At 53.8% G+C, this 52,325-nt stretch overlaps 3 protein-coding genes and 1 non-coding gene across 4 annotated transcripts; 1 reads left to right on the top strand and 3 right to left on the bottom strand.

Annotated features, from left to right (window-relative positions):
- Positions 1-12,613: 12,613 nt before the first annotated feature.
- Positions 12,614-16,146, top strand: OAZ1 (ornithine decarboxylase antizyme 1). Its single transcript, XM_070373983.1, is given in 6 exon segments — positions 12,614-12,847; positions 14,221-14,278; positions 14,280-14,366; positions 14,771-14,943; positions 15,350-15,435; positions 15,592-16,146. Coding segments are annotated over 6 exon segments (684 nt in total). The 5' UTR covers positions 12,614-12,701; the 3' UTR covers positions 15,726-16,146.
- Positions 16,147-17,623: 1,477 nt separating this feature from the next.
- PEAK3 (PEAK family member 3) lies at positions 17,624-24,152 on the bottom strand. Its single transcript, XM_070373982.1, has 4 exons — positions 24,041-24,152; positions 23,572-23,657; positions 22,154-22,692; positions 17,624-19,214 (listed from the first exon to the last, which is right to left on the bottom strand). The coding sequence occupies exons 2-4, from the start codon at positions 23,651-23,653 to the stop codon at positions 18,435-18,437; spliced, it is 1,401 nt and encodes a 466-aa protein (XP_070230083.1). The 5' UTR covers positions 23,654-23,657; positions 24,041-24,152; the 3' UTR covers positions 17,624-18,434.
- Positions 24,153-31,386: 7,234 nt separating this feature from the next.
- LINGO3 (leucine rich repeat and Ig domain containing 3) lies at positions 31,387-33,223 on the bottom strand. Its single transcript, XM_070374841.1, has one exon. The coding sequence runs from the start codon at positions 33,221-33,223 to the stop codon at positions 31,445-31,447; it is 1,779 nt and encodes a 592-aa protein (XP_070230942.1). The 3' UTR covers positions 31,387-31,444.
- A 13,106-nt stretch (positions 33,224-46,329) lies between these two features.
- On the bottom strand, positions 46,330-46,402 carry TRNAR-CCU (transfer RNA arginine (anticodon CCU)). Its single transcript has one exon. It is a non-coding gene; the product is annotated as a tRNA-Arg (tRNA).
- Between the last annotated feature and the right edge of the window lie 5,923 nt (positions 46,403-52,325).

Genomic DNA, 52,325 nt, shown 5'->3' with positions numbered 1-52,325 from the left:
GACTGGTGGGCTACAGTCTCTGGGGTTGCAAAAAGTTGGACACAACACTACTGAGTGACTGAGCACTTTTTTTTTTTTTTTAAAGAGAACAAATTATTGCTGATTGAAGCCCACCAGTATGCAGACATATGTTGGAGCAGCTGTGAAAAATTCAGTTCCTGAATATCCACACCCCCCCGGCCCCATTTGATGATGTAGGGAAACCAGCTGCCCTGTGCTGGGGGGCAGGGGGGCTCAGCCTTCAAAGGTACATTCTAAAACCTGCAGCCAGCTGTTTGCAGCTGGAAATTGTGAGCCACTTCAGGATCCCTGAGAAGAAATGGGAAGTGGATTTTGTCAGTGAATCACCACCAGTGAAAGTCCTGAACACGTAAGCCCTCCTCCCACCCCCAGGAGGTACTAGGAGACCTTCAGGGTGGAGGCTGGCACCCTCCTGCCCCTCCCACCTCCTTCAAAAGCACCTCCTATTTCTGTGCCTCGCCGAAGCAGGCGAAACCGGATGTTTAGAAACATAGACAAGTTCAAAGAGCACAATGTTTAAAACACCACCTGCTCTTATTCAAAAACAGACATTGTTTAATATTCCAGGGTTCTTTCCTCGGATGTTTTTGCAACCTCACATTTCAATATTATTTACAGATTTATTTTCACAAGACTGGCATCATTAGTGAAGGTCTGAACATCTTATTTCGGAACCTACATTTTTTTTTTTTAAGAGTATATTATGGCTTGGCAGTTCCTCAAAAAGCTAAACATAGCGTGACCATATGACAGTGATTCCACTCCTACGTGTACACCCGAAGGAATAGAAAGCAAGGACTAGAATAGATATTTGTAAACGTATGTCCAGAGCAGCTCGACTCACAAAAGCCAAAAGATACAAATGACACAAGCATCCTTCGATAGATTAATGAGGAGATAGACCCAGGTGTCCCTCCACACACTGGAGCATCACTCAGCCACGAAAATGGGAGAAACCCTGACACTCGCTACCACATGGACCAACCCTGAGAACACGATGCTCAGTGAGAGAAGCAGACACAGAAGGACACACAGGGTGTGATTCCACCCATGGGAAATGTGCAGAACAGGCCGATCCACAGACACAGAGAGTGGGTTCATTTTTAACATCTTACTTTGAAATAATTTTAGGCTTGTAGAAGGACGCAAAGACAGTCCCCAGAGTGGCTGTGCACCTTTCACCACCAGTTCCTAAATATTCCTTTGAAACTTTTCATTGTGGGAAAATACATATCCTGTGAAATTTACCATCCTGTCCATTCTGGGATCATGTCCAGGCTGGGGCTGTTAGCTGCTGCCTGATTTCTTCCAGGGTCACAGTGAAATCCAAGAGGGTGGGGTGCTTGGATCACTCCAGGGAGCAGCACCCCTGTGGGCCCCAGAAGGCCATCAGGCCAGAGGAAGAAATACACCTGGATTGTGGGTGTGGGATGTCATTAAATATTTCTATTGTAAAATACACATACAATAAATCTGCTGTCTTGACCATTTCTAAGTCCACAGCTCAGTGGCATTAAGTACATTCACATTGTCCTGCAACCATCCCCACCATCATCTCCAGAACTTTCTCACCTTCCCAAACTGAAACTCTGTCCCCATGAAACTCTGACTCCTCATCCCTGGGGCTTCTCTGATGGCTCAGACAGGGAAAGAATCCACCTTCAATGCAGGATACCTGGGTTCAATCCCTAGGTCAAGAAGATCCCCTGGAGAAGGGAATGGCTACCCACCCTAGTATCCTTGCCTGGAGAATCCCATGCACAGAGGAACCTGGCAGGCTACAGTCCATAGGGTTGCAAAGAGTCGGACACAACTGAGCAACTAAGACTTTCACTACTACTACTTTCCCCATCTCCTCCCCCCAGCCCCTGGCCCCATCGTATACTTCCTGTCTCTGTGGATCTGACTCCTCTAGGACCTCTTGTTTTGTTGTTATATTTTGGGCCACGCCATGAGGCATGTGGGATCCCTAGACTAGGGATCGAACCTGCGCCTCCTGCATTGGGAGCGCAGAGTCTTAACCACTGAACCACCAGGGAAGGCCCTCTAGGACCTCTTGTGAGTGGGATCAGACAGTGTGTGTTCTTCTGTATCTGGCCTCTCTTCAGTTCAGTTCAGTCGCTCAGTCGTGTCCGACTCTTCACAACCCCATGAATCGCAGCACGCCAGGCCTCCCTGTCCATCACCAACTCCCGGAGTTCACTCAGACTCACGTCCATCGAGTCAGTGATGCCACCCAGCCATCTCATCCTCTGTCGTCCCCTTCTCCTCCTGCCCCCAATCCCTCCCAGCATCAGAGTCTTTTCCAATGAGTCAACTCTTCGCATGAGGTGGCCAAAGTACTGGAGTTTCAGCTTTAGCATCATTCCTTCCAAAGAAATCCCAAGGCTGATCTCCTTCAGAATGGACTGGTTGGATCTCCTTGCAGTCCAAGGGACTCTCAAGAGTCTTCTCCAACATCACAGTTCAAAAGCATCAATTCTTCAGTACTCAGCCTTCTTCACAGTCCAACTCTCACATCCATACATGACCACAGGAAAAACCACAGCCTTGACTAGACGGACCTTTGTTGGCAAAGTAATGTCTCTGCTTTTGAATATGCTATTTAGGTTGGTCATAACTTTCCTTCCAAGGAGTAAATGTCTTTTAATTTCATGGCTGCAGTCACCATCTGCAGTGATTTTGGAGCCCAAAAAAATAAAGTCTGACACTGTTTGCACTGTTTCCCCATCTATTTCCCATGAAGTAATGGGACCGGATGCCATGATCTTCGTTTTCTGAATGTTGAGCTTTAAGCCAACTTTTTCACTCTCCACTTTCACTTTCATCAAGAGGCTTTTTCGTTCCTCTTCACTTTCTGCCATAAGGGTGGTGTCATCTGCATATCTGAGGTTATTGAGATTTCTCCCGGCAATCTTGATTCCAGCTTGTGCTTCTTCCAGCCCAGCGTTTCTCATGATGTACTCTGCATGTAAGTTAAATAAGCAGGGTGACAATAAACAGCCTTGACGTACTCCTTTTCCTATTTGGAACCAGTCTGTTGTTCCATGTCCAGTTCTAACTGTTGCTTCCTGACCTGCATACAGATTTCTCAAGAGGCAGGTCAGGTGGTCTGGTATTCCCATCTCTTTCAGAATTTTCCACAGTTTATTGTGATCCACACAGTCAAAGGCTTTGGCATAGTCGATAAAGCAGAAATAGATGCTTTTCTGGAACTCTCTTGCTTTTTCCATGATCCAGCGGATGTTAGCAATTTCATCTCTGGTTCCTCTGCCTTTTCTAAAACCAGCTTGAATATCAGTAAGTTCACGGTTCACATATTGCTGAAGCCTGGCTTGGAGAATTTCGAGCATTACTTTACTAGCATGTGAGATGAGTGCAACTGTGCGGTAGTTTGAGCATTTTTTGGCATTGCCTTTCTTTGGGATTGGAATGAAAACTGACCTTTTCCAGTCCTGTGGCCATTGCTGAGTCTTCCAAATTTGCTGGCATATTGAGTGCAGCACTTTCACAGCATTATCTTTCAGGGGTTGAAATAGCTCAACTGGAATTCTATCACATCCACTAGCTTTGTTCCTAGTGATGCTTTCTAAGGCCCACTTGACTTCACATTCCAGGATGTCTGGCTCTAGGTCAGTGATCACACCATCGTGATTATCTGGGTCGTGAAGATCTTTTTTGTACAGTTCTTCTGTGTATTCTTGCCACCTCTTCTTAATATCTTCTGCTTCTGTTAGGTCCATACCATTTCTATCCTTTATTGAGCTGATCTTTGAATGAAATGTGTCCCCTTGGTATCTCTCATTTTCTTGAAGAGATCTCTAGTCTTTCCCATTCTGTTGTTTTCCTCTATTTCTTTGCATTGATCGCTGAGGAAGGCTTTCTTATCTCTTCTTGCTATTCTTTGGAACTCTGCATTCAGATGCTTGTATCTTTCCTTTTCTGCTTTGCTTTTTGCTTCTCTTCTTTTCACAGCTATACTGAGCATCATGTCCTCAAAGTTCATCCATGTAGTCAGAATCTCCTTCCTTTTCAAGGCTGAGTAATATTCCACTGAGTGGATGGACCTCATTGTGTTCATCCATCATCCATCCATGGACACTTGGGGTGTCTCCATCTTTTGGTTGGCATGCATCAAGCTGCTGTGAACACGGGGGTGCAAACATCTCTTCCAGTCCCCGTGCTCAGCTCTTTCCCAGATGCACCCAGGTCATATGGTGATTCTGTGTTCAGCCATCCAGACTTTCCCACAGCAGCCACACCATTTTACATCCTTCGCAGCAGCCATGCGCAAGGTTCCAGTTTCTCTGCATCCTCGCTGCCACTTGCCATTTTCCATCTTTTTGATAACAGTCAGCTTAGTGGGTGTGATGTGGCGTCTTGCTATGGTGAGCCCTTCCTGCTTTTTTAAAGAAAAAAATTTTTTTTAATTATTTACTTATTTATATTGAATTTTTTTGTTTTTCTTGGCTGCACCTCTCAGCATGAGGGATCTTAGCTCCCCGGGCTAGGGATGGAACCCATGCCACCTACAGTGGAAGCCAACAGTCTTAACTGATGGACCACCAGGAAGTCCTGAGCCCCTCCTGCCTTACGCCATTTTGTTTCTGCACCAGACCCCAGTCTTCCTGACTAACATAAACACAGCAGAAAGAAAATCTCCCCCAGGAGGAGACTTTCCAACCCCACATGCCAGCATTCTCATGCAGATCAAGGCAACAAATGTTGCAAGACCTTTTTTTATGATAATACTTCCTATCAGTGAGGCTGTGGCAAAGCAGGCCTTGGCCTCTGCTGTTAGTGGGAGAATAAATTCTTACAGCATTTCTAGAAGGTCTTAGGTAAGAGCTGTTTGTTGCCCTAGAAATGCCACTTCTAGGAAATGATCCTAAGAAAATTATCTAGAATGCCACAAATACGTGTACACTGAGGACCAAGGCATCCTTTGCGTAATCGCCACAAACCTGGAAACTCTGAGCTTCCCTGGCGGGACAGGGGACAGGAATCTGCCTGACAATGCAGGGGACATGGGTTCGATCCCTGGTCTGGGATGATTCCATATGCCTTAGAGCAACTAAGCCCCTGCGCCACAACCACTGAGCCTGCCCTCCAGAGCCTGGGAGCCACAACTACTGAAACCCGTGTGCTCTAGAGCCCATGCTCTGCAGCATGAGAAGCGCTGAAATGAGAAGACTGAGCACTGTAGCCCCCGCTCACCACAACCAGAGGAGGCCCAACACAGCAACGAAGACTCAGTGCAGCCAAAAGTAAATAAATAAATAACTGGAAATTCCAAAACAGATAAATAACAAGGAACTATTGTATAGCACAGGACTTCTCTGATGGCTCACATGGTAAAGAATCTGCCTGCAATACAGGAGACCCAGGTTCAATCCCTGGGTCCGGAAGATCCCCTGGAGAAGGGTATGGCTACCCACTTCAGTATTCTTGCCTGGAGAATCCCATGGACAGAGGAGCCTAGCGGGCTATAGTGCATGGAGTCACAAAGAGTCAGTCATGACTGAGTGACTTCCACTTCACCCTTCACTGTATAGCATAGGGAGCTATATTCAATACCCTGTAATAACCTGTATGGGAAAAGAATCTGAAAAAGAATATATATATAAGTATGTGCGCGTGTGTGTGTAAAACTGATTCACTTTGCTATACACTTGAAATCAACACAACATGGTAAATTAACTATACTTCAACTATATGTAACTGTATTATATAAATGAGATAAAAAGTAGCCCAGAGTCTGAGATAAGCCTGCTCATCTCTGCCATCCCCCCTCCAGTCCCTGGTGAGGGTGTTTTTATGGAGCTGGCATAATGCCAGGGGCACATCAGGGTGCGTTGTGTTTTATCACCAGTGACAGACATGCGTGCGTGCGGATTTGTGGCCAAATCCGGCCTCTTCAGGCTAAGGCCTGGTTCTTGCCCAGGCCTGTGCGAGGTGTAGGGAAAAGTGGTTGTTTTTTGTTTACTTCCCTTTTTTGGCTGTTTGTTCAAGAGTCCAGAGGACTCTGAATGGTTCTGTGTGGAGCGTAAGCTCAGGAGAGAGGGCGGGGCTTGAAAAGGCCACTGAACGAGGAGAAAGGAGTTTAGCTTCTTTTCTGTTGACTTTTCAGCATGTGATGAAGAAAGTTTTCAAACGGAGGGAACTTTAGAGGGAAGGCCCTTACTGCCACTGTCCAGAGGCTATCTATACAAGTCGTATTTGCCGTGTTTGCTTTGTCCACTTACCCATCTTCTTGTTTAGTTGCTCAGTTGTGTCTGACTCTCTTCGATCGTATAGTCTGGGGCCTGCCAGGTTCCTCTATCTATGGGATTTCCCAGACAAGAATACCAGAGTGGGCTGTCTTTTCCTTCTCTGGAGTGGGGGTAGGGGGGTGTGGGAGAGGCGATCTTCCTGACCCAGGGATCCAATGCCAGTCTCCTGCATTGCAGGCGGATTCTTTACCATAGAGCCACCAGGGAAGCCCCTTACCCATCTTACTTTTTAAATTTTTTGGCCACACCATGCAGCTTTTGGGATCTTAGTTCCCCGAGTGGTGGTTGACCAGTGCCAGTGAGTGTGGAATCCTAACCACTGGACTCACCATACTGATTCTAGTGGGAGCCTGGGCATGGACCCTCCGTCATCCATGCCTTCTCCTTTCCGTTCCTAGCAGCTCTGCTCTCACCACCTTCAGGAAGCCCTCCCTGATGCCCCTCTTTTCCCTCCTGCAGTCCAAGGGCCTTCACCTCTCACATATTCCCTACCCCCAGTGAGGCACCACCCCTCTGATTTCTTGCTTTTTCTTTTTTTGTCCTTTTTAAAAATTGTTTTAATTTTATTGTATTGAATTAGAGGACCCTGGAGGTCTACAGTCCATAGCATCACAAAGTCAGACATGACTGAAGTGACTTAGCAGGCACACACACATAGTTGGTTTACAATGTTGTGTTAATTTCCTCTCTACAGCAAATTGACTCAGTTATACTTATATGTACATTCTTTTTCATATTCTTCTTTTCCCACTGTATATATGTATTTCTTTTTGGTTGTGCTGGGTCTTTGTTGCTGTGCAGGGCCTTTCTCTAGTTGTGGGGAGCGGAGGCTGCTCTCTAGTTACTCGGTGTGTGACCTTCTTATTGTGGTGGCTTCTCTTGTCGCTGAGCATGGGCTCTAGAGCACAGACTCAGTAGTCGTGGGGCCCGGGCTTAGCTTTCCTCCACATGTGGGATCTTCCTGGACCAGGGATTGAACCCATGTGCCCTGCATTGGAAGGCGGATTCTTTACCACTGAGCCACCAGGGAAGCCCTCTTTTTTCATATTCTTTTCCATTATGGCTTATCATAGGACATTGAATATAGTTTCCTGTGCTATATAGTAGGACCCTGTTGTTTATATCCAATCTATATATAATATATAGGGACTTCCCTGGTAGTTCAGTGGTTAAGAATTCACTGGGCAATGTAGGAGATGTGGGTTTGATTGCTGCTCAGGGAACTAAAATCCCACATGCCTTGGGGCAACTAAGCCTGCTCACCACAAGCAGAGAGTCTGTGAGCCTTGAAGAAAGATCCTGCATGCCACAACTAAGACTGGATAAAGCCAAATAAACAAATAAATAATACATTAAGCTAATATGTAGCTTGCGTCTGCTAATCCTACCTTGTCACTCCTTCCCTTCCCCTTCTGGGTGTCCCCAGATTACATGAAGAAAGGAGAAAGTGACAGTGGGGGAAGACTGGATGAGTCGGGGGACTCCTGTGATTGTCATGCTGGGGACTGTCACTCCTGGCATCCAGTGGGTGGGGCCTGGGAGGCTGCTCCATCCCCCAGCCCCCAGGATGCCCCGAAAGTGGAGAGTGGGAATTCATTTCTCCCTCAAGAACTCCACCCTGGGACTTCCTTGGTGGTGCAGTGGCTAAGAATCCGCCTGCTGATGCAGGGGACACAGATTCGGTCCCTGGTCCAGGAAGGTTCCACATGTTGAGGAGCAACTAAAGCCATGCGCCACAACTCCTAAAGCCTGCGCTCTAGGACCCGTGCTCTGCAACGAGAACTCACCACAGTGAGAAGCCTGGGCACCACAACTAGGGAGTAGCCCCCGCTCGCTGCAACTAGAGAAAAGCCTGCACGCAGCAGGAAAGACCCGGCTCAGATGAAACTAAAGTGGTAATAATCATAGAAAACCAAACCCTGACTGAGTTTCACGAGGGAGATGTGACAGCAAGCAGAGGTTCTGGTGCTGGAAGACTCTGGAGGAGAGTTTGGTCCTGTTCCGTGTTTACCATCTTAGTGGCAGGCGCCTTGGTGCCCCTGACGGGCACCCACGGTGATAGAACAGAGGTATCATCTTGTACATCACTGCCACCTCCCCCACAGCAGGCTGAGGGAGCTGCCTCCAGAACCGGGGTGCGCTCTCCCCAGCAGGATGACAGGACACTGCTCACATCTCTGCCCAGAGTTGGGAGCCCTCTGACAGCCGCATCCCCCACAGCCACTTTCCCAGACACATCCCACCCTAACCCTAGAAGCACCCATGTTTTCCTCCACCCCTGCTTTTCTCCAAGCTGCTACAGTTTTTCTCTTGTTTTTTTTTACCAGTGTGTGCTCAGTCGCTCTGTCATGTCTGACTCTGTGACTCCATGGACTGTAGTTCATGAGGTTCCTCTATCCATGGGATTCTCCAGGCCAGAGTACTAGAGGGGGCTGCCATTTTCTCCTCCAGGGAATCTTCCTGACCCAGGGATTGAAACTTCGTCTCGAATCTCCTGCATTGCAGGCGGATTCTTTTACCACTAGCACCACCTGGGAAACCCAAACAGGCTGTATTTTTGCCCCTTTCCATCCACGGTGATTCCAAATTAAAGCGTGCTTTGGCCTGCAAGGGCTTGGGGCCAGCCACTGAGGAAGGAACCTCCCGCCCCAACTTTTGAGTCCGGAGGCTCCTGCTGGCTCCTTGTGGACTGCAGAGACCTGGACGACACCCTAGACCCTGGCCCGGCAGGTGAGAACTTCTTGGAGACACCTCCCTGACCAGGTTCTGTATGCTGGGGGCTCAGCTCGGAGCCTGGTCGCTGTCTGCTCTCAGTCATGGGGGGTAAACACAGCTCAACCCACTGACCAGTAGCTGGCCATGGGCAGTTCTGGATCCTGGCATTCTCAGCCCAGAATTGCTCGTCTGTGTCACACACGAGAGAGTTGCCATGTGGCAAAGACCCAGATTTGGAAACCCCAAGGCTCTTCTAGCCTCAAGAAATCAGAGCCTAGGGCTTCCCTGGTGGTCTAGTGGTTAAGAATCTGCCTGCCAATGCAGGGGACACCAGTTCGATCCCTGGTCTGGGAAGATCCCACATGGTGTGGGGCAACTAAGCCCATGAGCTGCAACAACTGAACCTGCATACCCTAGAGCTTGTCTTGGCAACAAGAGAAGCCACCATAAATGAGAAGCCTGAGCATGGCAACTAGAGAAAGCCCTTGGTAGCAACGAAGACCCAGTGCAGCCATAAATAAATAAATAACATTTTTTTAAAAAAAGAAAACAGTTTAAATAATGACATACTGGCCCCACAAATAGTGAGGACCCTTAAGTGTTTTTCTGGAACTCTCTTGCTTTTTCCATGTTGGCTTAAAACTCAACATTCGAGAAATAAAGATCATGACATCCGGTCCCATCACTTTATGGCATATAGATGGGGAAACAATGGAAAAGTGAGAGACTTTATTTTTGGGGGGCTCCCAAATCACTGCAGATGGTGACTGTAGCCATGAGATCAAAAGATGCTCGCTCCTTGGAAGAAAAGCTATGACCAACCTAGATAGCATGTTAAAAAGAAGAGACATTACTTTGCTAACAAAGGTCCATCTAGTCAAGGCTATGGCTTTTCTAGTAGTTATGGATGGATGTGAGAGTTGGACTGTGAAGAAGGCTGAGTGCCGAAGAATTGATGCTTTTGAACTGTGGTGTTGGAGAAGACTCTTGAGAGTCCCTTGGACTGCAAGGAGATCCAACCAGTCCATTCTGAAGGAGATCAGTCCTGGGTGTTCTTTGGAAGGAATGATGCTAAAGCTAAAACTCCAGTACTTTGGCCACCTCAAGCGAAGAGTTGACTCATTGGAAAAGACTGTGATGCTGGGAGGGATTGGGGACAGGAGGAGAAGGGGACGACAGAGGATGAGATGGCTGGATGGCATCACCAACTCGATGGACATGAGTTTGAGTGAACTTCGGGAGTTGGTGATGGACAGGGAGGCCTGCTGCTGCTGCTACTGCTGCTGCTAAATCGCTTCAGTAGTGTCTGACTCTGTGCGACCCCATAGATGGCAGCCCACCAGGCTCTGCCATCCCTGGGATTCTCCAGGCAAGAACACTGGAGTGGGTTGCCATTTCCTTCTCCTGCTGCAATTCATGGAGTTGCAAAGAGTTGGACACAGCTGAGCGACTGAACTGAAGTGGACTGCACGGAGATCAAACTAATCAATCCTAAAGGAAATCAACCTTGAATATTCATTGGAAGGACTGATGCTGAAGCTGAAGCTCCAATACTTTGGCCACCTGATACTAAGAACTGACTCACCGGAAAAAACCCTGGTGCTGGGAAAGAGTGAAGGCAGAAGGAGAAGACAACAACAGACAAGGAGATAGTTACATCGATGACTCGATCACTGACTCGATGGACATGAGTTGAGCAAGCTCCAGGAGTTGGTTATGGACAGGGAAGTCTGGTGTGCTGCAGTCCGTGGGGTTGCAAAGAGTAGGGCATGACTGAGTGACTGAACTGAACTAAGATGGGTGAGAGCAAACCCTGGAAATAAAAGAAACATTGAAAGCAATTAGAAAGTTAAGTACAAATTCATCTGCTTTTTGTCTTCACCATGTGACAATTCTAAACAGTATCATCGATTAAATATTCTTCCCCTGAGAAATTTCTTCAGTTGACCTAACACTTGTTATTATTACAGTCTTTGTTGAGTTTTTCTTAAAAAAAAAAAAAGATTTTAAAAGAATTTATTTATTTATTTTTGGCTGCACTAGGTCTTCATTGCTGCAAGCAGGCTTTTAAAAGATTCGGCAAGCCAGAGACTACTCTCTAGTTGAGGTGCACAGACTTCTCATTGTGGTGGCTTCTTTTGTTTCCGAGCACAGGCTCTAGGGTGCACAGGCTTCAGTAGTTTTGGAGTGTGGGCTCAGTAGTTGTAACACATGGGCTTAGCTGCCCTGTGGCACGTGGAATCTTTCCTGACCAGGGGTCAAACCCATGTCCTCTGCGTTGGCAGGTGAATTCTTAACCACTGGACCACCAGGGAAGTCCTAAGTAATTTTCGATGTGGACCACTTTTTAAAGTCTTTATTGAGTTTATCTTAACATTGCTTCTGTTCTTTGTGTTGGTTTTTTGGCTCTGAGGCACGTGGGCTCTTAGCTATAAGACCGGGGAATGGAACCTGTACCCTGTGCATTGGAACGTGAAGCCTTAAGCACTGAACTGCCAGGGCAACTCCTCTGTTGAGTCTTAATAATTGTACATAGGGATGCTGAAAATTAGATGTTTGTATTACAAATGCTGTATAAGTAAATAATAAATTCTTCATTCAACAGAAAAGGGAATTTGAAAACACACAGGGACTCAGCCACAGGCTTTGGAGAGTAAATTTCTATCAGTTTTGTAATATTTCAAGGTCCCTTTGTGGAAAGTTTGTGTCTCTAACCCCAGTGGACACAGTACTGTAGATTGGAAGTAAAAATGAGATAAAACTGAGAGGCAGGGATTGTAAAGACAAAGAAGCAAGTAGCTACTTCATTCCGTGTAACTCTTTGGAGACTTTATTTGTGCCTAAAACATAAAAACATGAAACAAAGTGGGGCTTGAAAGAATAATATTTATGCTTGGGGCAAAATTTAAATCATACGTGAATTATCTCTGTGATTTTATCCTCAAGGAAAAGTATTTTTGCTGAAGTCCAGATGGTATATGAAATATTTTACTAAATTTGAATATTATCTTTACCATTTAAAGTTCTTTTTTAACTGTAAATTGTTTCAACATGTGAAAGATCGGATCCAGAAAATCATTATTAAGATCGATAAATATCAGGTTACTAAAAATTATTCTTTCCTATAAGGGGACGGGGCGCTAGGACGTCTCCTCCAAATATCCGTGGCCTTTGTCGCCCAGAGCCGGCTCCAGGAGAAGGGACCCTGACTAGGGCGACGTGGACCACTGTGGAGACGTGGCCCCCGTAAGATTCCGACCCCACCCCCACCTCCACCCCAAAAGCCAGCGCAGAGGTGGGCCGTGGTCTCTAGGCCCGGCTGTGGGGGGGGCGGGGCGAGGTGCGCGCCCCGCGCGTTCCAGGCGCCACGGCGGCCCCGCCTCCTCCGCGCGTCCGCAGAGCTTGGCAACGGAACGGGGCGGGACCCGAAGCATTCTTCCAATCCAAGGCGCCGCCCCAACTCGTGTACCTCGCCGCTTGCCAATCAGACGCCGAGAGGGGCGGGCACACCTGGGTTTCCCGGTGGCTCCGCACCCTCGTGCGGCCGCGTTCCCGCGGCGTGGGGGCGTGGCCTGAGCGCGTTGTCTATAAAGGTGGGCGGCGACGGCGGCGCCATTTTGCGAACGGCGAGCAGCGGCGGCGGCGCGGAGAAGCGCAGCGGAGGTTTTGCTGGTTTCGGACCCCAGCGGCCGGATGGTGAAATCCTCCCTGCAGCGGATCCTCAACAGCCACTGCTTCGCCAGAGAGAAGGAAGGGGATAAACCCAGCGCCACCGTCCACGCCACCCGCACCATGCCGCTCCTTAGCCTGCACAGCCGCGGAGGCCGCAGCAGCGAGAGGTAAGCGCCCCGCCCCCGCCCGAAGCTTCCAGAAGCGGCGCCGCGCAGGCCCGCAGGGGGCAGGCCTCGGGGCGCCGCGGAAGTCCGGGGAGCGCGAGGTCCGCCCCTTTGTCGAGGCCACAATCGTACTGGGGGCGGGGTGGGGGCGGGGCGGACCCGAAGCGGGCGGAGGGGCCTCTGATTGGATTGAGGGGCTTCCAGGGTACCTGGTCGAATTGAGGTGTGGGGCGGGGGCAAACACGGCGGTTTCCGTTTGGATTGGGGGAAGCTTCCAGGGTCCCTGGTTGGGTTTGGGGGACACCAGAGTTAACGGCCCGTTTTAGAGGCGCGAGGGTCGGGTTTGCGGGGCGGCTAGACTTGAGGGGCGAGGTCAGGCCCACGGATCCGGGGAATGTGGAGTTTGCGGGCGGACAAGCCCAGCGGAGTAGCCTTTCTCACGGGACGGCGGCCGCCCTGGCGATCTCTTTATAGCCCCGAGGACGCGCGGAGTCGGATAGCGCCACGTAGACGGCGCCCGGGGCCCTTATCAGGGTGAATGCCGGATCGCCCTTCCCCCGGAGGACTGCTGTGCCAGGAGTGGTTGTGGCTAGGGACGGGGGTTCAGGGGGGCCGCGCTCGGCGCGGAGCGCGAGCTCTTTGATGAAGGGGACCCCGGATGGGAACCGAGGAAAATGGAGGCGACTTTGGGGCTTGTTTACGCTGCTCAGCAAATGGCTGCTGGCATTGCCGGCTGCGCGATTGTGAAAATCTCCCCCGGGGCCGAGGGCCCTTTGCCGAGATGACGCAACCGGAGGCCGCGGGGAGCGCGCGGGAGGGCGTCTCCGCGGGCCGGGCCTCGCAGCACCGGCGGGGGCACTGATCGGGCTCCACGTCTCCAGGCAAGTGAAGAGATCGCCGCAGGGACAGCTTCTGCGGACGGACAGGTCAGATCCCTAAGAAAAGCTTGCTGGAGCTTCAGGTCGGCTACAGACCGCACAGTGGGAAAGGGGAAGCTGGAGCGCTGGGCTTAGAAATGGGAAGTAGAACTTGACGCAGGATTGGGTGGGGCGGCACTTCGTGCCAGTCGTGAGATGGTTAAAGGGCAAAAGCCCCCCCCCGACCCCGGGAACAGGTGGGTCTTTAAGCAGCGTATCACCTGAGGCGTCTGGTTTGAGTGGCCACTTGTTTCTGTGATTGTTTTAGCTGCCCCGCCGCCGGATGTTGATTTTTGCGCTCAGTGTGAACATTGCCCTTGGAAAAGGGAGACAAGGTCCCTGGTGGACTTGGGCTCTGGAAGGCCTTGACCTTCAGTTTGGCCGTATTGGGACCCCAGGCCCTGTTGGCAAAGGCCGCGGGGTCTCCTTCCAGTGCTGCTCACCTGCTGTCTCCTCCAGTTCCAGGGTCTCCATCAACTGCTGTAGTAACCTGGGTCCAGGGCCTCGGTGGTGCTCCTGATGTCCCTCACCCACCCCTGAAGATCCCAGGTGGGCGAGGGAATAGTCAGAGGGATCACAATCTTTCAGCTAATTTATTTTACTCTGTAAGTATGCTCCTTCCTCTGGACTCCTGGGGACCTGAGCTGGGGGGAATGTGGTCAGACCCAGAGCGCCTGCCTCTGAGCAGACGGCAATCATTTGTGCACTTGTTATGTGCTGGGAGCTCTCTTTCTGGTTTTACCCAGTGCTCTGAGCTCAAGATAGAAGGAACAAAGGTGCGAGGCACTGCCCAGGCAGCTCATGATAGCACCTTAGCCTGGAGCTCTCTGTGGTCTTGGGCAGAGCTGCTGCTGCTCAGAGGCCTCCGTAGCCAACATCAGCACTGGGTTGTGGGGGTGTGTGAAAGGTCATTTCGGTGCTTTTCTGGGTTGTCAGGGTAGCCAAGGGAAAGATCCCCAACCTGTGAAGGTTGGTGTTTATGGTTGAATGTGGTTTTTTTCCCCTGCAGGATAATCGGCTGAATGTAACAGAGGAACTAACGTCTAATAACAAGACGAGGATTTTTAATGTCCAGTCCAGGCTCACAGAGGCCAAACATATTAACTGGAGAGCGGTGCTGAGCAACAGCTGCCTCTACGTCGAGATCCCGGGCGGCGCTCTGCCCGAGGGGAGCAAAGACAGGTGAGGGCCAGCCTGTGTGCGAGGAGGAGGGAGGCCTGAGCCAGGGGACAGGTGGGTGGTTCATGTTCAGCCTGCATGAGGAGGAGGGAGGCCTGAGCCAGGGGACGGACGGGTGGTTCATGTTCAGCCTGCATGCGAGGTTCATGTTCTGGGAACCAGTGGACCAGCTGTTAGCACCCGAGGGGTGAGGGGAGGGGGTGTTACTGCTGGCCTCAGGTAGATGGGGCCAGGGCCACCCCATGGTGTCTAGGAATGTCCCCTTGAGTGATGTGGCTCCAGTGTAAGCAGTGCTGGAGGTGACCCTGGATTAGACCTGGGAGAGATTGGTGTTCAGACAGGAGTGGAAGAATCAGGCTGGGGCCCCGGTAGGGGTGCGGGCGGGCAGCTCCTGATGCTGGAACTTTAGCTTCGCAGTTCTTCTTGAGTTTGCTGAAGAGCAGCTCCATGTTGACCACGTCTTCATTTGCTTCCACAAGAACCGCGATGATCGAGGTAGGTTGACTACCAGGGGGTGAGAGGAGCGGGGAGGCCAGGCAAGGAGGTGGAGCCCATGGAGTCCAGGACTCAGGCCTTGGTCTCCAGACCCTGGGCCCTGAGTGTGGACAGGAGTTCTGACTTAATTGTATCTCTTCTGTGTCTCTTCTGCAGCCGCCTTGCTCCGTACCTTCAGCTTTTTGGGCTTTGAGATTGTGAGACCGGGGCATCCCCTTGTCCCCAAGAGACCCGACGCTTGCTTCATGGCCTACACGTTTGAGAGAGAGTCCTCGGGTGAGGAGGAGTAGTGTGACGACCCTGGGGCCACTCAGGGGCCTCAGTTGCAGTCCCTTGCGTGTGTGCTTTGCGCCGTGCCTGGTGCGGGTGGTGTGATCAACTGCGCTGACCAGCGTCAGCCTGCTCACCTGCTGGTTTGTCCGCATGTTGTAATTGTGCAAATAAACGCTCACTCCAAATTAGCCGTGTATTTCTTGAAGTTTAATATTGTGTTTGTGATACTGAAGTATTTGCTTTAATTCTAAATAAAAGTTTATATTTTACTTTTTTATTGCTGGTTTAAGATGATTCAGATTATCCTTGTACTTTGAGGAGTTTCTTATTTGAAAGTCTTTTTGGAACAGTCTTAGTTCTCTTAACTTGGAAAGATAGGTATTAATCTACCGTTCTATTGCTCTCAGAAATCCAAATAAAAGTGATTATCCCTCTTAAGACCTGTGTTGGCTCGATGGTGTTGATGGGCTCTGGGGCCAAGGGAGTAGGGGCCTTGGGCTTGCCAGGGGCTGAGGGAGGTGCGCAAGCAAGAGTCTTGAGCCAAGTAAGGGCCTGGTGTCACTCTGGCCACAGCCAGCTCAACCCAGAGCTCTAGCTGGGTACCTCCATACCTCATCTTCCTGCCACCCCTGGGCAGATGGTAGCCCGCCCCACCCTGCCTGCCACTCCCCTTTCCCCAGAGCCCTTCCCTGGAGTGACTGAGGCAGGCTGGAGTGGCCTGGTTCCAGGCTGAAGCTGTTTACTGGGCCTTGAGAAGTGGACCAGGGCAGGGCCTGAGTGGGGCTTTCCCAGGGGAGAAGGGGAAGGAAGGGGTGGGTGTTTGGCTGTGGGCATCCTCAGCCCTCATGGTGTCTTGCTGGGGAGGGAACTCTGCTGGTGGGCCTTCTGGCCAGAGCAGAGGTGGGGTCTGAGGAAGTCAGAAGGCAAAGACCCTGCAGTGGTGTGGGTGCTGTGCTTAGTTGCCCAGCTGTCATGGGGTACAACTGTGTGACCCCATGGGAGACCCTCTGCTAGACTCCTCTGTTCATAGGGATTCTCCAGGCAAGAATACTGGAGTGGGTTGCCATGCCCTTCTTCAAGGGATCTTCCCTACCTAGGGGTTGAACCAAGGTCTCCCACATTGTGGGCAGATTCTTTACCATCTGAGCCACCAGGGAAGGGTGGAGGTAAGTGGGTGGCTGAAGGCCGAAGACAGCAGCCCTGCAGCGCCACCTGCTGGCTGAATCTGGGGTTGTGCCCTGCAGGTTGACAAATAGGTTGCAAAGCAGGTATCTTAGAAGAGTTCAGAGGGATTCAAGTATATCTGGGGGTTGGGTGGGATATTCGGTTACCTGGTTGATGATGGAGTCGGCTTTCAAAGGTCTGAAGAGAGGGCTGGACACACTGCAGTCTGTGGGCAGGGCACAGGCAGAGAAAGGGCTTTGGGGTTGGGGTGCTGGAGGACGTACAGGAGTCTGAAGCAGAGCATAGCGGGGAGATACATCAGCAGAAGGAACAATGGGTAAGGTCTGGAGGCCAGAAAGCACCTACATAGAGGGGTGATGTGGCAGGAGAGGGCCGGACAGCATGCGGAGCCTTCAGACGAACCCCTTGTGTTTTGAAGGCACTAGGGAGCCATGGGAGAGGTCTGAGCAGGAGAGGAACCAGGTCATACCTGGGGTTAGAAAGTTCCCCCCAGCATTGCCATGGCTGGTAAAGGGGTATGACGAGATCCTGGACAAGGGCATTGAGACCCCTCAGAGCTCCTGTATCTACTTTTCAGAGGTACAAATTGAAACTTCCTCCTCATTCTCTCCCTCAGGTCCCTGATGAGTCTGTAAACAACTTTGTTTATTCTATCATTCTATGCTATTAAACACATAGTGTGTGTTAAGTATGGGCAGGGCCTCAGAACTCAACCTGATGGGTGAGATGAACAGGTGACAAAGAGATGAATGAATAAATGCAGGTGGTTACAAGTGCTTTGGTGGGAAGCAGGGCCAGGAGCTGGAGAGCGCCCAGGAGGGTCAACTTTATTTGCTTAAAAGAGGTGAGATTCAGCAAGTCCGGCAGAGGAAACAGCCAGTGCAAAGATTTGGTGGCTGGACAGAATTTAGTGTCACAGAGGGGGAGCAAGGAGGCCATAGTGGGTGGAGGGAGTAGGGGGGTGGGCATGGGAACCAGGGGAGCATATGGGCAGGTGAGCTCAGGCCCTGCTGGGGTGGGCTGGCTGTCTCAGGTTCCAGGGACCTCTCTCCCCATGGAAGCCCCCAGCAGTTCTTGACAAGCTGTTGACAGTTCACACCACCATCCTCAGCACAAGGGCAGGCTCCAGGGCCTTTGGGAGGAGTGTCCACATTGCCACGGACACAGTGACCATCAGACCGTAGTACCACAAGGGCACCTGGTTTCTACTGGAAGGTGGTGGGGAAGAATTCCAATCACTGGGAGAGGCATGAACTGGCAGTGATCGCACACCAGGATGGGCTGCTCTGAAAGCCTCTACGAGCACTGGTCATTAGGTCCCAGCCCTGGAAGGGGGGCAACTGCATACTTGGGGGTAGTAAGAGGGATTGGGCCTAATTTCCCAACTGCATTCTCTGCTGGCCTGTTGGTCCCTTCTGAAAGGGGGCATCCACCCTATGATGGATTCACCAGCCACCAGTTCCAGCCCTGGGAGGTTGAGGGGGGGGCGGGGCCTGCCACTTGGAGGGGTCCTGGAACAGGTGCATCACTCACGGGCAGGGTCAGTCCCACAGCAGACTGAGGGCGAGGTCCACTGAGGCCGCTGTGGCCTCCATCAGGTATTCACAGCAGAGCCAGTCCTCCAGACCGGGCACCTCCCCACCCACGGCCCGCTCAGCCAGGTGCAGGACCAGCATGGTTCGGCGCACCTGCAGCCAGGACCCCAGTGGGGTTCCGTGGCTGCGCAGCTCTGGTCCGGGCCCCCAGAGCAGCGCCTGCAGCGCACCGCGTGTCCGGGCCGCTGAGGGCCGCACACGGGTCAGCTGGGCCGCCAGGCGCTCCAGGCCTGCGGCCACGGGTGTGGCCAAGGGCGCTCCAGGGCCAAGCAGCTCTCGGAACAGGCGGCTCAGCTGCCGCGCGTGGATGCCGGGGGTGCCGGGAGGCCGCGGGCGAACGCATCCAAAGTCTGCCAGCAGCAGGCGCGGGGGCCCGGTGGCCATGCAGCCCCGAGGCGCCACCAGCAGCATGTTCTCAGGCCGCAGCTCGGCCAGGGCCGCGCCCCGTGCCTCCAGGCGCTCTAGGGCAGCGCTCAGCTGCAGCAGCAGCAGGGCCACAGTTTTCGTGAACTCCTCCGGTGGCCGAGCACCTGCCTCCACAAGCCACTGGGCCACAGTGAGCTCTGGCACCTCGGCCACCAGCACCACGCAGCCGCTCCAGGGCGCCTCAGGCAGTGAACCCTCGGGCAACAGGCCACACAGCCCCTGGAGGTTGAAATGTGGGCGTAGAGAGACCTGTAGCTCCAGGCCCCAGGTGTGGGTCTCCTCAGCTCCTGGCTTGGGCACCTGTGGGACAGAGGGGGCCTTCAGAGCCTGACCACAGAGCCCCTCCACCCTGAAAACCAGCATAGCTTGCCCAGAGGCTCTACCTGTTCTGAAACCTTCCCACCCACCGCAACTTGCCCCACTATGGCTGATCACTCCAGAAGCAAGGTTCTTGTTAATTCAGATATTATTCGCCAACATGATTTAAGGAAAACTACACCTGGGAGGATGGTGCTATGGGTCTTCCCTGGTAGCTCAGTTGGTAAAGAATCTGCCTGCAATGTGGGAGACCCAGGTTTGACACCTGGGTCGAGGAAGATTCCCTGCAGAATGGAATGGCTACCCACTCCAGTATTCTTGTCTGGAGAATCCCATGGACAGAGGAGCCTGGTGGGCCACAGTCCATGGGTTTTCAGAGTCAGACACGACTGAGTGACTAACACTAACAGTACACCAGGGAGGAGGTGTTTAACGGTTAAAGTTTCCAGCCTGCCAAAGGGTGTCCATCACTTGTACTTGCCACTTGGTAAGGAGGAAGATGACAGCAAAGGAGCTGGAGCTGGGCTGTCAGTAGAAATACAGCTCAGGTCACAGTGTAATTCAAAATTTCCAGGAGCCACATTTTAAAAAGTGAAAAGAAACAGGTGAAAGTAACTCTTTCTTCTTCCTCTTCTTTTTAATATTCACTAGTTTAATTTTTTAGATTCTATATATAATTGAAAACATACAGGATTTGTCTTTTATTTCACTAAGTATAATACCCTCCTGTGGTGTTGGAGAAGACTCTTGAGAGTCCCTTGGACAGCAAGGAGATCAAACCAGTCAATCCTAAAGGAAATCAGTCCTGACTATTCACTGAAAGGACTGATGCTGATGCTGAAGCTCCAATACCTTGGCCACCTGATTCGAAGAACTGACTAATGAAAAAGACCCTGATGCTAGGAAAGATTAAAGGCAGGAGGAGAAGGAGACAACAGAGGATGAGACGGTTGGATGGCATCACTGACTCGGTGGACATGAGTGTGAGCAAGCTCCAGGAGTTGGTGATGAACAGGGAAGTCTGGCATGATGCAGTTCATGGATGGGGTCACAAAGAGTCAGATACAACTGAGCGACTGAACTGAACTGATAATACCCTCCAGGTTCATCTATGTTGCAAATGGCAAAATTACATTCTTTTTTATGGCAGATTAGTAGTAGTCCATTGTATATATATTCCACATCTTCTGTTGATGGACACTTAGGTTGCTTCCATGTCTTGGCTATTGTAAATAATGTTGCTGTGAACATTGGGGGCACATATATATTTTCTAATGAGTGTTTTTGTTTTTTTCTAGATATATACTCAGGATTAGAGTTGTGGATTATATGCAGTTCTATTTTTAGTTTTCTGAGGAACTTCTAAACTGTTTTCCACAGTGGCCACATCATTTACATTCCCAGCAACAGTGTACAGGATTCTCTTTTCTCCACATCCTTGCCAACATTTGTTATCTGTGGTCTTTTTGATGATGGTCATTCTGACAAATGTGAGGTGATACCTCCTTATGGTTTTGCTTTACATTTCTGTTTAGTGATGTTGAGCATCTTTTCATTTGCTTGTTGACAGTCTGTATGTCTTCTCTGGAAAAATGTCTCTTCAGGTCTTCTGCCTAATTTTTCATTAGCTTTTTTTTTTTTTTAATGGAGTTGTATGAGCTTGAAAATAACTTTAATAATCTATTTTATTTAATCCAACATTCCCAGAATATTATCATTCAACAGGTCATCAATAAAAAAGATATTAATGAGATGTTTTTACACAATTGTTATTGATACTAAATCTTTGAGACCTGGTGTATATTTGGCACTCAGAGCACATCTCAGTCAGGACCAACCCCATTTCAAGTGCTCAGAAGTCACCCATGGCCAGCAGCTGCAGTACTGGTCAGCAAAGCTCCTTCTAGAAAGTAGGAGAACATCAACTCCGGAGATTACATTTGAATCACTTTGGGGCAGGGGTTAAAAAGCACAGGTGCTGAAGTAGGGCACTGGGAGTGTGTATTTTAAAAATAAAGTCCCTTGGGACTTCTCTGGTGGTCCAGTGGTTAGGACTCCAAGCCTCCAGTGCAGGAGGTTCGGGTTCAATTCCTGGTTGGGGAACTAAGATCCCCCATGCCATGTGGCACGGCCAAAAAACCCCCAAAACAACCAACACGACAACTCTTCAGGGGCCTCTAAGATGGAACGAGGATCAAGCTGTCAATGAAAGAACTCACAGCTAGCAACAACTTACTCCCTCCACACTCCCATCTGTAAAATGGGTTCATAATAGCACAATCTGTCAAATGGGTGAGGTTCCTCCAAAATGGTGACATATCTGACTCTTGGTGGTCACATTTATTTGACAGGAATTTTTTTTTCTTGATGGTGCATAAAACAGAAGCACCTTATAATAAAATATGGTAATGCTTGCATGAGGATTAGCTGAATGAAAGTGTTTAAATCTCCTTAGAACAGCACAGGACATGAAGGAACAGTGCTCAGTACATTTTGTTGAAGATGTTGATGATGGAAAGTGGTATCTATCAGCTGGCAGTGGGTTTCTAGCGTCAGAATTTACTGGGTAGTGAGTTCAAAGGCAGACTCCTGGGGACTTCCAGTGTTTAAGACTCTAACTTCTACTACAGGCGGTGCGGGTTCAATCCCTGGTTGGGGAACTAAGATCCCACATGTCCCGTGGCAGGAGAAAAAAAAAAAAGAAAGCAGACTCCTGAGCCCCTGAGAGGCGTGGGGAGATTTTAACAAGACTCCCGGGTGACTCGAATGTAGGTGGCCCCACACCTTAGAAACGTGATTCCTAGGACTAACGGTGTTAGTTGCAAAATAAGCAATTAGGCCGGAGAAGAAAGGGCCCTAGGTTATGCCTTGGAGGGGAAATTGGGGAAACCTCCGAGGGGCGGGGCGGGGGCGGGGCTCACCTTGGCAGCCAGGAGGTGCCACGCCTCCTCATGCACGCGCACCACGCGGTAGTAGAGGGCGTCCCCGCTCTCCACACAGGGCGAGCTGTCCAGGAGGCGAAAGCCGTGCTCTGGCCGGCAGGGGCCTGGGCGGCCCCCCAGGAGCCGGGTGTGAAGCCGGGCGTGCACGGAGCGGAGACCCTCCAGCTGCCGGGCCTCTAGAGCTGCGTGCACGGCCTCCGGGTGGTGCAGATCGTGGAGGGAGAGGCCCAGTTCGGTGTCCAGCGAACTGAAGGATGGCTCTGCAGGCGGCTGGGCTGGCCTCGCCCTGTCGTCGCCTGCCTGGCTCTCATCCACACTGCGGGACCCCACAAGGGGCTTCCGAGGCGGCCCTGCTCGAGTGAGGCTGGGGCTGGAGGCTTTGTGGGTGGGCAGCGATTGGGTCCTGGTGAGGGTCTTCTTGGGCAGGGGTGGGGGCAGGGGCTGCGGGTCAGTTGCGGGGGGCTCAGATGTCCGTGGGCGGCAGGCCTTGGAGGGCATCAGGTGGGTGCGGACCTCACCTGGACGGGGGGAAGCAGTGGGGGAAGGGCGTGAGGACACGGGAAGTGGGTGCCCAGGACTCTACCCTAGGCCGTAATTCCTTCATCTCTAAAATGGAAAAAATGGGGACTTCTCTGGTGGTGCAGTGGTTAAGACTCCGTGTTGCTCCTGCAGGGGGCGCTGGTTCCATCCCTGAGCGGGAAATAAGATTCCCACATGCAACGGAAGTGGGATCGGGGTAGCCAAAAAAATGTTTTTTTGACTGGAAAAAAATAGGGAGTTCCTAGGTGGTCCAGCGGTTAGGACTCAGCGCTATCACTTCTGGGGCCGGGGTTCAATCCCTGGTCAGGAAACTGAGATCTCACAAAACCGCACTGCACCGCCAAAAAAAGAAAATACCAACGCTCAACTACCTTATGCCCTACGAGTTAAGGATGCCATCTCCAATTTGCAAATAAGGAAACAAAGCTTCAGAGGAGTGACCAGTCAGTGGCAGAGAAACATCCGGCCCCCACTTTCCTGTGTGGTTCTGGGCAGGTGACTGAGCCTCTCTGAGCTCCAGTTTCCTCATTTTTAGAAGCTGGCGATCCATTTTTTTTTTTTTTTAACAAAGAGTTTTATTAAAATAGTTAAAAAGCTGCTATAGGAGACTTCCCTGGTGGTCCAGTGGCTAAGACTCTGTGCTCCCAATGCAGGGGGCCCAGAACTAGCCAGGGAACTAGCTCCCACATGTCGCAACTACAACCCAGCACAACCAAATAAATAAATATTTTTTAAAAGCTGCTATAATTGAGTTAAATGATTCCTTAGATGGTAATGAAAGACCCAACCTTCCTGTTCTGGCTGCCCTACCGGCCACCTGTCCCACCGCCCACCCAAGGCCCCTCCCAGGCTCTCACCAAGGTTGCTGTAGGTGTGCTGTGCTGAACAGGTGGGGGTGTTGGCCCCAGGCATCTTGGTGGGTGGCTCCAGGTTGCTCATGCTGCTGGGGGAAGGTCAGAGTGGATGGCATGTGTGTGAGGGTCCCCCTGCTGTGTGGCCCTTGGGAGGGTTGCTTGACCTCTCTGGGTGAATGTCGCCCATCAACCTTTCAGGGCTGCAGAAAGGACCTTGAACTCTTATGATAGAGACAAAATGTCCAGCTGGGAGGGCAAGACATCTAGGGGGCAGGGGTAGCATCTGGGACACGGTGACAATACCCAGGGACCCGTACTTAGGCCTTGTCCGCAGAGCTCAGCCTCCTCAAGTGGTCGTCAACAGCAGCCTGACCCCTAGCCCTGCCCCACCTAGATTCTAGGTCACCCCAGCCTTGAAAAGCACCTGCTTCCACCCAGCGCCCGCCTCAGCCCCCCTCCAGGAGCGCCCTACCTTCAGGACTGGCTTGACCTCGGGGCAGGAGGGCCCTTGAGGACCAACTCCCAATAGCTGCAGCTCCTGGCCTCCCGGACTGTCTGACCGGTCCCTGCAGTGAACCGGAAACGCCAGGGCAACTGTTAGACCACAGGCCCAGACGGGAGGGGGCCTTTCTGCAGTACTTCCCCATGAAGGCTGCTGGGCTCCAGGACTGAAAGCTGATGGGAGGAGAAGGGAAGACGGGCCGAGATCCTGAAGGTTACACGAGTTGGGCGGCCGAGAGGACCGAGCCCTGAGAGGTTGAAGGGAATCAAGGCTTTTAAGACCCCCCACCTTTGGGGAGGCAGGGAACCTCAGAAGTGAAGGTTCAAGGAGAAATTCAGCCAGATGACTTTTCCTCTGTGGTTTTCACTTCCTCCAAAGCCACTTCCCCTTCTGCAGGATCATCTGAGAAGCCCCCAGAATGCATGCCCCCACTCCCCACCCATCCCAGGACCTTGGCACGTACTGCTCCATTTGAGCCCCAGTTCTGTAATTTGCTCTGTGACTTTGGGCCAGTCACCACTCCTTCTGTGTTCCAGCAAATAGAGAAAAATGGCTCCTGTTTGCTGTCTCCAGCCACACTAGTTGGATTTGTTTTTTAAATTTAGTCAAGTCACTTCCCTTTCCCCCGCCACCTTAATGCATTGATTTAGAAAAAGACATTTGATAATAGAATTACCATACATAGAAAATCAAGAAATGGTGAAAATCCAGGGAAAGCCAGACAGTGTGAAATTCTAGCTTAAGTACATGCTGTCTAAACTGTCTGAGGGCCTGAGGCTTACCTTACCTGCTCGGAGGCGTGAGTGGCCTCTCTCTGAAACCCAGCCTCTTCCCCTCTGTAGAGGAAGAACCAAGAAGTCACTGCGGTTGAGAAGATGCAAAGACATTTTTGTTTTGTAGTCAGAGCATCTTCCATGCTGAGTTTGTCCTGCCCCATCTCATTTCCCTTAGAGGGCTGGAGTCCACGCAGGGTCACACAGCAGGTCCAGGATGGGCTGAGAGGTCTACAGGCCGTTACTGGGTGCCCCCTGGGTGTGGGGAAGGAGACAAATCCATCTCATGGAATCCCCCACATTTGGGGCCACACTGACCTGCTGACCTTCAGCATTTCCAGTGTGAGGGTCTGTGACTTGATTCAATATTTTTTCTTTACTGGCACTCAGCTTCTGTAATTCACAGAATGGATGTTCTCTATCTTTAATCCATGGGGCAGCCTGTGATTTGGGTGGATTTCAGAATCATGCAGTGGGAGGACCGTGAGCTTGCAGAAGGGTCTGTGAATTATGCCGGACAAGGATTCCACAAATCCCAGCCTGTTTCAGGCGGACCAGAAGGGACCAAAGGTACTGAGGAAATGGCCTCCTCACTGCCCAAACCCCTGCTGATTACCAGTTCTTATTCTTCCCTTCATAAGACCCTGGGGCAGGGGGAGGGGTAGTCACTCAGCCAGGCCTTGGCTCCAATCCAGGATTAATTAGGGTGAGGCAAGCAAGACACTCACTTTAGGCACAGAATTTAAGGTGATGCCAACAAAACAAAACAGCCCAGTAATCAAGATAAATAACGTTTTTGTTGTTGCTGTTCGTCACTAAGTCGGGTCTGACTCTTTGCAACCCTATGGACTGCAGCACGCCAGGCTTCCCTGTCCTTCACTATCTCCCTGACGTTGCTCAGATTCATGTCCATTGAGTTGGTGATGCTATCTAAACATCTCGTCCTGTCGCTCCCTTCTCCTCCTGCCTTCAATCTTTCCCAGGATCAGGATCTTTTCCAATGAGTCTGCTCTTCCCATCAGGTGGCCAAAGTATTGAAGCTTCGGCTTCAGCAGCAGTCCTTCCAATGAATATTCAGGGTTGATTTCCTTTAGGATTATCTGGTTTGATCTCTTTGTTGTCCAAGGGACTCTCAACAGTCTTTTCCAGCACCACAATTCAAAGGCATCAGTTCTTTGGTGCTCAGCCTTCTTTATGGTCCAACTCTCACATCCATACATGACTACTGGAAAAACCATAGCTTTGACTATAGGCACTTTTGTTGGCAGAGTGATGTCTTAAATAACATTGTAATATAATATTAAAAAAAAAACTTATTTGCAGACTGTGGCCCTTGGGCTGGTGGCTATTTTTGTAAATAAAGTTTTGTTGGAATGAGGGCCAGCACAAGGGTGTGAGGAGTGAGGCAGGGTCATGCCAAGGCAGAGTGGATCTTTATTCAAAAGGATGGTATTCTGTCCATTGTGGACTTGGGGCATGAATTGATTCCATTTGTTGATTATTGATCTTTTTAAAAAATTATTTTTATTTTGAAATTTTACTTGGCTGCGTCAGGTCTTGGTTGCAGCACACGGGTCTTCATTGCTTAATGTCGGGTCTTTTCTTGTGGCTCGTGGACTCTCTGGTTGTGGTGTTCATGTTCAGTAGTTTCGGCGTTCAGGCTTAGCTGCCCTGTGGCATGTGGGATCTTAGTTTCCTGACCAGGGATGGAACGTGCATCCCCTGCATTGCAAGGTAGATTCTTAACCACTGAACCACCAGGGAGATCCCTAGACTATTGATCTTGATGACTGAGATCTGGGCACCCCCTTAAATTTTATGCTCAGGGTTACTCATCTCACCCTGGGGTGGGGTAGGGGAAAGCTGGCAGAGGGGCCAGGGTGGAACAAACAGTGACACCCCCGGGGACTTCTCCACTCAGGACAGGCAGGGTTGGGGGAACTAGTGTCTGGGACCCCCTCAAAAAGGCCCCCCCTTGGAGTGGGTGGGGGGCTTTGTGGTGAAGGAGAGCAGTTGCCTGCTAACATCTGTTCAGCACCCCAACATGCCCAACACCCCGTCGAGCCCCAATGGACAGTCCTCCCCTTCAGCCTAGAAATGGGGAATGCCTGCCTCAGCTCACCCTCAAATGTGACCTCCGTGTGTGTGACCCCCACAGTGGCCCTGTCTGGCTACCCCAGCTCGGGGTCAGGCCCTCTGCAGATCCTAAAGCTGTTCTTCTATTTGAAGAGTATTTTTGGAGCACTGCAGGAGCTGAGGCCAAATTCCCTGCATCCCTGGCATTGCCCAGAGCAGGGTTCTGGATGCCAGATGCTCCCGAATTTTCCATGACTTGGCATTTCTGAGAAAAATGCCTCAGTTTTGGTGGCAGGCAGGGTTACAGTCCCCAAAGGCGTCCATCTCCAGGACCTGTGAACATGTTATGTGGCATGACAGGGGGAAATGAAGGTTGCAGATTAGATGAGGATGGGAGTGACCCTGGATTCCTTGGGGGGTCCTTATAAGAGGGATGGGGAGGGTCAGAGGCAGAGAGAGACGGGAGATGCTGTGTTGCTGGCTGTGAGGATGGAAGACAAGGCTGTGAGCCAGGGATGCGGTGCCTCTAGAAGCTGGAAAAGGCAGGAGCCTCTGGCAGGAACCAACTCCAATCCATTTTAGACTTCTGAGCCCCAGAGCTGTTGAATGACAAATCTCGGTTGTTGTAAGCCATTAAGTTTTGTCACAGCGGCTGTAGGAAGCTCATACAGTTCCCTGCATGAAAGAGGACCACAATCCTCCAGTTTATGGATGTGCACACTGCACAGAGAGGGGGCGTGACTTCCCCCAGGGCACACAGCACTCAGGCCGCAGACACCCCTCTGAGGGGCCCCGCCTTGGGTTTCTGGCCACCAACTGGATGAGGCCCCTTCTGTTGTCCTTGGACACCTGAGGAAGGAGTACCCCTCAGCTGCATCCCAAAGATAAGACAGGATTCAGGAAACCCTGGATCTTGTACCTGGTTTGAACCAGGGACTCAGGTGGCCCCTGTGGATGAGGAAACCGAGGCACAGGAGGAGGCAGTCTTTCACCTGCCTTTACTGCAGCACGATAGGGGAGATGAGGCCCCAAGGGAGGGTCCTACGGCCCAGCCTGCCCACTCCTTCCTGACTTCTTGGAAATCAGGCTTGGAGGGGTTGCCCCAGAGTGCCCCCACATTCCCTTTTCTGGTTCTGTCTCCTGCGGGGTAGGAAGGCAGTTTCTTCCCATGTTCAAATGAAGCACCTGAGGTCCTGGGACTGTTCTGTTGGTCCAGTGGCTAAGACTCTGCGCTTCCAATGCAGGGGACCCAGGTTCAATCCCTGGTCAGGGAACTAGATCCCATATGCTGCAACTAAAGGTCTCGCTTGCTGCAATGAAGATGGAAGATCCCGCGTGCTGCCACCAAGACCTGGTGCAGCCCAATAAATAAATATTTTAAAAAAGAAAGAAACCAAGGCCCAGAGAGTGATCCTGGGGTGTGAGAGGCTGCCCTTGGCCATAGTTTCTGCTGGGTGCCCTCAGGCCACCTCCATCCAGAAATATTAATGGCAGAGGCCTCCAGGGCCCAGCAGGGTTTGAGCCCTGACATCAGCCTCTGTGCTCTGCTGTCCCCATCCATCAGGAGCGGGGGGGGAGGGTCTCTTCAGCCCCAGGGCAGGAAGCCACCAGCTCCAGAGTCACAATGGGGAGGGCCTAAGTCTGCACCTCCTTTCTTCCTTTCCTCCCAGCCGCTTGGCTCTTCCCCTGGATCCAGCTCAGGGCAGGAGTTTCCTTGGACAGCTTGGTCTCACTGGCCCCTCTCAGCACCCTACTTATTATCCCTGGCTGGAGACTCTGGGTAGGCTTGACCCTCCCTTTGCCCATCTGTAAAATGGGGTTATAATCTTCCCTCATAATTCAGTCAGTAAAGAATCTGCCTGCAAGGCAGGAGACCAGGTTTGATTCTTGGGTTGGGAAGATTCCCTGGAGAAGGAAATGGCAACCCACTCCAGTATTCTTGCCTGGAGAATCCCATGGACAGAGGAGCTTGGCAGGCTAGAGTCCATGGGGTTGCAAGAGTCAGCCACGACTTAGCTACTAAATCACCACCACCAAAATGGGGTCAGAGCAGTACCCAGCTCAGAGGGGAGTGAACACAGGCAGCGCTGGAAACTGCACGAACACTCCTGAAGTGTGACCTCCAACCTCATCACACGGTTCATTCTCCACAAACACCCTGTTACTCAGGGTCAGCTTTGGTGCTGAAGCTAGGCAGCTCCCCCAGGGACCCCAGAAACCCCTACTTCCTTTCCCTGCTCTTCCCATAAAAAGAAAGCTCCGAAGTTTGCTATTAAATTGGTTTCATCTTTATTGGATTCCAACCAAATACAGCAGGGTAAGGGTGGGAGGGGACAAGGGGTGTTGGTTCATGTTGGGGTGGGGGCAGGCAGAGGGGGGCTGGGAGATCCCGATAACACTGACGTTCTATGAGTCCTAACACTGTCCTAACACTGTCGAGAACATACTCCCTCTCGTCATGATGATGCTAAAGGCACTTGGATGTCGTTTTTTGAGGGACCCTCAGGGTTGTCATGGCAACCAAGGTCAGGCGGATGCTAAGGGAAAAAAAAAACTAGTCCATTCTGTTCGACTCTGTATGGGGCTGCTGGACACCCCATTCGGCTCTCCCCACGTCCTGCCATGAACGGGGTTGGAGTGGGGGTCCCCACCTGGACTGGCTGTGGTCAGTAGCCTGCCACTCTGTCCTGTTGGCCCACGAACACAATGTGGGGCAGGACCAGGGCCTCCTAATGTTTCTAGCCCAGGAAGAGTGGCCAGTGTCCATTCCCAAGTTCTGTCTGAATCCTTTGCTCAAAATTGCCAGGGTAGACACTTTTTTCCTCTGGCTTGTCTCAGAAAGACCTTGAGGAATCCAGAAAACAGGTCAATCATCAAGCTTGTCCATGGGCCTGGCCTCTATGTATGGAGGAATAGGTTTGGCCATCAGACTGATTTTATAGACGTGGACATCAATGGCCTTCAGTTGCCAAGCAAGATTACACAGCTGGGTGAAAACAGAGCCTTCTTACAAGGTCCGTGAGAATACTGTCTAACCTGGTCAGTAGCCAAGCTCCTCTCTGGCTGAGGTCTGGCCCCACAACACTTCCTGTGCCCCTTCCCCCGAACTGTTTGTCTGGCCGAGGTAGAAAGAGTGGGGGCAAGGACCAGGCTAGGGAGGCAGGGTCATGTATGGCTCCTGTTTGGCATCTGAATGCTTATGCAAAACCTCAGCTCCTGCTGCACATCTCCAGTGACAGGGAACTCACTACCTGTAGAGCAACAGGGCAATGACCTTGGGGCAATGACCTTCTTTCACCTGAGCGACAGTCTTCCTGTGACTCTCCACTCACTGGCCCTAGATCTGCCCCAGTGTTTTGTCCCAGGTTTGGACTTCCTTGTGGCTTGAACCTCTGTTCCATCCTTGCTCGCTGTCACTGCCCCCACAGTGCACATGACAAGGACCCTCAGAACCATCCAGACACTTGTCTCCTTCCCAAGGTGAGCAGTGGTCAACAGGGCAGGGGTGGTGCAGACTCAGGACTGAAGGTCACGCCATCTGGCCTGCTGGAAAGGGACATACTGGAAGCAATGCTCCTGGACCAGGGGCCAGGACAGCTGTCCCTCCGGGGTGGCGAGGGCACAGGAAGCAAGCAGCAGCTGAGGGATGGTGGGAGGAACTGGAGGAATGGCTTCTCCTAGCTGGCAGCCCGTCTTGCGGGGCTGGCAGGTCCTGGTGGGAGGGAGTCTGGGTACAGGGACTTGGGCCAGCAGGTCAGGGGCCATCCTGTGTGCTGGACCCCTTCAGGGTGAGCCTGACCAGCAAGACCTTAGCTCAGCACCTGAGGTCTGCATCAAGTGGCCAGCTGAGAGGGAGCCAGGGAACGTCTGGGTGTGAGCAGAAACAGGTCTCAGGTGTGAGCTGCCTGGCCGAGGTGGGAACTGGTCTCTACCAAGAGCCCAAAGCGCCCGTGGTGATCTCGGGGCACCTGCTTAGTGTCAGCTGGGTATGAGGGGTGTGTGTGTGTTCCCCTCTGGATCTGTGCATCGTGGTTGTATGTCCTGGGTGTAAGTATGTGCTCTGGTGTAGTTGGAGGCGGGTATCCAGGTGTGAACGGAGTGGGCTCTCTCATGCTCTGACCCGGAGGCGGGACTGCCTTCCCTGGGATCCCAGGTGTAGACCATCTCCACCAGGTGTGAGTTGTTTTGTGTTGAGGACCCTGGATCTCTGAGCTCCCATCCCACCCTCTCCCAGCTGAGCAACCACACCAGGGGCAGGAAGACAGGGTGACACCCTTAGAAAAAAACGCTTGAGAAACTCTGCAAAAGACGCATCCTGATGAAAAAACAGTTCTGTGGTTGGGTCCCTACAAAAAAACGGGGAAGTTCTGCCAGGAGTCGGCTCGCGGCCGCCCCCTATGGGAGATGCATAGGTGGTCTTCAGATGGGCCAGCCGCCATCCGGTGAGGGCTCGGACGGAGACGGAGACGCTGCTTCCGGCGCAGGCGCAGCGGCGGGGGCCGCGGGCGGTGGGCCCTGAGGCCTCTCATATCATCTTCATGTTGAACTTGCGGGCGCCCCCCTGGCCCGCCGCGGCGGCGGGCCCGTCCACCTTGCGGAAAGAGTACTCCACCGAGAAGTTGTTCTTGTGCTGCCCGCGGCCGCGGCTCCACACAAAGAGCAGCAGGAAGCAGAAGAGGACGACACCCAGGAAGGTGATGCAGCCCATGGCGGTGGACACCAGGATAGTGGTGAGGTCGAGCGGGAAGCGCGCGGCCACCTGCGTGTCGTTGCGGCCCTCGCCCGGGGTCCGGTTGACGGCCGGCTCGGGCTGCACGCTCAGGGTGGCGAAGTAGGTGTCGTTGCCGCCCGCGTTGCTGGCCACGCACGTGTAGGTGCCGCTGTCCCCCGGCCGTGCGTCCAGGATGTGCAGCGTGCCGCCCGGCAGCACGCGCGCCCGGCCGGCGCTGGCGGCGGTTACCGTGCGGTGGCGCGGGGTCACCCATGCTACGGTGGGCGCCGGCTCGCCCTCGGCGCGGCACTGGAAGCGCACGTCGGCGCCCGCGGCCGCTGTGATGCGCTGCAGCCGCCGCTCGCGGATCTTGGGCTTGCGGCACACGAAGTACTCGAAGAGCGCCGAGTCTGGCAGGCTGCGCAGTGCGTCGCCGCGGACCTCGGCTGGGGTGGCGCAGGCCGGCGGGCGGCCGTCGAAGTTGAGGGTCTTGCGGCGTTGCACGACCCACAGCAGGCGGCAGTCGCAGGCCAGCGGGTTCCCGTCCACGCGCAGCGTCTCCAGCGTGTTGACTGAGTGGAAGGTGCTCTCCTCTAGCGTGGACAGCAGGTTGTTGGAGAGGTTGAGCAGGCGAATCTGCCGCAGCCCCAGGAAGGCCTGCGGCTCCACCACGGCCAACAGGGCCCCAGCCAGGTGCAGCTCACGCAGGCGCACCAGGTCACGGAAGGACCCGCGTGGCACCGTGCTGATGGGGTTGTGCGACAGGTTGAGGCAGGTGAGGTGAGCCTGGTGGCGCAGGGCGGCGGAGGGCACGGCGGTGATGTTGGTGTGTGTGACGGACAGCGAGGTCAAGTTGAGCCCCCTCAGGCTGCCGGCGGCCACCTCCTCCAGCAGCGGCCAGTTGTCGATCTCCAAGTGCAGCAGGCCGGGGAGCCGCTGGAAGTTCTGGTCCTCCAGGGCGGCGATGGCCAGGTGGCGCAGCCGCAGGGCGCCCAGGCCCCGCAAGTGGCCCAGCGACTCGCCTGACAGTGCTGTCAGGTTGCAGCGCTCCAGGGTGAGCTCCTCCAGCGCCAGCAGCCCGGCGAAGGCTCGGCGCGAGATGAACACCAGGTCGTTGTCGCCGACCTCCAGCCGGCGGAGGCTGCGCAGATCCTGGAAGGTGTAGTCCAGGAGGATGACCAGCTTGTTCTCGCTCAGGTCCAGCAGCGTGAGGTTGTCCAGGCGTGTGAAGACGCCGGGCGGGATGAGCTTGAGCAGGTTACCGCGGAGGCGCAGCACACGCAGTCGCGGCAGGTTGGCGAAGGCACCCGGCTCCACGTGCGCGATCACGTTCTCGCTCAGGTCCAGCTCCTCCAGTAGCGGCAGGGCGGCCAGGTCTCCTGGGTTCAGGCAGCGGATGCGGTTGCGGCTGAGCTCCAGCAAGCGCGTCTCGGCCGGGATGCCGTCGGGCACCGCAGTCAACCGGCGCCGGGGACAGGCTACCGTGCGCGTCTGCGCCGTACACTCGCAGCGGGCCGGGCAGCCCCCTGCGGGGGGCAGGGCCGCGGGCAGGAGCAGGAACTGCAGGCTTAGCACCCACAGCCAGCAGGTCATGGTGCGGAGCCTGGGCCTAGGGCCACGCCACCATCCTCGTGGGCACCTGTGGGCGGGGTCAGCATTAGTACCCGTACTCCAGGCTTGTCCTATCCCATCCTACCAGTGTGCTCAGGAAGCAATTGTCCACCGTGGGACCCGGAATCCCACTGCTGGGCATCTACCCAAGGGCTGTGAGGGGATCAGCCTGGGTGGATGCTCAGGGTGGACAGAGGGGTAACTTCAGATCAGGACAGGTGACATTTGTGCTGAGACCCTGTACAGGGTTCATTTGTGTTCTCCCTAAAAGAACCACGGCTTCCCAGATGGCACTAGTGGTAGACAGTCTGCCTGCCAATGCAGGAGACATAAGAGATGTGGATTCAGTCCCTGGGTCAAGATCCCCTGGAGCAGGAAATGGCTACCCACTCCAGTATTCCTGCCTGGAGAATCGCATGGAGAGAGGAGCCTGGCAGGCTACAGTCTATGAGGTTGCAAAGAGTTGGTCATGACTGAGCACACACAGACACACACATACACAATACATGTAGAAGTCCCCTGATTCATTGTAAGGGGCCTCCTTTGAAAATAGGTTCTTTGCAGATGTGATGAATTGAGATGAATTTATATTGGATTCAGTTGGCCCTGAATCAAATGACTGATGTCCTTGTAACAAAATGGCAGTCTGGATGTGCACAGAGATGCACACAGAAGGAATAAGGCTGTGTGAAGACAGAGGCAGAGGCTGGAGGGATGTGTCTATATAAGTCGAGGATGGCTGGGGTTCCCAGAAGCTGGGAGAGGCATGAAGGACCCTCCCTTGGAGCTGTTAGAGGGAGATGGCCCTACAACACCTGAATTTCAGACTCGTGGCCTCCAGAAGCTGGAGCGCATAGACTTCTGTTGTTTTAAGTCACTCAGTCTGTAGTACTTTGTTTTGGCCACAGGAAGCTCATGCAGACCCATAGGAGGACAAGGAAAGGGCCATGGGTGTTAGGGAAAGATGGTTCCAGGCTGGAGGAATGGCCAGTGCAAAGGCCCTGAGCCAGCAGGAGCAAGTGGAGTGAGTGGGGGGTGGGGAACCAGGAGATGCACTGGAGGGGCTACAGAGGCCGATGATGTGACCGGGAAGGACCAGAGGAACAGATGCCAATTGCCTGGGCCTCTGCATCTGTGCCTTCCGAGTTCCTCCATCTCTCCAGGCAGCCAGCTGGCCCTCCATCCCCCATCTCCCCCATGCTCTGCTGGGCTGCAGCCCAGATCCCAGGGCCAAGGTGGGTAGGGGTGGGGAAGGAGCAGCCAGATGGCAGCTGGAGGGAGCTGCTCTGTTGGCCGGGCAGCTATTTTCAGCATCTGAGCAGCTGAAGCCCCCGGGCTTCCCCTGACTGCCCCCTACCAGCACATCCCTACTGCCTCTTTCCTCACTGTTCCCACAGGCCTGACCCAGCAAGGACCTGGGCTCTAGATCCTCACCTGTGAGGTCAGCTCCTGCCTGCCTGGACCCTTTGGAGAATTTTAGGTGAAAACGAACAGACACAGAGCCCGGAGTAACTGCTGGCTTAATGCTAGAGGCGAATCATACGTCACCAGGAAGAGAGTTTGTATTTTGCAGGTGTCATCAAATTAAGATGAGGTCATGCCAGAGTAGGGTGGGCCCTGATCCAACGACGGGTGTCCTTATGAAAGGGGGAAATTTGGATGCAGACATGCAGGAATGATGGCCATGTGACGACGGAGGCAGAGATTGGAGTGATGCATTTATAAGCCAAGAGACACCAGGGTTGCCAGAAAGCACCAGAAGCTGCAAGAAACAAGGGAGGATCCACCCCTCGAGTCTGCACAGCCCTGCTGACACCTTGACTTTGAATGTCTGGCCTCTAGAACAGAGAGAGTAACTTTCTGTTGTTTAAGCCACCCTATTTGTGGTCTTTCATTATGGCAGCTACTGGATACTAATACAAGACCTTAACGAGTAGCCATATATCCATAAAAAAAAAACCACACGAGAGCAGAGTGGCATCAACAAGGAGGTTTGCTGCAGCATCGTTTGGAAAACCAAAAAACTGGAACTAACCTAGATATCCATCTACAGGGGATTCAGGAAATAAATTGTGGTCCATGCCTGCTGTGAAACACAGGGATACTTTTATGTACCAATGAAGAAAGACAGTGGAGGTGCATGTATACGGGGGGAATAAAACTCCTAGAACTAATCTCAGTGTCCATCAGTGGGTGCTCAGTCACATCCAGCTCTTTGCGACCCCATGGACTATAGCCATCCAGGCTCCTCTGCCCATGGAATTTTTTAGGCAAGAATATTGGAGTGGGTTGCCATTTTGTACTCCAGGGGATCTTCCTGATCCAGGGATTGAATCCTCGTCTCTCACTTCCTGTATTGGTAGGCAGATTCTTTCCCACTACTACCACCTGGGAAGCCGGTTCATCAAGAGGGCATTGGTTAAATAAGCTAGGGTCTGTGCCTGCTGTGGAATCAAGGAGATTCATGTGTACTTAGTAGAGAAAGAAAGCTGAGATTTACTTATATGGAGGAAAAATGGAACTAACCTAGGCGCCCATCAATAGGGGATCAAAGAAGCCATAAAGCATGGTTATTGTGGAATGCTGGGAGATTTGAATGCACCCTCAAGGAAAGATGGCTGAGTTGTAGTTCCAAAAGAGGCTGGAGGAATCGAGGTTGCCAAACAATCACAGACAGCACAAGCCTATTCATCAGGAAGTAAAATCAAACACCAAACTCAATTCTTGATTTGGGTGGGCACATAAACACTTGTGCAGGTGCTCCCGAAATGCCCGGGGATTCACACACTGTATGAACACCACTGTGAGTGGCAGGGATGGAGTTGCAGTCATGGAGAGGATGGTCACACCATGAGGAAACCAAGGCACCCCTGGTCTCCAGGAGGTCATGGGTCTTAGCTCTCTAACCCTGGTTGGGGAACCCAGTGGGGAGGCGGACAGAGGGAGTGAGAAGCATCTGGTTCCGCTTTCCCACTGCAACTGTCCTTAATCCCAACCCTCGAATTGCAGGGAACACAATCCTTCCCCGAGGCAAGCTGCCTTCCCAGGCTGTCTTTCTAGGTCATTCTCTTCCATGTTGTTACCCTGGACAGCAAGCAGAGGGGCCATGTCCCACGAGGGGACAAGACAGAAACAATGGTCCCCTATTCATCCATCTCTTTCTACCTTAAACTGGCTCTGCAGTCACTCCTAGGTTGGGCCACTCCCCATGGTCAAAGGGTTACTGTCTGTCACCCAGGGATAGGGGACAACTCCTCAGTGGTCTGCTTCAGAGCAGCCAGGCCCCGCCAGCTCTGACCCCAGAAGGAAATGACTGGTGTCATTCAGTGCCCCAAACAGACTCCTCGTGGGGGTGGGGGGCAGAGCGGCCTGCTGTTTTCTTTCTGCAGGAGAGAACTCACACCCCTGTCCCCTCCCCTCCTCCTCTCCCTCTCCTCACTCTGCTCCAGATGCACAGGCCTGCTCGCTGCTTCTCCAACACACCTGGTGAGATCCTGCCCAGGGCCTTTGCACATGTTAGGCAATACCCAGACCACCATCCCTACAAGGCTCGCTCCCTGACTTTATTTGGATCTGGCCTTCAATGTCACTTCCTTGGTGACTTTTAGTACTCAAGTACGCTCCCAGTCTCTCTTATATGCCACTTAAACCGCTGTTCAAAGCTGGTCATTGTCTTCATCCACATGGCAAACACCGTAGCAGCCACTGCTCTGGGCCATCTGAATGGGTCCATTTAAGTCCCACAGCATCCTCGCTGGGAGGGGGAAGCCCCACTGTCACCCTCATTTTACAGATGGGAACACCAAGGCACAAAGCAACTTAAGTCACCAGCTCAGGTACACATAGGGCTTCCCAGGTGGCAGCAGTGGTAAAGAATCTGCCAGTGCAGGAGATACAAGAGAGGTGGGTTGGACTCCTGGGTTGAAAAGATCTGGAGAAGGAAATGGCAACCCACTTCAGTATTCTTGCCTGGGAAACCCCATGGACAGAGGAACCAGGCAGGCTGTAGCCCATGGGGTTGCAGAGAGTTAGACATGTCTTAGCACAGGTTCACATAGCACGTCGGAGGTGGCAGGGGTTAGTCTCAGGGAGAGGTTGGTGGTGCTCAATCCTGTAACACTCTCTCTCTTTTTTAAACAGGCAGGAGAGAGTCTTGGCAGTTCATCCAGCTAGGATTCAAAACACAGCGCTGTTTTCACTGGACCTGCAATGCTCGTTTCCTCTCATTCATCGATTCCATCCACCTGTCAGTCAACAAACGTCTACCGTGCCAGGCATCTTCCAAGTGCTGGGGACACAGAGTGCCTGAGACAAACAGGTCAGCTTTCTGGGAGCCGACAGATAATAAAAGAGGTAAATACAGGCTCTTCTACCTCCGGTGGCCATAAATGAAGAGGAATAAATCAGGAAGATGACAGCAGGGTGTCGAGGGGATTGTAATCATTATCATCAATTTACTGAGGAAAGATGGTGTGCAAAGAGTTAGGGAGGGAGAGAGGGGGCCTAGCAGATGGGGGGCAGCAGGACCGGGCTGATCAGCCCAGGAGGCTGGGAGCAGGCACTGTAGAGAGAGGAAGGTGGACTTTCTATCTACAAACTTAAAAAATATTAAAAAAAATTTTTTTTTAAGTTTTTATTTATTTGGTTGTGCCAAGTCTTACTTGCAGTATGTGGGATTTAGTTGCCTGACCAGGGATCAAGCCCAAGTGCCCTGCATTGGGAGCACAGAGTCCTAACCACTGGACCACCAGGCAAGTCCCCCCACCAAATTTTTTAAGTTGGAAAGAATTTTAAAAAAATAGTTGTTGCAGAGGCAGCTAAGAACAATGTCAGGAAGGAAGTACTCAATTCGAGAGGTCAGGAAAGCTAGGGCACAGCCACTGTGATACCGTTTCTTGGAAAGGCCTGCGGAGACCTCGGTTCTGATGCGCTGTGTGACCTCCAATGAAAAACGCGCCCTCTGTGAACCTCGCCTGCCAAAGGCAGCGAAACCTCGGTGTCCTCAGAGCTCTCGTGCTGTAATTGCTCCCAGGATGAGAGGACAGCTGGTCCTTTGGTGCCCAGCAGGGGCCACTCCAGCTGTGACCTAGTTTGTGAACTCCAGCCTCTCCCAACCCAGGGCGGGCCTGTCATCTTCTCTGCAGGGGGTGGGCGGACTCGCAACTGGGCTGGAGCTTCTGATGCCTCCCCAACTAGGGTTCTGGCCCCTCCATGGTGGGAAGGAATCCTGGGACCTTAACTGCCTCCAGTAGCTGTGTTCACTCATGTTCCTGGATGTTGGGGGGCTGGGAAGTGGGAGAGCTCGGGGGAGGACTGAGGGTGATGGAACTGAGTTGAGATGCCCAAATGCCCTGCATCCCTGCCGCTCTCAGATAATCAAGGGCTGGGTACCCTGAGCAAGTGAGTCACCCTCTCTGGGCCTGTTTCCTCGCCTGGAGGCCTGGGCCTTGCAATGGGGTTAGAAGGCCAGGTTCCCAGACCCTGAGTAGGGTGCTCACGCTCAGTCATGTCTGACTCTTTGCGACCCCGTGACTGCAGCCCTCCAGGCTCCTCTGTCCATGGGGTTATCCCAGGCAAGAATACTGGAGTGGGTTCCCATTCCCTTCTCCAGGGGATCTTCCTGACCCAGGGATCAAACCCGAATCTCCTGCATTGGCAGGTGGATTCTTTACCGCTGAGCCACCGGGGAAGCCCCCAATTAGGCTGGGAGGCTAATTCTAGTCCCACTTCTAAGTTTTCAGGGCATCAGGTCTACTTCCTGAAAGGCGGTGAGAACACCAGCTGTGGATGGTGGTGGGAAGGGCAGGCCGGGCAGGGAGGACAGGGTGGGCAAAGGCTGTGGAGTGGGGGCCGTGCTGGATGGCAAAGTGAGGCTGTGTGGACAGGCTGCTGTTGAGTCCACACTTTCTCTGCTCCTTCCCTCCTCCGTGAGTCCGTGGCCTTGGGGGAGGTGACCCCACAGGGCTGTCAAGGTCCCCACCTGCCCTCTAGACCCTCCATTTCCCTCCAGGGACCCGCCTCCCACCTGGGGCCTCGCCTCCCGTCTGCTCAGGACTAGACACCATCTGTTCACTGATGACTCCCAGTCCTGTGTCTCTTCTGAGCTCCAGCCCCAGGGACTGGAGCCACATCCCTGACATTACCCGGAGGCCCTGCAGCATCCCAACTTCAGCCTCCCCTGGCAGCTCCTTGCTCACACCCCCGGCCAATCCATCACCAGGTGCAGTCAGCTTCACCTCCAAATATATCCCAGATCCACCTTGTTCTGCAGCTCTGCCACCGCCAGGCCCCCGCCTGCCAGCATGGGCTCCAGCTCACTCCCCAGCATTCAGCAGACACCCTGCCTTCTCAGGTTTCAGTGTTCCTGCCTGCAGAATGGACTCGAGTTGTGTGAGGGTCTCTTGACCCTGCTGACCTTTGGGACCAGGTCATTCTCTGTGTGTGTAGGGGGGCTGTCCTGGGTGCTGTAGGGTGTGGAGCAGCCTCCTGGCCCCCACTCCCTTGACACCAGGAGCCCCCCAGTCATGACAACCACAGATGTCTCCAGACATCACCCATGTCCCCTGGGGGCAGGATCACCCAGGTAAGATCCATGTTGTAGAAGGTGCTAGACACAGAGCAGGCATCCAGTTGATGCCCCAGGAAGAAACAGGCTGATTATCTGTTTGTGTTATCAGTGAGGAAGCAGAGGCCTGGGGAGGGGAAGTGACTCACCCAAGAGGAGAGAAGTACGTGTGAGATTTGAACCCAAGGCTCCATACCCTCTTCTCCCGTGGCTCTCTCGGGGTCAGGGCGAGGGAACCCCCACCTCCGTGGAGCCCTGACTTCTGCCAGCTCTGCAGACCCAGGAGCTGCCCTGTGTCAGCCGGCCAGAACTGAGACGCCCCAGGGCTGCCTAAGAGCATGGCTCCCTCCTCCTATGTTATGGAGGCTTCGGGGTCAGTGAGCACATGACCTGTGGCCAGGGGTGGAGAAGGCCCTGGGTCCAGCCTGGCCCTTCCTGGGTCCCCTGCCCCCGTGTGGCTGCCAATGCCAGAAAAACTCCTTGCCACATGATTGAACACTGCTCATGCTGAGCATGGTGTAGACCAGACCCCCTGAATACTCAGACCCCCATGCAGAGCCAGGGCCCCCCACCTTCATTTTCCAGACTTGGGATCCAGAGCCTGGGGGTCGGTGGCTGAGAACCTACCCATCTCCTTCCCAGCAAGGGGCAGGTCCCATGGGGGCAGGGCTCTACCAGCCACAGTCCAAACCTCTATCTGTCCCTCTAAACCCCAGCAGGCCAAGCATGGGCGCTGGGGGCACAGCAGCACCCCAGCTTTCCTCGGCACTTTTTTTTTTCCTATTTCAAGTGTTCAGTGGTTTTTTGGTGTGTTCACAAGTATGTGTAGTCATTACCACTACCTAATTCCAGAACATTCCATCCCCCAAAAGAAGCCCTGTCCCCATCAGCAGTCACTCCCTCCCAGCCCCTGACAATAGGAACCCACTCTCTGTGTCTGTGGATCTGCCTGCTCTGCACGTTTCCCATCAGTGGAATCACACCTTGTGTGTCCTTCCGTGTCTGCTTCTCTCACTGAGCATCATGTGGGGCAGGCAAGCAGGCAAGAGATGCAAACACATCCGTGAAGTATATCGTTTGGGAGAAGCAGGGGTCTGCTATGGTCTGATGCTTTGTCCAGCATGGCTGGAAAGGTGTGTCTGAGTTGAGTCTTGAGTGGGGGTGGGTGGGCAGCAGTGAGCCAGGAGGAAGGCTGGGAGATGGTGTTCTGGGTGGAGGGGCCCGCCAGGGTGAAGGCCCTGAGGTGGGGGGGAAGGGCTGGTGCTGGGAGGACAGAAATGGGGAGTGACTGGAGGCTGAGGGCACATCTGAGTTTGGGGCTGGGAGTTGGGGTTGGCAAGGGTGGAACCATGCAGGGTGCTGAACCCACAGTGAGGTGTAGGGACTTGATTCAGAGAGTGATGGCGAGCTGTGGGGGAGGTTTGAGAAGGAACATGATGGAGCTGAGTTGGCATCTGAAGATGCATCTGGGTTTGTGTGTTCTGGGCCTGTCACCCTACATCACATGAACCTGGACAGTCACCCTCCTGGACAGCGCTATCCTGAGGGTGGGGACCACGTCAGTTCCTTCTCTACCCCCCACCACCAGCATGCACAGAGCTGGGTGCTCCGTGGGCCAATGAGGGAAGCAGAGAGATTTCAGCAACGGGACGAGATCTCCAGGGTCCCCACGGGAGCCTACCCCTGACTACCTTGGAAGAGACTTGTAAAGCGCTGAACCTCAGCTTCCTGTTCTGCAAAAGGGACTCAGGTGACCAACAACCGCCCTCCAGGCACTGACTGAGTAGCAGGTGAGAACTCATAGAGGGTACTTTATAACCTGGGGTCTTCGGAAAAGTCTCCACTGGGTGCTGGCTGGGGTCAGGTGCCCTGAGTCCCAGGCCTTGTTCTGCTCTCAGCCATTCATTCCACATGCATTTAATGGGCACCTTCTGTGTACCATGCACTGTTCTAGTTCTTAAGGGAAACAGCTTTGAAAAATACAGATGGAATCCCTGCCAGTCATCCATAGGTGATAAAGAGAAGAAAGAGTACCGGAGGCCACGTGTGGATGGTGCAACAGAGAATAACAAGGAGGTGGGGCCTGTGGTCGGCCAAAGAACGGCCCCTCCAAAGATGCCCACAGCCTGACCCGTGGAACCTACAAATGTTACTTTATGTGGCAAAGAGGGATGAAATTAAGGATGTTGATCGGTTCACCCTGAGGTGGGGACAATTGTGGATTCCCAGGGGGCCCAGTGTCATCACAGTGTCCTTATAAGAGGGAGGCGGGAGGGTCAGAGGCACAGAGATATGGGAGAGGTTGGGCTGCTGACTGTGAGGATGGAGGCAGGGGCCATGAGCCAGGGATGAGGCGCCTCTAGAAGCTGGAAAAGACAGGAGCCGGTGCTTCCCAGGAGCCTCCGGAGGGACCAGCCCTGCCCACTCCTGGGCTTAGCTGTGTGAGGCCCGAGCTGGACTCCTGATCTGCAGGATTGTGAGAGAATCAATGTGTGTGGTTTGAGCACTAGGTTTGTGGCAGTCTGTGGCAGCACCCCTGGGAGCCCTGCGCAGGGTCTTTGCAGATTTGAAGAGGAGGTGGGCGGAGTCCTCTGCGGAGCTGTACGCCCACTCTGGGGGCTGGGAGGGGGAGGGGGCCCTGCTCCCCGCAGTATCTGCCATCAGTATCAGCAGCAGTGCAGGAAGCTATCTGGGGGAGGAACTCAAAATCTGTCCGTCCAGGGCAACAGACAGACAGAGACCCTCCTCTCCAGAGCCCCCAGCAGGCTTAACCCAAATTTATCATGAAGTTCTTAACCCAGGCGGTGGGGTGGTGGCTGGGGTTGCCGGGGCCCCACCCCAGGATCAGAGGCAGCCCAACTCCTCCCTGCCCCACCCCACAGAGAGAGCTTTGCCCCCACAGACACATGGGACAAGTCGTCCCGTTCCCTCCCAGGCTGGGGGATGCTGAACACTGCTTTGGGTGAGATTGAGCCAAGCCCCCTGAAGGAAGCAGCTAAACCCATAGGAGGACAGGGAGGGGGGTGAATAGATGCAGCCGCAGCTGGACCCTCTGTCCCCTCCCCCTCCCCCACCACAACTGGGGCCAGAGGGACCCAGGGCAGTGTTGTTTGGTGGGCCCTCAAAGTGTTCCCTGTTCAGGCTTCCAGATGGACTTGGGAGGTGGGGCCCGGCCCCAAGCAGCACGCAGCCCTCTGAGGCCCGTTTTTGGGGACATACTGCCGACCCCTTCAGGACTGGTGTATCCTTCGTCCTAGATCTGGCCCTTCCGGGACTTTCATCCACGACAATTCATTAAGTTCTAATTAGTCTCTGTCAGCCATTAGTCCCTTTTAACCCTTCAGGGGACTGGGGGGCCTCCCGACCCACTTTCCTTGACCGCCTTTGGCAGGTGAGGCCTCTAGAACCACGTTTTGAATGTCTACCATCTACCACAGCAACACAGCCACTCAGCCCAGCCCAGTCCCAAAGGTGGTAACAGTGAAGCCCACTTGGAGAAAACGAGACTGAGGGTCAGAGTGGTCCCCAGTTCACCTGGCAGCACTCAGCTTGAGAGTCAACATTTGAACCCTGGGCCAATGCCAGCTGCCTTTCACTGAATCCCAGAGCCCTATTGGAAGGTCCTTTTCAGAGGCCCAGGATTGGCACATGGTAGTGGGCAGCTCGCCATGGGCCCACCTGGAGCGAGCTTTGCTTAGAGAGTTCTCTGAGAGGCTCTCCACCTGGTGAGTAGGTGATGACTCAGGGGCACCCAGGAATGACAGCCTTGTGGGAAGAGAAATCAAGCTGACACCAGAGACCTGCTTTATATTCCCACTCAGCAAGGTACCTTCGGATCCTGGGCGTCCTGTGGGGGTGGCTGGGAGCAGCCACCCCCATTCTACAGATGAACACACTGAGGCCGAGCTGCTGTATTAACAGTGGGGATGATCATGGCTGCCCTGCCATCACACAATATCTGGCTTGTGGCAGCCCCATGCTGGGGGCTCAACGCACCTGCATTTCTTACACCCTGCGTTGATGTCCATCTCAAAACTGGAGCTCACAGAAGGGCTGTCTTTTGTCAGAAGTCACCAGTGAGGATGGGAAACAGAGAGGCAGGCTGAGGAAGTCCGGCTTTAGCCCTTTCGAGCCCTCATCTCATGGTGGATGGCCCCTTCCCACCCCATGCCATCCAGGTAGAAGGAGGAGGAGTCGCACCTGTGGGGGAAGCCTACGGGGTCTTCCAACTCAGATCCTGTCTCAGATGGCTGCCACTCTGGCTCAGAGGGGGAATGGAGCAAGGCAAGACACTCACAGCCCGACGGCTCCAGACCTCTCCCTACCTGCCTGCACCTGGCTTCCACCAACCTCACCCACAGAGACCCCATGTCCTCTGCCTCTGGGTACTCACACACCACAGCCTTCCCAGCCTCCACACCTCCTCCAGGGAGCCCTCCTGTGTTGCTCCAGGTTTTAGAGCCCTACTCTCCCTGAAGGTCCTGCCCCCACCCCGATCAAACCCCAGATGGTCCCTCTGTCTGCTGCCATGCTGCCGCAGACACCCCCTCCCCACGCCCCCGCCAGAAGCAAGAGGTTCTCAACCATTTCTGTACAAGCGTGGATTCACCGGGGACTGCTTGTTAACAATGCAGGCTCCTGGGCACAAACCCCAGAAGTCCTTATTCCTCAGAACTGGGGGGCTGGGGTGCCTGTACTGTTAGTGCCTGGGGCACGTGGTCTGGAAAATAAGGACCAGGTCTTTTCCTGCACTGGGATCAAGGCACAAGGTGCGGCCCTCCCCAACTTGTTGAATGGGGCTCAGTGGCCTCCCAGGCCAGGCCCTGGGAGGCACCTATGCCAAGCTTCAGGGGACAGAGAGAAGCCCCCACCCCACCCTTGCTGCTGACTGGACACAGGCCCGCGGGGCAGGGGGCCTGGCCCTGTGCTCCCAAATCCTCCCACCTGGCTGGACTGTCCCCAGCCCAGCGATGCAGCAGGTCCTGGTGTCAACGCCTCCTGCGCCTTCTTGGCTCAGCCCCCCAGGGTGGACCAGACTTCGCCGGAAGGGAGGGCGGAAAGGCTCCGGACCCGACCGTCCCCGGTTCCCAGACCCAGCCAGTGCCCCATCCTAACCCCCTTTGGAGGGGAGCGCATGCCTCCAGGCGTCCCCACTGCCTCCAGAGAGACGATCACCAGGCTCCTTGCTCCTCGGCGCCCCGGGAAGGGACAGGGGGACCTCAGCATGGCGACTGGCCCCCCAAAGTTTCCAGGGGGAGCGCTGGGGGCCTGGTGAGGAGCAACGCACCCGGGAGAGGCGCTCAGGAAGAGTGGCCCCCCAGGCGAGGATGGGGGGCGCGCGTGGGGGCTATGGCGCGCAGGTGGTGCGGGGTCACCGGGCCCTGCGCGGACACTCACCTGGGCGGCTGTGCCGTAGACACGGCGCGGGCTACGGCGCGGGGGCCGCCCGGAGCCGACAGGAGCCGCCGCCACCGCCGCCTCCCGGGTCCGCCGTGCGCGCCCCCACCGGCGCGTGCCCGCCGCCGCCCTCCTCGGCTCGCGGGACTGCGCTCCGCCGTGCGCGCGGACCGCCGGCTGGGGTGCGCGGCGCCCCAACCGCAGGTGTGCGGGGCTGCAGGAAGCGAGGACACGTGCGCGCAGGTGCCGGGACGCGCGCCAGGGCGGCGGGCGGGGGCAGGGCGTCCAGGCTCTGGCAGCGTGTGCTGCCCCGTGCACACCCGCCTGCGGACCCGGGCCTTTGTGGACCTGCAGAGGCTGCGGTGCGGGAAGCGCACGGCTCCCCATCTGCGCTTGTCTGGCATCTGCCCCTCCTCGCTGCCCCGACTCCGGGTCTCCAGCACCTGACACCTGGACCCCTGCCCCAGCCTCTTCCGCTCCTGCCAGCCCTCCAGGCCCATTCCCCATACAGGTCGCAGAGGCTGCTTAACCACTGGCCTCTGGAATTGACTATGGCTCCCTATTGAACCTGGATTCATGTCTTAACGTGGTGTATGTTTCTGGATTTTCGGTACCCGTGCCTTCCTCCCGCCGCCCCACTCGTGCCTCACTCCTTCCCCGGAAGGTCCCCTTGCTCCTCTTTGAACACACCAAGAGGGCCCTGCCAGGCTCAGGGCCTTTCCCCTTACTGTTCCCTCTGCCTTTCCCTGCATCCTTCTTGGCCAGTATGTAATTACTCGTGTTTATGCAGCAGCCTGCTCAGTGGATGTTAGTGGAAAGAATGACTCTCACTTTTACATACTGTGATGTATGTAGTTTCCTGCTTCCCTGGTACTGGGCCTGCCCGGGGTCGGCCCCATTTAGGGAGCTCATGCTGTGGAGTCTGGGGTGGGAGGTAGATGGTACTCCAGTGTGGGGGGCGCAGGGGCAGAGGACGGGGGCACCTCCCAACCTCCCCAACCATCATGCTAAGACATAATCAGTAGCAAGATTACTGAATGCTCACTATATGCTGGGCTCTTCTTTTTATGTTTATTTTGTGTTTATTTGGCTGCACTGGGTCTTAGTTGTAGCACGTGGGATCTAGTTCCCTGGCCAGGAATCGAACCAGGGCCTCCTGCATCAGGAGTGTGGAGTCTTAGCCACTGGACCACCAGGGAAGTCCCTAGGCTCTGTTCTTAACATGAGCCCTCTGGTGTTTGCTGCAGCCCCACCCGTTACAGGTGGAGGCTGATTATACCCATTTCACAAATCAGCAAGCTGAGGCTCAAAGATGCCATCTTTCCCAAGCGAGGGGCTCAAGGTGGGCCTGGCTGCTCCAGGAGGCTAGGTGTGTAACCTTGCAAGATCCCACCCCCAGCCCTTCCCACCCTCTGTGCTCTCTCCTAGCTGCTCCCATGGTGGCTTGGCGTCAACTCAGCCACCTGTGACTCAAGCAGGCTCCGTTCCCAGACTGTCGCATTGGCCTGAGGCCCAGAAACTGCATCGCGGGAGGCTGCAGGCCAGGTACCCAAGGGACAAGAGGACGGATCCTTTCCTGGCCTGCAGAGGTCCAAGAGGAGGACATGGGGTCCCCTCCCTGGTGGTTCTCCATCCCCAAGGGCAGCCCAGCCCCCACAGAGGAATCACTGCTGTAGAGGCTGTGTAATCTTGGGGCAGTCACTTTCCCTCTCTGAGCTTCTGTCTCCTGTGAAATGAGGTTCTGGTAATTGCCACCCAGGGCTCTTAGAGGAAAGTGTTTATTGAGCACCTACTGTGTACCAGGTCAAGTGCCAGAAGGAGGAGATGCAGCAGGGGGCTCGCCATGGTCCTGGGGGAGCAGACCAGTGAGACAGTCGTGAAAGAGTGTGGTGGGAAACTCAGCAGAGAGCCGGTATCCAATCTAGGGTGGGAGTCAGTCATGCTCTTCCAAGGAAGGGGCTCTTGAGATGAGTCCTGCAGGGGGGAGGGGTAACTGATGTGGTGGCCAAGATTGGAACCCACTTCCAAGCTGTGGAACTGTGGGAGACTCCCCTCCAGCCTCAGTTTCCACATCTGTAAAATGGAGACTCAAACTGTATACCCATCTTCTAGGATTGAAAGGACTCCACTCAACGACACAGGGGAAAACCAGGGCTCTCAGTGGCCCTGCCCAGCTCTCATTCATTGCTCCAGAAGCCTAGCTGAAGGGCAGGATGAGGCCCTGGACGCTGCCCACCTCAGGACCTTTGCGTGGCTCTTCCCTCCACGGCAGCACCTTTCTCCCAGCCACCATCCCGTCTCACCCCTTCCTGACTCATGTCTCCACCCCTTGCCTCCTCTGTCCCCTCCCTGCCTCCTCGGCACTCTCCCCACTTAAGACACCATGTAATTTACTGATTTATCCTGTTAATCATGGGCTTTTCCTTCTTTTCTGCTGTGAATGGCTCCGGTAGACACAGAGTAGGTGTCCAGTAAATGCTGGCTGAATAAACAAATGGTCCAGTGATGCTGAGGGCTGTAGGTTTTGCCCCTGGAAGTGGGGGTTCTGGGGGGGTCTGAGTGGGGAAGTGTCTGTTGCTGCCTGAAACCACTGTCTTATCATCTCTCCATTCTTGGTCAGTGTCAGCCTGCTCCGTATACTGAGAGGGAGCCCGGGAGCATGTAGTAGACCCTCAGTGACCGGCAAGAATGTGCACATTGGCATTGCTGTTCTATTGCATTTAGCAGGGACACGGAGGTGGGCTTAGCCACTGAATGGCCTCTCTGGGCCCAGCATCCCCAGCGGGATGCTGCCATGAGGGCAGAGGTGGGTGTGGGAACGAGGTGTAGCTAAGGATTCCAGCCTCCCAGGTGGTGGGGTGGCAGTACCTGGTTGCCAAGGTTACGAACACCTGTGATGGGGATGTTGCCATGGAGACAGACCCCTGGGAGGAGAAGGCGGTTCCAGATGGGGGAGCTGTAGGTTGGGCAGGGGGCCTGGAGGTGGCTGCCAGCCCCAGGGGCTTCCCTAGCACCCCGTGTACCCCCCCAGCTGTGGGTGCAGCAGGGCCCTGACTTTCCCCGTCCTGTGTCCTCGTACCTGGGAAAGCCCACAGGACCCCTTAGGCAGCAGTAATGATTTCTAAGATTAAAGGCCTTCTCTTCTTTCCTTTCTCTGGTGAGATGTATAGGACTGGCAGTCGGGGCCAGGGGAAGCAGGGGTCACATGGCCTGGGAAGCTCAGCTGTGGCCTCGGACAAGTGGCTTTCCCACTGTATTGGGAGTGGAATCCTGGGTTTCTGGGAGACAAGAGTGCAGAAGGATTGAGGCCCTGGACTCCAGACCCCAGGGGCTACCCCAGGTAGGTCCCTGCTGGGACCTCTAGGAGGTTGACACGGGCCTGTGCTGTTTACGGGTCTACCCGACCCACAATAAACAGTGGTGTTATTTACTGAGTCAACGTTTCCTCGGGCTGTGCGTGGGGATGCTCCCACTGAACAAAGGGGCCCAAAGCCAGCAGGACAAGCTCTCAGAGTTGCAGAGGGTGGGAACGGCCCAACAGCAGAGAGCCCAGTGAAGGCACAGGCTGGAGGGCTTCCCAGACATGGCACTGGGGCTTCTGCAGCTTTTCTGTGTGGCCACACAGGGGCCTCAAACTGACACTGACACTAATTCCTGAGTAAGGTGGGCCCTCAGTGGCAGCCCCCAAGTCCCAAGTAAGCGTAGGTGCCTGATATGGTTATGATAAACAGTCTCCTCAGGGCCTCCTTGCATGTGCCCCATGGAGCTTACCAAAACCCAGCTCTTTTTTGGTTGAATTGACCTATCTGACTGCAGCCAAGGGAACCCACAGCAGGCACCATCATGATCTAGTTGCAGGGTCCTGGGGCCTGAATCACCCACTGGGGCCTGGGGCCTGAATCACTTGCAAGGATTTTCAGCAAGTAAATCTAGCAGTAGTAAGCAGTTTCAGATTTTGCAAATAGGGCTCATCTTAGTTCCTCCTTTCTTCTTCTTTTTTAAAAAATATTTATTTGGCTGTGCTGGGTCTTAGTTGTGGCATGTGGGATCTAGTTCCTTGAGCAGGGATGGAACCCAGCCCCCCTGCATTGGGAGCATGGAGTCTTAGCCCCTGGGCTACCAGGGAATTTCCTTAGTTCTTCCTTTCTGACATTTGTCATTAATTTCATTTTCCTGTCCTTTCATACTGTTCAGGCTCTCAAGTACAATGTCCAAGATGACAATGGACATCCTTTCCTTGCTCCTGGTCTTAGGGGGAAAGCTATCAGGTTTTCACCATTTGTGGTAATGTCAGCTGTCAGTTTTTCACAGATGACCTTTATCAGGTTGAGGAAATTCCCTCTTTCTATTCCCCAAGATTTCAACCTGAATTGAGTGTTGAATTTTGTCAGATGCTTCTTCTGCAGGTATGAAAAAAACGGGCGTAGGGTTTTTCTCCTTTCTTGTGTCAATGAAGTGAATCCCATTCACAGATTTTCCAGTGTTAAACCAACATGGCATTCCTGGCGTTGGCCATAGTCTGTGGTCATGACGTACAATCCTTGGGATCCAATCTACTGATGTTTTGTGAAAGATCCTTGCATCTGTATTTTTTAAATTATTTATATTTAATGGAAGGATAATTGCTTTACAATATTGCATTGATTTCTGCCAGACATCGACATGAATCAGTCACAGGTACACGTATGTCTGCTCTCTCTTGAACCTCACTCCCACCTCCCATCCCTTCCCACCCCTCTAGGTTGTTACAGAGCCCTGGTGTGGGTTCCCTGAGTCATACAGCAAATTCCCATTGGCTGTCTGTTTCACATATGGTAGTGTATATGCTTCCGTGCTACTCTCTCCGTCCCCTCCTCTTCTTCCTCCCACCCTCCTGTGTCCATAGGCCTGTTCTCTATGTCTGCATCTCCATTTTGTGCTAAGTCATTTCAGTCATGTCTGACTCTTTGGGACCCCATGGGTTGTAGCCCGTTAGGCTCCTCTGTCCACAGGGTTCTCCAGGCAAGAATACTGGAGTGGGCTGCTATGACCTCCTCCAGGAGATCTTCCTGACCCAAGATTGAACCTGCATCTCCTGCATTGGCAGGCAGGTTTCTTACCACTAGCACCATCTGGAAAGCCCCTGGGTCTCCATTGCTGCCCTGCAAATAGCTCCATCAGTATCATCTTTCTAGATTTCATATGTATCGCATCTGTATTCATGAGGGATATTGGTTTGTGGTTTTCTTTTTTCTGCATTGTTTTTTTTTTTGACAGATTTTGCTTATACTGCCCTCATGTAGCAGTTAGGGAGTGTTCCTTCCTCCCCAGGTTCCTGAAGCTGGATTAGTGTAATTTGTTCCTTAAAAGTTTTGGGATCAATTCTGAAGTAGAGTTGTCAGTACTTGTCAAGGGTGACCCCAGGCTTTTTTGGACCTGGACTATTCAAAGAGTTGTGGGGATGAATCTTGGGGTGGGGATAGCTGTGGAGGCAGCCGGAGGAAGGGGGAGTATCAGCTTGCTGCTAAATCGCTTCAGTCATGTCTGACTCTGTGCGACCCCATAGAGGGCAGCACACCAGGCTCTCCCGTCCCTGGGATTCTCCAGGCAGCTTGGGGCACGTTAATTTGGGGTTCCTCTAAGACATGCAGTAGGTGTGGATGTGTACTTTGGGGGCAATGGGGTCCAGGAAAGGTCAGAATTTCCCAGCGACAAGGTGGAGTCCAAAGGCATATCTGCCCTGATTTCAGGCTCCTGGTCAGCCTCGCCCACACCCTTATTTCCCTGCCTCTCCACCAGCCCCCCTCCCGCCCCAACACACACACAGCCTCATCTACAAACCAGGAATGGTGTTTTCCGTCTGGGTTCTTCATTCCTAGGTAAGCCCTGACCCCTGCTGGCTAGGGTCAGCATGGCTGGGGACAGGGTGGGTGGGTGCTGGTTAGGGGTGGGGAGTCAGGGAGCTGACCTGGGCCCTGAACATAAGCAGGAAGCATGAGAAGACATGTGCTCGCCAGCAGAGGACATTTATTGAGCATCAGAGCCTACCCCCACGAAGCTCCCAGTCTGATGAGGAGGTGGCAGGGGGACCTATTTCTGTGGATAGTGGAGGCTCCAGGTGGGATTGGAGCTGCAGGGGGAAGTGGGAAGCAGGAGGGCCAGACCCCCGGGGCAGGGGCATCGTCAGTCTCACCTGGGCGAGCCTGAGCTTAAACCAACAGCCCCAGGGATCGAAGACCCCTTCTCCACCCAACCCCCCATTTGCAAAGTTGACCAAAACTTCTTATTTTTACATCCATGTCCACGCGGAACTGGAGTCCTCTCCTGTGTCACTGGCCAGGATCCTGGGGGTGGACAGCCATGCCCGGATCGCCCTGGGGGGCTGCAGGGCTCTGCGGTGTCCCTGGTGCTCCGGGTTGGAGTGAGGGCTCCAGGGGCTGTGGGTTGTGAGAGCAGGGGAGTCTGTTTCTTCCCAGTTCCTCCAATGCCTTCCCCTCCCAACATGTGCCCCCCTTTATGCATCCAGGGCTTTCCCCTCCCAATGTGTGCCCCCGCCACACACATCCAGCTTTGGGTCTTACTTTCTGCACCCACATGATGGGCTTCTGAACACAAGAGGGACGTGGGGGGCAGATGGTGCTGGAGGCAGCCCACCTCCTGGGCTAGAACCCCGGCTGTGTGACCCAGGACACGTTGGTTGACCTCTCTGGACCTTAGCTTCCTCATCTGTGAATGGGGATAATGAAAGGGTTTGGGAGTGGTGGCAGCTGAGTGAACAAGAGCTGAGTGAAGCAGGTACACATCAGCCCATCCTGTCACTAAAGCCGTTCAGGGGACAAGGCAGTGAGGGAGGGGCAGGGCTGACCGTCAGCAGGGTCAAGATCCTGTTCACCTTCGAGAGATTCTGGAATCTGCCATGGGGCGGTGTGCCGGGAATCTCGGTTTGGTCCAGGCTCCAGCTGCGGTCTGCAGGGATCTCTGGTGATGTCCCCCAGAGCGGGGCCTCAGCAGACAGCACCTGGGGCCTCTGGGCCAGCACCTGGAACCTGTAGGCTGCAGTGACCGTGGGCACGTGGAGCAGGACAGGTCCCCCGTCTGATGGCTGCAGCCCCCGGCTGGTGCTCCAAGGGCGCTGACTGTGGG

The sequence above is a fragment of the Bos mutus genome, chromosome 7, assembly GCF_027580195.1.
Source record: "Bos mutus isolate GX-2022 chromosome 7, NWIPB_WYAK_1.1, whole genome shotgun sequence".
NCBI lineage: Eukaryota > Metazoa > Chordata > Mammalia > Artiodactyla > Bovidae > Bos > Bos mutus.
This window is presented reverse-complemented; position numbering and strand designations above follow the sequence as displayed.

What these genes read in the sequence shown, in the direction of transcription:
- PEAK3 (XM_070373982.1), bottom strand. Translation starts at nt 23,653, where the DNA reads ATGAGCAACCTGGAGCCACCCACCAAGATGCCTGGGGCCAACACCCCC. An exon ending in GCACACCTACAGCAACCTTG is followed by an intron (nt 22,693 to 23,571) that starts GTGAGAGCCTGG and finishes CCCCCCGTCCAG; the next exon opens with GTGAGGTCCGCACCCACCTG. An exon ending in GGCACCTCCTGGCTGCCAAG is followed by an intron (nt 19,215 to 22,153) that starts GTGAGCCCCGCC and finishes TCTGTCCCACAG; the next exon opens with GTGCCCAAGCCAGGAGCTGA.
- LINGO3 (XM_070374841.1), bottom strand. Translation starts at nt 33,223, where the DNA reads ATGACCTGCTGGCTGTGGGTGCTAAGCCTGCAGTTCCTGCTCCTGCCC.